Raw genomic sequence first — 72089 nt, 5'->3', positions numbered from 1 at the left:
TTGCAGTGGTTGCTCTCTTACATGGATCATCAGTTCCAGAAAATGGTAATTGTGGGATTCTACAGGCTTATACCTCAAACTATTTAACATGGGCATAATAAAACAGAATAGGGAGTGTGTTGTCATTAGTCAGATAACACAGCTCTATTTCTGGGTAAGAAAATAGCAGTGGTGGTGCTGGATCTTTGGCATTCCCTTTCAAAGACAGACTATAGGGAAACAGTGCTTTTATTTTAGGTTTTCCTGGGATGTACAAAGCTCTTTCCTTTCACCATTCTACTCAGAGAAGGGTATGGTTCCATAAGTTAATACTGCATCTTAACTCTAGCCTTTACATTCTTTTTGACATGTGCACATTGTCTTAGCCTCACCCACACCTAGTCCCCCCCTCCACACACACCACACAGGCACAATTTACCATAATTCCCTCATCACCCATCCAAACTTTAGGGTGAGCATAAACATTTGTATCTGCTGGAATTTTGTACATTTTTTTCATGTTGGTTTTTTAAAAAAATCTTTGTCCTTTCCTTTCTTTGTTACATGCCTCCAGGTTTAACACTTGACTTATCCACAGGCCATATCGAAATCCATGATTTTGACCGCAAAGCCTGCCCTCAGCTTATACATAAGTTCAATTTACGCATGAGTATAAACAGTAGTGTATGCATTTAAATTTGCAAAAGCATCCACATTAATACTTTGAAAGCATTACTCTGAATTTCTAGTCACAGTCTGGGTGTTCTCTAAGAATGCTCTAGAAATTTTCATCAGATCTTGTTTGTTATTGTCAAGAAAGGTGGCAGATATGCCACCATAATGTCAAGACAGGGGGAAGAATAAAAGTACTTGGTGCATTTGTCTGGTTTTCAGATCCTTGCAAATATGTCCATGAGCTCCTGATGAACATCTGTCTGTTTTGGTTTTCCATTAGGATTTGCTAGAGGGATGTTTTCAGTACAGACAACAGGTGTTTTCTGCAAGATAACAGTGGAAAATGCCAACTTAAACTGAATCTGTAAGAAGGTCATACCATTTTTTTTCACCCAGGAACATATTCATTTTTCATCAAATTACAGTTAATGCAATATTATTCAATCTCTGTCAGTTTTGCAATTTTGCATCACTAAATTTGACAAAACCCTCTTTCTGCAAGTAATAGAGCATGGCACCAGGAAACACAAGAGTTTATCTGAAATATGGGAAGGACTGTCATGTTGGTGATGGAGCAAGCTTTTTTTCTAGGGCCCCATGCAGACTGGCATCAAAGATCTGGAAGGAACTGGGCTGATTCGGATGCCCCTCCCCCGAATCTCTCCGTTAGCAAGTGCCCACTACAAAAGAGGGGGATTTTAAATCGAATGCATTCTGTGCCTGCTGCCAAAGGTGCCTGCTGTCAATCAAGCGATCATCATGGTGACGTTTTGCAGGGGCATCTGAGTGTCCTCTCCCCCTCCTTTTTTTAAAGAGCCATGCACAAAATGCCCCGTGTCAATGTTTAAAAAACCTCTTTTTTGTGTGTTGTGTGTATATGTGGGCATTTGGGTCAGATCTGCCCCGTCCCCATTTTCAATCCCATGCAAGCTAATGCATCCCCCACTCCTTGCCCCCCAGAATGCCTCTTACACATGTAATAATAATAATGATAATAATAATAATAATAAGTTCCTCACCTCGGAAATGCCAGAAAAGGATGCAATTGCCATGCATTTTTTTAATTTTTATTATTATTATTATTATTATTATTTTGCTTTTAAAAGCAATTCAGGGCTGCCTCTGAATTCAGTAGCAAAAGCATGTATCATTTTGTCTAATTGACAAGAGCAAAAAATGTAACATTGATTGTAAGTCTAGCCTTTTGCAACATTTGTAACATTCCCGTTTTCTGGAAGCGAGCAGATGAAAGGGAAAGTGCACAAGCTGCTAGCCCTTCTCTACCTGCCTCAAGAAAAAAACCATGTGCATATTTGGTCAAAAATAATTTTTTAAAAATATGAAAAGGGGGGGGGGGTGCCTGATGTGAGCTCCGTTCGTGCCCTGCCTTTGCCCTGACCTGACCTGACCCTTTTCCTCCTGCTAGAGGAGCTTTGTCATTGCCTTCGAGTGAGGCTGAGAGAGTGTGACCTGTCAGTTCCAACTAAAGTAGACCCATGGAATCAATTGGGAATAAAATGGAAATGCAGCGCAGACATTCCTGTAACATCCTCATATAACACAAATCATCATCATCATCATCATCATCATCATCATCATCATCATCATCCAGGAGCAACAGGAAAGTAGAAAAAGCAAGCACCCAAAAAATAATGCGCATAAATTGTCAAAAGAGGCTGATGTCCCTACATCCCCCAGCTTGGACCCACAACCCTACTTCCCTGGGCAATCCTCCTTCCTTCCGACTCTCACCTCCCTTTGAGCTTTCTCCACCCCCCCACCTCCCTCTGACAATAATCCAGGAGCAAGATGAAAGTAGGATAAGCAGACTGATTTCCCTACGTGCCCCAGCGTAGCCCCGCAAGTCAATTCCCCCTAGAAATCCTCCTCCTCCTCCTCCTCCTTCCTTCAGACCCTCTCCTTCCTCGGGGATACCCACTGACCCTTTCCCCCAGCTCCTTCATCCTCCTCCTCCTCCTCCTCCTCCATTTTAGGATCCCCTCCATGGCTCCCTTCCTCCCACAGCCCCTTTCTCCTCCTCCTCCTCCTCTTCCTCCTCCTCCTTCATCACTTTCTCCACCCCCCACCTCTCTCTGAGAGCCTTCTGCAGCCCAAAAGTTACCCCTGATTCCCCCTTTCTCCTGTCACCCTTTGCATCCAGCGATTCCCTTTTTTCGGCTCTTTCCTCCTCCTCCTCCTCCCCCTCCCTTCTGATGATGGGAGGGAATGCTCTGACCTCTGCCCTCCCCCTGACCCTAATCCCTCCCTAATTTGCCCCGATGATGATCAAGGGCAAGTTCAAATTTCGCGCAACCCGAGTCTTTTGGGAAAAGATGGATTTTAGCCCGAATTTGGATACCTCGGTGTATGGGGCATTTCCTTGTGCAAACCCCGACATGGATTGTGATGGATTCGGATCCAATATGAACTTCACATGCAAGAATCGGTTTCAAATCCAGTTCTTTTTGTAGTCTGAATGGCCCCTAGGACAGAGACCAATGAACAGTTGTAACCGATTTTGAGTCTTGAACTGGGAAAAAGGTAGAATAATATCATCATCATCATCATCATCATCATCATCATCATCATCATCAATCGTGGAACTGAAAGGGCCCACAAGAACCATATATTCCCTATACAGGAATCCACAATTACCAAAAGATGACCAGCGACCCTCTGTTTAAAGGCCTCCAAAGCTGGAGAGTCCACCACCCTCCAAAGCAATCTCCTCTGCTGTTGCTCCATTTTAAAAAAAGTTCTTCTTAATATTTCACTGGAATCTCTTTTCTTGTAATTTGAATCCATGGGTTTGTGCTGATTGATTTGCATCTATCGTCCCCGCCATACAGAGGTCTTCAGTTTTGGCCCTGAGATACTCTTGACCTGGCAACCATAATCTCCGCAAACTGGGTGCCATTTCCGGAGACGAGATGAGACAGGATACAACATGTTTTGGGAAATGAGGACCAGCTCCCCAAGATGATTTCCATTTGGCGAGGGCCCAGGTTCCTTCTTGGAGAAGGCATCTGAGCTCCATAAACCTCCACATGGCGTTCCTTAAAGGTCTACAAAGTTCCTGTAGAGGGGAAAGCAAGAGAAATAAAATAAAAAAAAATATTTTTTATTCTATCCATATATACATAGTGCCCCTCTTAAACAAGATTAACAGTATAAGATTAAAACATACACATTAAAATCCAAGTACAAATAATAATCATCATGGGCAGAGTTATGGGAAGTCTATTCTGGCCGAGTGTTTTTTTTTTCCGGGAAGGTCTGCCGGAAGAGATCTGACAATGGCTTTTTTAAGCTCTCTAGATTGGTTATTGACGGATCTCATCCCGCAAGAGAGCTGCATCTGATCCTCATTCAGCAAGGAAAGGAGGAATGTGCATCCATCAAACAACTGGGCTAATGCCTCCATCGTCCTCTGGGCGTGGGAGGTGTAACTTGCTCAAGTTACCCTCAGTTTCCAAGACTGAGCAGGGATTCAAAGCCGGATCTCCCATCCTTAAACCACTACACCACAGTGGCTCTTAGGCTTATGGTGACCTCCCTTAAGATTTTCTTGACAAGATTTCTTCAGAAGGGCTTTGCTTGGCTCTCCCTTGGGCTCAGAGATTGCGACTTGCTTAAGGTCAGTCCGCACACAGTTGTGCGTCACATACCATCACATGTTGTTGCATGCTTTCAAGTCATACCCACGTATGGCAATCCGAAGGTGAATGTATCACAGATTTCCTTGGCAGGACTTGTACCATCCAGTCCAACCCCCTCTGCTATGAAGGAATCCATGGATCCATCTGCACCTCTCCCATGGTGATGCAATCCAATATAATATAATATATATAAAAATAATAATTTGCAAGGAGCGTGCCAGCATATCATGAGTGAGAGAGTGTGCCCTTACCCAATGTCACCCTGTGGATTTACATGGCTGAGCTGGTATCAGGACTCTCGCCTCCCCAGTTCACCCTAGAAATTCACTGGCTGACCTTGGGACAAGTCCACTTGCTCTCAGCTTTCAACTCCAACTCTTACCTTCCCTGATGCATGCACAATAATAATAATAATAATAATAATAATAAGAATAATAATATATTGGAAATGGAGAGTCCAGGAATCAAAAGAATATCATGAGTGAGAGAGTGTGACTTACCCAAAGTCCACCTGTGGATTTACATGGCTGGGCTGGGCATCCCTGACTCCTAGCATCCCAGTTCACCGTAGCAATTCACTTGGACCAGAGAAGTTGTGAGCCCAAGGCCTCCCCGAGGTCTCCTATCGGCCATCCAAGCCCTGAGCTCCCTTTCCCCATGACCTCTTGGAAACATGGCTGTTGTATGTGTTGTGACTTTAGGACTCTCCTGGCATCAAGGCTTGTTGGGGGGCCAGTGCCTCCCTTTGAGCTGAGAGAGGTGTCTTGGCCAAGGTGGGCATCCAAACCCTGGGATATAAGAAAATAACAACAACAATATCTGGGTATTGTAGTTTTTGAGACATTTAGCCTTCTTTGTCAAGAGCCTCTGGGCACACATCTACAAATTCCAGATTTTCCATAGCATTAAGTATTGCCGAATTGGATTATTTCTGCAGTGTGCAGCCTTATTAGACTGCAGTTTCAAGCAGCCTGTGGTGCTATCAGAGTAGCTTCAAATTGTTAGACATTTCCCGCCCTCTCTCTCGCACCTTCCCATGGTGATGCTAAGAGGTCATGCACTAATCATAATAATAATAATAATATAATAATAATATAATAATACTAATTGACACATTCTCTCAGCCTCAGAGGCCGGGCATGATGACAACCTCTCTCTCCAGCTCTCTCAAGGTGGCTAAGGCAAACCTAAGTTTATTTTGCAGTGTGTGTGTGTGTGTGTGTGTGTGTGTGTGTGTGTACTTGGAATTTCTGGCCCCTTGGCGAACCCAAATGTCTCCACTGCCAAGTAGTCTCCACATCATAATGATGTAACTGTATTTCATGAACGTGATTAGTCATTTTTTGGATCATCAAAATACCTTTCTAATCCAAAAAACTGTGGCCAGACCTTTCCTGCTAAGTTTTGAGACTTGAATTTCTCTCTTCTGTGAGAATTGAATGTCAGACCATGGCCATAAAGGCAGAAGGCCTCACTTTTTCTCTTTGTTTTTCAAACCAAAGCTGTGAATGAGCAAGTTGGAGTGAGAATCCCCTACACAAAAGAAATCGCCTCCAGGATGCATGGTAGCTTTCTTACAACAAACATGCAATCCTGGCCATCCGAGGAGTCAGCTGAAAGTTTTGTCTCTCCCTTTCATTTGAAATGCTAACAATCAAAATTTTACTCATGATTGAGAACTGCCAGATTTCTTCTCTCTAAAATGTTGATTGTCGATTCAATAGGCATATTTCTCCTAATTTTCAAATTTTGGAGACATTCTTTAATCCCTACCACTATATCCTAAAATCCATCAATGCGACCTTTATGGCCAAGCGAAATGCAACAATACTTCGTTTCAAGCACTGTGACTCCTTGGCCCCATTCCCACTGGCTTATGAAGCAGCTCAAGACTGGGATTTGATGCATCGTTCCCATTTGGAGAGCATTTGATCCTCATTGCGCCAATATCGACACCAATTGGATTCAGATCTGATCCCCATATAATCGATTTTTCCAGGAAAAAGCCAATCAGTGGTGGATAACCGGATCTAATATGATTACTTTTTCAGAGGTTTCCTGCACCTCCCGAGTCTGATTCGGGGCAATGAATGGGAACGACAAGGGTGAGGAGAGCCATTGAACACGTTTCAACTATTCTATGTCTTTCATTTAATGCCTGCTCAATTGCCCCCCAGAAAGCGAGGGAGCAACAGGGGAGGGCAAAAGGCTGCGGGGATGGAGGCTTCCTCTCCTTTCCCCGAGGGCTTCTGGAAGACATACGACAGCCTGGGAGGCAAAGGGACTTGGGGGCATGGATGCTCCTTCTCTTTTCCCCCAGAGGGAGAGCACCTATTTTCATTGACTGCCCAACCCCCTCCTCAAAATAAATTAAAAAAGGACAAGGACACAAATGGGAATGGGGAGCCAAAATGAAAGTGTCAAAGTGCTTTGAATTAGGTGACAACACTGTGACGTCAGGAGCCTATGCGCTCATTGACAGCTTGTTTTAACAACAGGCTCTGGAGGGCAATGGGAAAATAAATATAAAATCCACACTTCTTTACTTCTGACTGGTTTATTCATGCTTTTCGTTACCCCTTTTCTGCTTGTTGTTCATTTTACAAACAGAGGGAAGAAAGTCACATGAATAGAACCCCCTCAGGTCTATATCTTGGTTAGTGTCTCCGTGTTCCTCAGTTCCCAGACTAAGATCCCAAGTACTCCACATTTCTCCTGCCCATGCTCTTCTTCCACACCTATTGAGCATATAAAGCATAATCAATATTTACATTACATTTTAGAATTAGGAGTGTTCATCTTTCCCTTCAGACCACCCACTGCATCATATAAAGAAGAATATGAGTGACATAAACAACATCAAATTCTTACTAATTGTTGCTCTGATCTCTTGGGAAGCAACTATCATTTTAAACTGTTGTTCTTATTAATGACTGATCGTGAAAACATGATAGATTTCCCACATTCTATAATTTAAACAGGTGTCCTAGATTCACAACATCCCCAAATCAGCCTTATTGACAGCTTCCAAAGGGAAGGAAGGAAGGAGGAAGGAAGGAAGGAAGAGGAAGGAAGGCAGTGGCAGCCCAAGTGTGCATGAGAGAACTCAGATTCCTAGAGAGAACACTTCTCTAGGATTTGTAGTCTCTACCGTATGATACTATGGTTAATCTCCAGCAGGTGTTGAACATAGAGTTGTGCTGGAGGACCTAGAAATTCCTAGACAGCTGTTATTTCAGATAAAATAAACCAGTGCTTTGATTTGCATTTTCCCATGATCTCAAAGGTGCTGTACCCTTAGCCAGGAATCTGGGTGTATGTGTGAATAGGAAAAGGCAGAAGAAAGAAGCAGAACAGAAGAGGAGACCTGCATTGGGAGGAAAGCGTGGCTCCGCTGGGACTTGAACCCCCTCCTGGAAACCAGGATGCCAACCACTTTGCTTTTTTCTGGCAATGCACACAAGGAGACACGCAAAACCTGAGAACACAGGAGTGTTCTCTCAAAAAACCTGACAGAATTAGAGGACTGCCTTAGATGCAGACTGAGATTGGATTTGTTAGGGATCTGTCTCTAACACACCTTGTATTTCAAGAGCAAGTCTCAACAAATGCCAACCACAGTGTCTCAACCAAATACCACTTCAGTGTCTCAACAAAACCAACAACAGTGTCGAAACCTAACCCAGATCTTCCAACTACAATGTGAACGGCGTGTGGAATGATTTCGGGCAAATGGCTGTGTGGCTCTTCATAGGAACTGCTAGACCCCTGAAAGGAGAGAAACCCCGCATACAAACACCCACAAGATGCATTCTCATCTATTCACGATGTGGAAAGAGAGAATAGACACCTTACCTGTTCTTGGTCCATTATGTGTGAACCTTTTGCCTCTGAGACACTGCCTCCTCCTCCTGATCGTGAAAAGCAAACTTAAGATCTCGGTGCTCCCCGTTTCTACAAGTAACCCCAACGGAAGTGCGTGGAAAGGGGTTCTCAATTGTCTTATGGGAATGACTTCCATCACTGATCTTGGAGAGATGGCTTTCTTTTGAGGTCTTTGTCCTGGTTGCAAATGTTGAAACCAAAAAGGAGAAAACCCGCCGCCCCCAAAAACTACATAGAAAAGCAATGCACTAAAGAAGTGAAAGAGTGATCGAAGCTGGTTATTTCCTTGAAAGTTTGCTTTGTTGTACATATGTGATCCCAAGAGGCATGTGGAACAAGTTCTAGGGTTGCCATAATTGTCCACTAAAACCTGGTAGAAATGTAGGACAAATTCTAGACCAAACTGTAGGACAAGCGCAGGACAAAACTCAGCCGAAAATGTAGACATTTCAGGTCCTCCTTTTCTTAAATGTCCTACAGTTTGGGCTGAGTTTTGTCCTGCAGTTGTCCTACAGTTTGGTCTAATTTTGTTCCCATTTTGTCCTGGTTTTAGTGGCACAATTATGGCAACCCTAGGAACAAGACAAAAGCTTTCAGGCCCCCCCCACACTATTGCCAAGAGCATTTTGCCAAAAAAAAAAAGCATTTCAAGTCACACATTTCCGCACAATTATGTATGAAATCTCTGGAAAGGAAGGCACTAGAACAAAGTCCCCAATGCATTTAAAAGCCCAATCCGGCAACGTCGGAGGTCACTCACTGTCCAGTTGTCTACGCCATGAAAATCCAGCGCTTGGCACAGGAATTGGCATCCCTCGCAAAGAGGCAGCAGTTGCTCCGCAGAAGAACCCTGCAAGGCCAAAAGGATACCCATAACTCTGGCGCTGCCAGAATCACCGGACTTTCACTCTTGGGGGTTGCAACACTGCAGGTTAATGTCACAAGAAAGCCTGGGTTGTGTAGTTTGCTGTGGCAGAGTCCTCTCAGCAGATGCCAGGGTGCATTGCACATCGTAAACCTATGTGCCATCTGAGCCCATTCATTCAGATGTCACACTCTGCCTGCACTCTCTCTGAGCCTGGACACCACACAAGGTCCATAGCGTGGATCAGGAGTGTAAACCTTTACAACGCTTCAAGTAAGGCGCCAGCTGCGCCCTATCAAGGTGGGGCAGTTGGGTTTTTAGTCGTTTTAAGTGCTGCATATTTATATGATTATTTATAGACTTTGTAATTGATTGAATTTTATAAACAATTTTAAAGTTTTAGCTGAGAACAGCCACTTTGTCCCTCCGGTGAGAATTGCGGCATAGAAATGAAATAAATAAAATAAATACATACAGGGGACTACGAGACAAAGAACGCAAGCGCAGTTCACACAAAGCTATTCCCATTAGCCTTAATATGACGGAACTAGGAGCAAGATTTGAGCCCAGATGTGAAAAGAAGAGAGGGGAACGCGGCCAGAGATGTACTTTTTTGTGACACACTTGACCAGGAAAACTATCATAATGCTCTTCTGCCAGAGGTTTAAGGTGATCTAAGCCCTCCACAAATACTATAACCTTCTCCATAACTTAAGGCAAGCCACCAAGCTCTACTAGATAAGGGGCCCTCCCTCTTTCCATAACAGCAGAAATGTAAATATCAAGCAAATTATTGTCTGTCATACATTACCTTCCTTCCTCCTTTATTCTTTTTCTTCCCTTCTGTAATTAATGTCTTAAGCCACTTGCTCATCCTAACTGTCAGATAATATTAACCACAGCAGAAGAAAACAGAACACTGGTAAAACAAACCCCCGTGAAATCAAAATTTCTTTTCAAAAACAAAAGTATCATTGTCGGCCATTTACCTCTTTTCCTTCCTTCCTTCATTCTTCTTCTTCCTCCTTCCTCCTGTAATTAAAGCCTTAAACCACTTGTTAATCCTAACTGTAGTAGATAATATAACTAGAGCAGAATCAAACGATGATTGCTTAACCAAACTGATACAGATCCATTGATTCATTCTGAGAGGACGAGCCATTGAATTAGCCCAAATTGGTGAATATACTGGCTTCACAGAAATCCACAAACAACACATTTACACAATGGGAAAAAATCTCGTGGTTTTTGTGCATTTTCTCTGGAAAACCTGACTGAACGAGAACATTTTCTCAGTAAAACCTCAATTGTTTCAGCATTATCATTTTTGCAACCGAAAACTGTTGTGAGACATTGCAGAGACCTAGCATCCTAAGTGCCTTTAAAATACATCATGGAGCTTTCTCTGGTGAGGGATCTCTCCCTAAAACACTGTTGTTGGTATTTATTGCTATTGAAAAACAGAAAAGAGGGCTTACCTGATTATGCAGCTGCAGTTTCTGAAAACGGTTGTGTGGATTCTTCATAGGAGCTGCTAGAATGCCAGAAAAGGAGAGACACTCCCCAATACACAAATACACACAACTGACAAAAGCATTCCCTTCCGATTCTATTCAAAATAAAGCTGCTTCGAGTCACTTTGGAGGTGTGCTGTTGAAATGATGCAAGCGTTCTAAGAGTCCAGAAGCTGCGCCAAAACCATGCTCCAGTACATAGGACCGTAACGTGGCTTTGGCTTGGCTTCCGGCCCCTTAGGACGCATGTGTCATTTAAACAGCATACCTGCAAAGTGACCAGAAGCAGCTTTATTTTGGCCTGACTGTATGGGGCCACTGTCTTCTTCCACAAATCTGGGAAAAACAGCCTCTAGACCCCAGTGCTCCCCAGTCCCTCCCACTAAATCCAAAAACCTTCTCTGACTGATCATGGAGAGAAGGCTTTGTTTTGAGAGTCAACTCTTCCTAAACCAGGAAAGCAGAGGACCCCCCCCCCCCCGACACACAAACACACAACAATACAAAAGCAATGTAGTAAAGAAGGCCACACAGGGATCAAATGCAAAGTAAAGAAGGGATCAAATGCATATCATTTCCCTTAAACTACCAAAATGAGCTTTTCCTCTATAGAATTGTAAATATCCATTGGCATGGTCATGATCCATTGCTCCCCTATGAGAATTTAAATATGAAACAAGTGGTTTTGTTTCTATAATTGCTGTGTTCAGTAGTTCAAACAAGAGAGGAAATAACTGACTACAAATCATCAGAAAGTATTTCACATCCCTGTCTGGAAATGCTATGTATTGGATCTTTGACATTCTGCCAGTAAAGGACATGCTCTTCTCTGAGCTTCAGTCCTTCTTATCTCCTCTTTAAATCCTCACTTGAAAAGATTTTCACAATTTCTTTGGAATTCTTCTTTCATTATCCATGAAGCAATATACAGCAACATATGTTATTCCATATGGTAGTCTCATATATTGGTAGCACCAACATATAAATGCCAGTATGGTGTACTGGTTTGAGTGTTGGATTATGACCCTAGAGATCAGGATTCAATTGCCCAGTCAATCATAAATACCCATTGGGGTGATCTTGGGCAAGTTACACTTTCTCAACCTCAGAAGATGGAAAAGGCAAACCCCTTCTGAGGAAATTTGCCCAAATAATCCCTATGATTAGATCACCTTAGGGTCTGCATAAGTCAGAATTGACTTGGAGGCACACAACAGCATGGCAGTCTAAGACACGCACACCCCATCACAGCTTGGAAAATTTAGGGACTTAACAGACCTTTCTTCGCCAGATCGGGGCCACAGCAACCATAGCCCTGATCTGGCCTTTCATGGCACAAAAAGGAGTTGCAAAAAGCAGCTCCTTTTTGTGTCATAGAAAGTGTGCAATAGCCACCGGCACCGTGACTTTTCAGTGCTTCTTTGGTGCTGCATCATCTGTACACAGTGCCAGAGGAGTGCCATGATGCTACCCATCGTGGTGGGGCGAGCAGCATCATGCCAGCAAGGGGATGGAGTCAGGGCATGCATCATGTGGACACCACAGCACATTCCACCCCAATGCTGTCCTTTGATGCTGGTCTGTACAGCCCCTTACTTTGGATGTTTTACAGGTCCCTAAATCTTCATGCTGGCAGTGCCCATGCTGCCTTGGGGGGGCATTTAGGGAGTTGTAAATCAAAACTGTAACTTTTCAAACACCTGCCTCTTCTTTTCTAGAGTGGCTAATTTGGGAAGCTAAAACAGGAGATGCAACCATTTCAAAATATTGGTTGTATACAGGAGCCCTGTGTAACAACCCACAGTCTAGAGTTGAAGCTACACTTTAGAAATAATGCAGTTTGATACAACTTTAAGTGCTATAGCACTTCCATAGATTCCATTCTATGGAATTTTAGGATTTGTAATTTTACAAGGTCTTTAGCCTTCTCAGCCAAAGAATGCTGGTGCCTCATAAACCTATATATCCCAGAATTCTGTAGAATGGAGCCATGGCTGTTAAAAAGGTATCAAGCTGCATTGATTCTACAGTGTTGATTCACCCTAGATATCTGGAGTAGACTAGCAGTAATGACATAATTAAATATTCCTTCACACTGTGTAATTAACCTAAGCAAAACACAGCCTCAACAAGAGGTGGTCAATAGTTTCTAAAATGGCTTTACAAATGACCTGTAAAAATCATTTGGACTATTGTCTATTGTCAACTATAAGCCAAGACCATTAAATGAGACCACAGTGTATAGGGGCAAGACACCTCTAACTACCAGCTTCTGTGGACATAAGATAAATAATATTCAGAAAAATCAGCACAATTAGTAGTGATCTTGATGATGTCAAGAGGTATAAGAGAGAACGTAAGATATCAAAAGTAGTATTACGGCAAATCTAAAGAGCGTGCAACGATTATGACGGTCCCCTTAGCCATCACTGCCCAAGAAGAGTCAAAACGTGAAGAAAGAGACTGTTCTCCCAGCTGTGTAATGGCAGCTAGACAGTATAGCAAAACATTTTTCACATTCACCAGTAGCAAATGAGCCATAACTAATTAAGGACCAACACACCTCCAAACATAATTCATAGTAGCAGGGCTAAATTCTCAACAATACATTGCTGATAGGAAAATTATTCTCTCCACCCTAGACTGTACTTTTAGGATTGCAGCTAACCTCAGAGAGAGGGCTGAGAGAGGTGGAGACATATGATATCATCCCCCTAACCAAACAATCCCAGGACTCTATTACTATTTACTAATGATGTAAGAATGCTTTTTACCAGTTTCCTCATCCCCACTTAGAAAGGGTGTCTACTGAAATCTGAGAAAAATTGTTGAATAATTTGCAAAAACATTAATCCTTTAACCAAAATTGTTTAAATTCTTCTTGCATGTAACAATGAAATACAGAAGGATTTGCATCCTTTCTATTTACTGCAAAATACTTTCCAAGGCCCAGAACAGATGAGACGAATGTGCTGTACTGGCACCGATTTTAGGGTTAGGGACCACGCATCAACCGCACAGTCCCTAACCCTAGCACAGCACGGCGGCGTAGTAATGGCGGTGTCCCATCCATACGGGTACCACCATTTTGACATAAGCACAGGATCTGCACATTGCTATGCGTTGCTTACATAATGAATGCGCCATTGGTGCACTCATTACGTCCACAAAAAGAACCCAGTTTTTCCAGGTTCTTTTTAATCCGGATGGATGTCGTGTGATCTGGTGGCTGTGGTGTCTCTCTGGAGGGAAAAAGGTCACTGACAGGCCACCCTTTTGGGGCAGTCTGTCTCACCCCTAAGATAGGTTTAGTGTCCTCTGCTTATTCTATCTATTAATAGATGAACTGGCTTAATCACTACTTACCTGCCCTCCATAAGAAATTCTGATACCTCAGAGGACTATGTAGCAGATAGCAAAAGAAACTTGCTCACCTATAATCTCTTCAAACATAAACTAGGTCAATGATTGTACTGGAGTTATATAGCAGATAGAAAAAAATCTCATATTGCATTCTGCATTCAAGATGCGTAAACTGAAGCAGTAAGAAAGTAATATGGTCCAAAACCACTCATGATGGCACATGATATTATCAGAAGTACTTCTGTTGTAAAATATGAGGTATATATATATGCCCATGATTAAATACAGCTAACTGCGGCCTTGAATGTTTCTGGTCACATATGATGCCACATAGGACCCGACCCAGGATATTATAGATTAAGGAAGAACAAGAAGAGCAACTGCTTCCTAGCCCTCTGCATTCCTGGAAAGTTTGAAACATATCACCATATAGCAAAGGACATTTGCACATCAGGAGCTTGTGTGTGTCTTGCACTGGGATATATGGAAGCAACAGGATTACTTCAGGCATGATGGTGATGATGATGATGATGATGATGATGATGATGATGCAGCTGAACAAGTAATACAAAGCACATCCAAAGCCAGTACATTAGCATAGTGTTCAAAACTGTTCTCAAGGACTTCATTGTTGAAAGGGGATGATCTGGACCCAGCCATTTTGCCAAATTTAGACTGGGCTGTTTTCGCAAACAATAAAATTACCAGCTTGTTAGATGAAGTGAATGCTGTGGATATAGTATACCTTGATTTCAGTAAGGCTTTTGACAAACTAGTGGAATGTGGGCTAGATAAAGTAACTGTTACATGGATTTGTAATTGGTTGACTAGCCAAACCTAAAGGGTGCTCAACAATGGCTTCTTTTCATCCTGGAGAGAAGTGACCAGTGGGGTCCCACAGGGCTCTGTTCTGGGGCCAGTGCTATTCAACATCTTTATCAAAGACTTGGATGACAGAATTGGGGGCATACCTATCAAATTTGCAGATGACACCAAATTAGGAGGAATAGCTAATACCTCCGAGGACAGGATCAAGATTGAAAATGACCTGAATAGACTAGAAAGTTGGGCCAAAGCTAAAAAAAATGAAATTTAACACGGAGAAATGTAAGGTACTGCACTTACAGCAGAAAAATGAAATGTACAGATATAGGATGGGTGACACCTGGCTGAATGAAACTATGTGTGAAAGGGATCTGGGGCCCGTTACACACGGGCATAAAGTATGCGCTCCACACGTACTAGGCTTAGAAAGGGGCGTCACTTCCTGACGCCCCTAACCCTAATATGCACAGAGCGCGCACAAAGTGGTGGCACCCATTTCAGACGTGGGGCGCCATCTTTACGTAGAGGACTGCAAAGAGAGGAAATGAGAAATGAGAAATGAGTGTATTGTATGCATTGGACTATGACTATAACATACATGTCAAAATACATGCCAGTGAAAAGACAAAATTGAAATTGTCACTGCAACAGAGGCATACAGCATGTGTTATCCAAAGATCCCATTTCATTAATTCCTGCAAACAGGGTTCGAATCCTGGATCGGCCATGGAAACGTAGTCAGAAATGATTTGAAGGCACACAACAACAACAATAATAATGTGTTTTCTAGGCTTAGGTATACAACCTCTTCTTTTCTCAGCAGCTCTAGAAGGAGCCCACTCTAACAATGCAACAAAGAGGAGCAAGAAACCCTCCTAAATAGGGTAAACTGTCATTTAGGCAGGCTGTATGGAGGAAGAATGAAATAACCCACTACTGGGTGAAGACACCTTCCATGAGCAGGAACTAATGAAATGGCACCTTTGGAAAACCCATGCTGTATGCCTGTGTTGCAATGGAAATGTCAACTTTGCATGTTCACTGGCATGCATTTTCTCCTGCCTGCCACACTACTCCAAGTGTCCATACCTCCAGGCTTCCCCAACTCTATCATGCACACATTAATGCATTTTTAAAATATTCAAACTGATGGAAAACTGGATAGACTGAAAAAGATCTGACTAGTGAGTACAGTAACTCTAATACCAGCAGGAACTGCAGTATGCTAATTACTCTGCAACATCATTTGAGAACAGCATCCTGGTGAGATACAACTGGAATGAAGATCTATCTCCATATTTAATTGTAACTCAATAATACACTGTCCTGGCATGTTATGCAAATATTTCTCTATGGATCTTTCTATCGAAGAAGAAATGTTGTTGCCATGTGATCAAGAAAAGCCTCACAATAATGACTACAATAGACAATCTAACAGATTTCTACTCCAGTTTTGATCTAATAATGATACTTTGCTGATGGCAATTATTTTCGTAAATCCTGGAATCCAATTTTTTTTGTCATAGCACAGAAATAGTGATATGTGGTACTGGCAGTGGTAGTTGCCATCAAATCTAATATGGATTTTAAATATGCTAAATGAGTAAATTTGAGGAGGGGAGAAAATATGAGGAGGCAAGAAGAGAAACATGCAACTCCTTTTTGGAAATGTGCTATGCAACAAACAAAATAGACAGATTTTTTTAGTGAAGCTCCAGTGTTTCTGTTAGAAATATGCTCTGGATGCCTGTGCAGTGGGCCCTTTGTATCCATTGGGGTTTGGTATCCTGGTGGATACCAAAATCTGTGAATGCTCGAGTCCCATTAAATACAGTGGTGTAGTGAAATGGTGTCCCTTATATAAAATGGCAAAATCAAGCTTTGCTTTTTGAAATTTATATGTTTAAAAATATTTTCAAGTTGTGGATGATTAAATTCTTGGATAAAGAATCTGTGGATACAGAAGGCTGACTGTATTTATTCTATGCCAGGCTAAAATATATTTTATTTTCTCAGATATTTTAATTTGGGATATATGTTAGTCTGCAGCATGTTTCCAATTGTCATCCCATTTCATCATTATCTTTTAAAAATCATTATCATGTTATATATTTCAGTGCATTATGATGTATTTCCTTATGTGTGTTTGTGTGTACCTTCAAGTCATACATTAAATTATGGCACTATATGAATTTCATTTTCTTAAGCAAGGAATAATCAGAGGTGGCTTTGCCATTGCCTACTTCTGAAATCTTGGCTACAGCACCTGGTATTTATTGGCAGTCTCCCATCCAAGTACTAACTAGAGCTGATCCTGCTTAGCTTCTAAGAGCAGATGGGACCAGGTTATTTAGGCCTAACATTGCCTGCTGACAGCCATGGATTTGCCTGTTGCTATCAACAGATCCACTGGATATTTTAAATATATAATTAAACAAACATATAAAATATTAATGAAGTTAATGGTTCATTTGTCCTTTATATTTGAGCATTAAACTAGTCATATATGGATGTTCAAAGTAATTACTAGGCTTAGATGTTTCAGACCATTCATTCTGGCATGCTGCTTTTGTTCTACATTGCCTAACCTATCATTGTTCCACTTGCTTATGGCAGGCTTGAGAGAAGAACATCCTAATTTAATCAATTTTTTATTAGAACACTTCAACTGAATTTTTTTTTTTTATAATGAAACAAAACAAAAACCTCCACCTTAAGGACAGCTTCAGTCAAAACTGTTTGAAAATTACATGGTTTAATTCTTGCATGAACTGGAACCAGCTCTCTTCTGTTCTTTAATTAAAGAGTGCAAAATGTTTTCATGAAAGTAATGAAGCCAGTGAATTTTATGACAGAAATTAATCATGCAGTAGATTACTTCTGGTAATCAGCTTACTAGACTGTGAACCATCCATTTACCTTTTGGATGTTAAAGGTGAAAGACAGACACATAAAAAAAATAGATACTTCTATTAATTTTATTGTATACTGAAGAGGACTGAATTGAAACTAAATACACTAAACTGAAGCTCTGGAATAATACATGGGCCAGAGACTGTAGACAAACTAAGGAAAAATTAGATATACTTCTAAATTCAATGGTCTATCTTCAGGGCTGGATATTTGTCCATGAAACAGTAGAATGGAGTCAGTCTTCTCTTCCTACTGCACTCTTATGATCACAAACATTGGGCTAGAAACCTTTCAGAGACAATTTTAGGCAGTTTCTAGTCAGGGATGTGGAGACAGAAAGGGATTCAAAACATGTGGTTGGATTTAGCTCAAAATTGTATTGTTTAGTGGGGCTGTAATTCTGTTTACCATTGTGGCTGCTTGAATTCCATTGAGGTAAATGAGACTAAAACATCTGTATTGTATACACAATACACAATCGCAGGCATCCTCACTCTAAATATGTAAAAATGGAGATGAAACAAGATTTTGCAGGAGGATTTGAGAATATGTATCTGTGATAGAACATATATTTTGTAGCCCCAGGTACAAAACACCTGCATTTCCACCCAAACGGATCAGGTAGAATGTGATGTGAAAACCTTTTTCCTGAATGCATGGATAGCAACTGCTAGCAAGTGGAGATAGTAATGGGATCTGTTATGTAGTAGCCTCCTACATTCCTACAATTCCAAGCTATGCATCTCTTGATAAGAAAGATCTCTGCTATCAGTTTTAGGACTATTGTCTGAGCCCTTGAAGGTTCCCTTCTAGGTGCTGACATCAGAGGGAATGGACTCCACAAAAACTTGTGTTAAAATAACTGTTAGTCTTATGTAGAAAAAGAATAACATGACTACATCTTTGAGAATTGTTAAGTAGGGATGTCAAAGAGCCTGACTCAGAATCAGTACATCTTTTCCCCATTCGTATACTGGGTTGCTGAATGGCTTAATGTCCCAACAGCAAATTGGGTAGAGCAGATCATCATATCTGTATAGCAGTTCAAGTTTCCTAAGGCTTCAGCCTTTGTTAAGGAAACAAAAATATTTAAATATCAAAAATATCAAAAATCAAGCCAGTTATGATCTAGTTTTAAATCAGAAGAGTAGCATATATATGTGTGTGTGTGTGTGTGTGTGTGTGTGTGTGTGTGTGTCCTTGTCTAGCTGTGCTTCTCTAAGAACTAAGACTGACTCAAACAACAAACACAAGTATCCTGCACTTTAAACAAAAGTTTTACTAATCAAACAACAAACACAAGTATCCTGCACTTTAAACAAAAGTTTTACTAATGGCTTTAATCTACATATACATAGAGGCTATATCCTAATCTAGCTAGTGAATAGTTTAGGTAAAGAAGAAATCTTTATCTCACCATCTTTCCAAAGAAAGTTGAGAAAGGAGGAAGATGGGGAAACCCAACAGTTCAGGAGAAAATTTTTTAGTCTGTGAAAGAGAGAGAAAAACTTCCCAAAAGGGAGAGTGACATGAATCACGTGGTTTGTTTACCAATTTGCAGAATTATTGCTGTAATTCAGTAGTAGCAAATGAGATGTTTGCAAAGAGGGGAGACCGCAGGTTTTGCATGCAGAAAAATGTAAGGAAGTGAAGAGAGAATGTAAAAAAAATCTCCCAACAATAATAACTCAGATGGCTGTACTGACTGAAATGTGTGTGTACATGTGCCTTCAAGTCACCTGTCAACTTGTGGTGACCTCATTAATTTTATAAGGTTTTCTTAAGGAAGGAGTATGCAGGGATGGTTCTGCTTTCCTTCCTCTGAAATATAGCCCCCTGCAGCTCGTATTTGTTGCGAATCTCTTATCCAAGTACTAACCAGGGCTGATCCTGCTTAGCTTCCAAGATCAGGCTGATCTAGTACCTTTAGAGTATTTAGGCCCTTACAGTCGTTGGAACTGTGAAGTTCAAAAGATAATCAGAGAAATAATTTCAGTTCAGCCTTGCATTTTTCTGTTCTCTAGCCCCTCACATGTCCTGGATACACATGTACACTTGAAAGTAGTAATAGTGACTAAAGGCAATGTACACAATTATTGGGGATATCAGAAAAAGGTTTTGGAAGGTAAGAGCTGTTTAACAGTAGAACAGTAGATCAGACTGCCTAGATGTTGATGGAACAACTAGCAGATTCTTGTTGGCCCATCTAGTTCAGTACCATCTAGTTCAGTACCATCAATGCTGGAAGCATTTCTCAAGGGTTCAGATGGAGTGGCATTCCCAGCTCTATTTGGAGTTGCTGGAGAATGAAACTGGAACCATTTTATGAGCTGTGTATGCAAGGGGGATTCGCTTTGTGAATAACCCTGAGCTAACACTTGAAACAGGAACTGAATGAGGTGTATCCACTTTGATTCTGTTTGAATGCTTGATTCTGCCCCTCATTTCGTCCCCTTCTCCAAAACTTTGGCGGCGTGACCTTAGAAACATCAGAATCCCTGAAACCCAAATAAATCTGTAACTTAACCTGAGAACATAAGGGGCTATTTCTTTCCAGAGTTTTATTTTTATTGTGGACATTAAAATGTTGTAAATCAATGCAGCTTTACTATAAGCTTTGGAATGATGCTAATACAAACCCATGTTCATTTTCTAAACCTACTGAACTGAGCAAACAGAACAATGTGTTCCAGTGTTTGTTACTGAGTCAGTAACACAGAGTCTGAATCAAAGGGATCATATTGTGTAGTAATAAGAGCATGCATGACCCCAAACATTAAATTGTGTAAGCCTGAATTGTTGAAAAATAGGTTATGGAAAAACAGTGTTGTATTACCTCTTAATTGAAAAAAGTCCGGAATTATAAACATGTTCCATTCTCTAAATCAGTCTCAAACATTGTCTTTATGAAAAGAACCAAAGAGAAAAAGAAAAACAAAACTCCCAATATCCATGGGTGAGGAAGATAAAGTATAACTTCACATTCCGGTGTCTGACATAGGCAGTCCAATAGGGGAGGGGGGAAGGGGGAGAAATAGAGCTGAATTTATTTATTTTATTTTGGTTATAATTCTGCAGACTGCATATGTCACAGATTTTAGTTGTGTGTACACTGGCCTGCTGTATTGTTTTGATTTATGAGGCCTGGATTTCTCTGAGAAGCCAAAGCAAGCAATGCATGAGCAAGTAAGGAGTTTTCTTACCAACCTCTAGCCAATTCATACTGAGACAGAGTTATGAAGAATATCTTCAGATTCCTTTTTACATGTTACTAAATTTAGTGTTCAGTCAAAAGTACGTCATGCGAAACTGAGTATGTGTTTTTCACCCTTTATTTAGAATCACTCAGATAATGGGAAAGCCAATAAGACAACACTAATGAGGATAAATCAAACATATGGACAATGTTATCCCTCTGAAAAGACTTGTTTCTTTTTGTTAAGGACCTAGAAACTGTTGTACATGCTTTGGTAACCTCTCGATTGGATTTCTGCAATGCGCTCTACATGGGGCAACCCTTGTACCAAACCCGGAAGCTGCAATTGGTGCAGAATTGGTGCAGAATATGGCAGCCAGATTGGTCGCTGGCAGTTCCAGGTCAGACCATGTAACACCCATTCTAAAAGATCTTCACTGGCTGCCTATTCGCTTCCGAGCTCAATACAAGGTGTTGGTTTTGACCTATAAAGCCCTAAATGGCCTGGGCCCAGGGTACTTGGAGGACCGCCTCTCCCCATATAATCCGCCTCGCACACTCAGAACTTCTGGGACCAATCTGTTGGAGGTCCCTAGGCCCAATCACGTTCGGACCTCACAGAGGGCTTTTACTACCGCTGCCCCTCCCCTCTGGAATAAGCTCCCTGTAGAGCTTCGCTCCGCCGCCTCATTAGCTGTTTTCAAAAAACAGTTAAAAACATACCTATTTCGTTTGGCCTTCCCACCTTAAGTTGTTCATTCATTTTCCTGCCCCCTTTCCTCTTTTTTCCTTCTCGACCCTGGATTGATGATGAATTTCTCCACTTTTTTTTGCCCCTGCCATGTGATTCTCTATTTTATTGTTCTCCTGTTCCGTTTTGTAGTAATGTTTTTAACTGATTATTGGATTTTAACGTTGTACTGTTATTGCTTTTATATTTTGTACGCCGCCCTGATCATATCCATGGAAGGGCGGGATATAAATAAAATTTATTATTATTATTATTATTATTAAGTTATGTATATAGTAAGTAAAATTGTCTCTTTGCTTTTGTTATTAAAGGCTTAAAGTGGTAAGAGACATAGTGTGTATCTACATTACAAAGTTATAGCAGTTTGATATTGCTTGAACTATTGTAACACAGTCCTTTGGAATCCTGGGATCTGCAGTTTGATGGGGTCCCTAGAATTCTCAACTAGAAAACATTAGTGCTCATATCTGAACTGCAGCACTAGTGCTTTCTAGCTAGCAATTCTAAGCATCTCACCAAAATACAAATCTCAGAATTCCAAAGATAGTGCTATTGCAGTTAAAGTGGCGTCAAACTACTATAACTGTGTTGTGCAGATACGTCTATACCCTTTCAAGCTACAGAATTATAATGCTATGATTACACTTTAACTGCCATGGCAATATCTTCTGGAACCCTGGGGTTTATTGTTTCGTGAGGTGTACCCTCCAAAACCACCAATCCCAGGATATTGTTATGGTGATTAAAATGGAAGCATAGAGTTATAATTGTATCATGTGAAAAGGTCCCTTAAACAGAGGCAGACCTGTGTGTAGGAGACAGAGAGTAACCATTTAACATACTGCTAAAAAGAGAACAAAAATAGCACATAGATTTCCACATGCTATTTTACCATGGGTAGAAACTGGGAGAAAGTGTCCTAGGTGCTTGCTTGGTCTGCTGCTCAAGGATTCATGGGCAACTTCAAGGCCCAGACTTATTCTCTTTTCGTACCAGTCTTTATAATTTAAACCAGATCCAGACTGGACAACCCTTTAAATAACAAAGAATTTCTAAGGAGAGGACTCTTCTTTGTAGTGGTTGGTGCTTCCCACATCAGTGAGACAGTAGATCTTCCATTAGTTTTAATTCAGATATTTAAAGAGTTATCCAAGGTGCTGAAAATTTTCCCAGAAAAGGTGGAACAGCATGGACAGCTCCTTTAAAGTCTGAATTAAACCTGGAGTGGATTTATTGACCCACTAACATGGGAACCACCAGCTGCCCCTGATGGCTACACTAAAGAAATACACTTTGGAGTGACTTTTCATCTTGCATGACTCCCCACTTTCACAATCAGTTTCAATCAGTGAGGCAATAACAGAAGGAGGAGACTTTCTTTATCAAACAGAGCTTGTGCAAATGAATTATCCTATTGCTTAGAGTTAGAATAAATCATAGTCCTCTTAGCCAGAATTCAGAGTAAAAGATAGCTATCTAAGCATGTGTGCGTTGTGCTTGGGAATCTAAAGGCTGACCTTCACAGCACTTGAAGAAATGGTATCAGAACTGAAATAATAGCTGTCCACTAACATCTATTTGAGGGTCAAGAGTAGAAGGTTTCTCTCATTACTTTGTGACACAGTTCCACTTCTGTGCATTGGGTTGCTTGCTTTCGCATAACCCAATGCAGCCGCCTAGCAACCTTATTTCTGCCATCTGACCCATCTCAGAATGGGTTCAGTGTTGTTGCATTGTCCAGCCACACTGCACTGCATACTGAACAAGTGGAAGAGAGACTTGATTCTGTAACTTTGAATGGAGGGATATCAACATGTATTTGAAGATGAACGTCCTCAACACAGCAATGACAAAACTGATGTATATTCAATACTAGTTTTAGCCTAAGAAACACAGAAGGAGGACAGTTCTACTGTTGTTTTTTGTTTGTTTAATGAAAGGTTCTTCCATACTATTCCAGCTCAGAAGGAACATTTCTGTGTAACCCTCTAATGTCCCACCTTTTCAGCTACTTTGTCCTAGTTCCTTTCTCCTCTCTCTCTTTTTGTCTTTGTCCTTGGCTTACTTCAGTTTATGGAAATTAAGTTTAAAGTGCAAAAGTAGTTTACATTCAATGAACTAATTAGTGGGCAGCTATTATTTCTGTTCTGATGCCATTTCCTGAAGTGGTATGGAGACTCCTTCTTTTGAGGTTTTTAAACAGAGGCTGGATGGCCATCTGTTGGAAGTACTGTGATTATGTATTCCTGCATGTCAAGATGTTGGACTTAGTGACCTTGGAGGTCCCTTCCAACTCCATGAACTCAGCAAGGGGAGAGAAGAGAGGTAAACCAGTAGGCTCAGGCAAAAGCAAACTGCTGCAACCTCTCCTAGACTGTCTGTTCTGGCTCATTAACATTTGTCATCTTGACCACACTCTGATGTTGCTTGGCCATACATGTCTCATTTTGTATCTGTGAAATGTTGGAGGAAAAGCGCATAGAGATGAAACTGCCTCAGGAAGCAAATGTTGGCTGTTACAGGAGGAAACCAAATTGTTCTTTTAAACATTCAAATGGGATTCTGAGTGTAGCAGTAAAAAAAAAAAACAACAACCACAAATCTAATTCTAATGTGGGTTTTTGTTTTGTCCTTAAATACAAAAATATTTTTCTTTGCCTTGGGTTACTATGCATCTTTACTTAGGGGAGGGTGTATCATTTTCTGGTGCAACTGAGGCAACAAACTATCTAGGATTAGCCCTAAAAAGAGCTTGGAAATGTGAGCTTTTTGGACTACATCTCTCCAAGAACTGACATTTCCAAGCTCTGCCATGATTAGGAAGGGCAGAGTTGCCTTGTAACAAATCTCAACACTGATCTATTAACCTCACTACTGCAGTATCTAAACTGAAAGATGGCACCTCTCTAGGCCTTCAGATAGGAGGCAGGTTATTTAGAGATGTCACAGTTGAATATGAGACCTTTTGTACCCAAAGTTTGCATTTTATCACGGACCTATGCTACTTGTGCTTGTTTATGATCAGTCGCAAATCTTATTATCAAGATGCTTGTAGGTCTATTTTTGGCAACTTATTTTATTCCGGTTTGTATTTTCAGCATCAGAATCAGAGAATTTGCATCCAGTCTATGGTTTGTTTGTGCCTTAGCTAAATAAAAATAAAAAGTGGCTGTGGATCTGCTTTCTCTGATATAGGAATAAGCCAGATCTATTGGCTTATTCCCCACTGAGGTAAATACATTTAAGAAACCAGAGGCAAGCACTCAGTATTTCTATTTTTTACTGAAACTATCAAGTATCACTTTGCTTTGTAGTTGTGTGGTTTCAAGTTGCTTCAGACTTATGGTGACCCTAAGGTGAACCTATCACAGGGTTTTCTTGGCAAGATTTTTTCAGAGGAGGTTTGCCATTGCCCTCTTCTGAGGTTGAGAGAGTTGTATTTTTTAAATTCAATTAGCCAGGAAAGTGTCTCATGTATCAAACTGCTAGTAACATTAACCAGATCATGTGTGCAAATTAGAACCCAAAACAAATATTATGCTTTCAGCAAAGAAGATGGGGCAAGCAAGCGAATCTTTTACAAAATGTAAACATTGGAAATGATCAATTTGCCATCCTAGTTAAATATAATTAGATAAATAGCACTGCAAAATATATTTGTCATTGAGCTGCCATAACAACACAGATAGAGGCTGACAGGTTTGCGCAGCCATGTTCTATATAAATTTAGACCCAAAGATTTCTGGCCACTTTCACACCAATGGGACAGCAAATCTGCTTTAGGTTTAGTCTAAACTTTAAAGAAACTATCAAAGGTGATGAATATTTTGGAGATAGTAATCAGCATCTTTAGTAGTTTATTTAAAGTTTAGATGTAAACATGGGAGCTACAATTTACCACTGTTCATATCATGGTCCACTGCATAAATCCTATTAGCATCTTATGTGTCTCCTTTTCAGGAGTCATATCTGCAGCATGTCTTGAACAGAAGTTGTAAGAAAAAGCAAGGGTTGGAGGTAAAAATTCTGTATGTGTCCCTCCCAGCACCAAAGGAGGAAACTGGAGGAACAGCTGCCACACCAAAGACAGACCTATATCAGCTTCTCAAAAGTCTTGTTTGAAAGATTGACCTACAAGGAAGCTTATCATTTCTGGGTTATCTTTGCCTGTATTACTTCAGAGGTCTTTATGCAGGAAAACTGTTGGAGTGTGTCCTTAGGGATAAAACAGGAATTATCAGATAGTATTGCCCATGGATTTGAGATTATTAATGTCTATGGATAAAGATAGGTAACTGTAGTATGATATGCAACACTGGTTGTTGTTGTTAACTGCTATCAAGTCTATTTCAACTTATGGTGACCCTATGAATGAGAGGTCTCCAAGTCACCCTATCACTGAGTCTTGCAGACTCAGGGCTATGACTTCTTTGATTGAGTTTATTCTTCTCTAATATGATCTTCTTCTTTTCCTACTGCCTTCTACCCTTACCAAGTGTTATTTCTAGGGAGACCTTTCTAGGGAGTCATGCCTTCTCATGATATGGCCAAGATACGACAGTCTCTATTTAGGCTGCAGCCATACAGCAGGCATATTCTGGTTTGAATATTGATTCCTGACTTGAACTGCTTTGGTACCACAACAAACTACCATTCCCAGAATTCCATAGTATTGAGCTTTGGAAATTCAAGTGATGTCAAACTGGATTATTTCTGCTCTGTGCAAGCAGCCTTGGTCATTTTGGCTTTTATGGAGAGTTCAGGCTTGATTTGCTCTAGGGCCAATTTATTTGTCTTTTTAGCAGTCCACACTATCCATAGAAATCTTCTCCTTTTGTGTCATATTTGAAAGGTTCCCAGAGAACATTTGGGAACTTTTTTTTCACGGTACAGAATAGTGGGTCCTGACTGTACTACAAATAGCACAACTAGTCGTTCTAAAAATTCAATTTTCCTCTGTAGAGAAGTATAGAAATGACAATTTGAACACTGTCACTTTATACTGGCTCTGTCAGTAGGTAGAATTAGGCAGATGTTTCACCTGGCAGGTGCTGGGGCACAAGGAGCAGTAGTGAGTTGTTGAAAAATATTGACAATGTTATTCTTTGTTAATTTCACTCTCAAAGGAAGCAAGGAATAATTTCAGTAATTTTCTTCCCACTGCCCCAAAAATGTTCAAATTTTGTGCAGTTTTCAAAGACTGTTTATTGACAGCATTTGACCTATTCTGTGAAAATTTTGCATGAGGGATTTTTATGCAGAAAACCATCTTTTCTTTGTAGGGACAGCATTTTACAGTAGAAAATACCTGTAATATGCACATACGTAAATTTGTTGTTGTTGTTGTTGTTGCATGCCTTCAAGTTGTTTTCGACATATGGCAACCCTAAGGTGAACCTATCATGGGATTTTATTCACAAATTTCATCAGAGGGCATTTCCCATTGCCATACTCTGAGGATGAGAGAGTGTGACTTGCCCAGGATCACCCAATGGGTTTACATGGTTGAGGCGGGATTTGAACCCTAGTCTCCAGAGTCATAGTCCAATGCTGAAATTACAACTTGCTGGTTTTCTAAACAACAATAAATATTATTTACTTTGAAATCAATACATCCAATATACATTTCACTCAGAATAAGTCCCAAACTGTGGGAAGAGGAGAAGGCTGCCAGCTCTGCATGTTATTTTTACCATATGCTTACCTTCCCTAGGTTTGAAAGAAGCAAGGCACTATGGATGTAGGTGTCTTGGACAATCACTTCTTTCATGTCATCCATCTGCCTTGGGTGTGTACAACTCCCACCGAAGCTAAGCTAGTAGTAAACATGTGTCAAACAGCTGGCAGTCTTCTCCTTTTAAGACCATTACTTTACCCCTTTCCTTTTTTTCAAAGCTGCTGTCTTCCTTGCCATTGGACTTGTTCAGTAGAGGTCCCTTGCTTAGATTCCTAATTTTTTTCCCATCAATGGAGGGATCTAAGCAATAAAATGTATATGTCTGTCTAAAAATGGAAAAATGCAGGGCAAATATTGACAATTTTGGGTAGCCAATATGAAATATTATTTAAAAAAAAGCACTCTGAGTAGAATTACACAAATAGAATATAGTGCAAGCCACAACATCACTTATAACAGTTGATTGGGTTTCTATTGACTTAGCAACTAAACATCTTCATTCATAATGCAGAACTCAAGAGGTCTGCAACAGATGGCAAATGATGTTTTACTTGTAGAGCAGCCAAGAGCCTATAGCCTTTAAATTTCCATAATAAGAAAAACTGAATTGTTTTGTTTACCAATGCTAGGAGAGAACCTAAATCGCAAGGAAGGCATTTTGCCCGGGGTGACTGTGTACAAGGGCTATGCAGCCATGTCCTAGGGCTGTAAATCTGCTTTTTTTTTCATTCACACACACACAACAATGAAAAAATTCCAAAGTTCTCCCGACCCCCTGCTGAGATTATATATTTTGATTATTCCCTATCCCCCCTTTTGGGATTATTTTTGCAAAAAATTCACACAACATTTTGTTACACCAAAGTCTATCTCTCTACAACCTACATGTGCCAATATCAAATTGATATAAAAAAAGGATGCTAGAGCACATAGCTACAGTAAATTGCCTTGCCATATAAGAAGATCCAGTAGGCTCAAGAGGATGTAGCCAGGATAAATTGATCAAAACTGGAATCTGCATAATCCCTGCTCTGACAGGAGTGATGGTGGGAGACAGACCTTGGAGATTATCAGATGGGGGACAGAATATACTTGTCCTGTCCTTTTCCTGTTCTCATAGTGTGATCTCGAGAAGATTTTTATATGACGTCACTCTTATCCAGACATTATCCTGTCTGGAAAGTGCAATTGACCGCAATCATGTGAAAGACATTCAAACGATGTCTTGCAGATCTTGCCATTGTCCTGTCATTGAAGCAGCATTGCATGACATTTTGCATTAATGGGAATTCAATGATGGGACAACAGTGCTTGATCTGAAAGCCTTTCGTGGGATTGCAGTCAAAGATGGGATAAGGACAGGGGAGTGATGCCATCCTTATCCCATCCAGTGTGATAATCTTCTTGATGTTTTCATATAAACAGAAATCCAAGTACATTCCCCTCTGGGGGTGATACCCCTTTTGTTCAATGACATTTGCATTGATTGTCCAGCCATTTTCAGTGTTATTGCCCATTCTTCCCTTCCATTCATGTATCAAAGCCTGTCCTAGGATTTATTTTGCCCCATAAATATCCCTGTTCAGGTACTCTCAATTTAGTCTCTCTTGAGGTCAGATAGGCACTCTGCCAGGACATCATCTGACTCCTCAGTATAAGTGGCCACACCATGATCCTAAGGCAGCTGGTGAGCCATTTTCTACCTCACAGTGTCTCCCCCAATCAGACTTACAGATCTGGAATAAGTACAGTATTGCCCTCTGCAAACCCCTTTAAGTTGCTATCCTCTTCCACCTTTTATATCATTAGTTCTTGAATGTGTCCATGACTGAGTGTCTTACATGAATGGAGATTTTCTTTGATTGCAAATAAAATTGCATTTGAACCTGTACTCTGGTTTTCTTTTTCTCAGAACTGATATACACAGGCTTGATTCCAGCTTTAGTTGCCCAAGGCCTCTCAGCTGCTGTCATTTGAGTTAACAAAATTCCCCTATTTATATATTAACTGTGGGTACCCTATTTGAATCCTTGCATTTTGGGTTACAATTTTGTGAAAAACACTCTCATTTCACACAAAATGCAATACTTCTGTGCCAAAATCTGTTTTTTGTTTTGTTTTTTGCTTTTTTGTTTGATCCTGATGATGGGAGAGGGAATGTTTTAGTCTTTTAAGTTAAAGGTGCACTGACAAATCATGTGGGAGTTGACTTTTTTCAATGGAGTGTTGGAACCCTTCCTAGTGTAAGTTAAGAAAATCTGTGAATATTATTACATTGAATATTGTGAATATTATTACAAGATTAAACTGCAAGATTTTTCAGCTTTTGTAATTGAAAGTATGGTTGTGGGTCTGTGAGCACACACATTCACACAAACACACACACACACAATTCTGTCTACTCACTCAGTCAGCAAAATATCTTTAGGTGGCTCTAGAAAGGAATAATTATTGCCTTCTTGCAAGAATATAATAGTGGCAGTAGACAGTGCAGTAGTTAGCATAACACAAGCACATGATTATCGGATGTCTAGTCACTTTCACTGGAGGCGATAGCCTGTACCTTTGCAGAGGCAAGTATACAATCAGGAGCCATGACATCCCTCTTCCACCACATCCTGATACTTAAATGTGAGGACTGGAATTCCACCACACCCTGCTACCACTCAGTAGCTGTCCAATTATGTCCAGCATCTACTCCAGCACAAACCCAAACAAAAACAACAGGAGCAGTATATGCAAATACAAAATTACATTAAAACCTATATGATAAACTATTTCTTCCTATTGAAGTAATACTATGTGTGATACAGTATCTTAGAAATGAGATAGCCCAATTCTATTGCCATATGAGACCTCACTATTATTACAATAATATTACACAAACGGTTAAAAGAATATATACATTGATAACAATGTATATTAAAGTAAAGGTAAAGGTAGTCCCTTGACATGAAAGTCTAGTTGTAACCTGTAGGGGGCAGTGCTCATCTCCGTTTCTCACCCAGCTTTGTCCAAAGACTGCTCTGGTGGTCATGTGGCCAGCATGACTGCACCAAATGCTGTTACTTTCCCACCAAGTTAGTACCTATTTATCTAATTGCATTTGCATGCTTTCAAACTGCTAGGTTGGCAGAAGCTGGGACTAGTGACGGGAGCTCACCGCATCATGCAGTACTCGGGTCTCGAACTGCCAACCTTCTGATCTTCCGACCATCAGAATTGGCATTTTATCAATGTATATATCCCTTTAAATGAGAGAAAGGCATACATTTGCCATTTGCCATTATTGTAATGGTATTTATTTATTTTAGAGTACCACACAGGCAAAGAGCATCTTACAGATTTTTAATTTGACAGTTCCTTGCCCTCAGGTTTGCAATCTAAAAAGACATGGCACAAAAGGATAAGAGAATGGCAGTGGGGAAGGGGACAAAGTCCAGCAGATACTGCTGGTACTTCTCTCCCTCCAAGGCCAAGGTGATAGCAGTTTGAATGGAGAGAGGGTCTTCCCTCTACTTCTGGGGCTATAGTAATAGTATTGAGATATCATATTGAAAAAATATTGAGCTATCACTTTTCTAGAGTATAGTGTCCCTTCCATATGATGAAATTGTGATAAGTTTTAATATAATTTTGTATTCATATATACCACTAAGTAGCTGGCAGTGGTTCAAAGTGAATTACTGGACATTGCTGATCAACAGAGACCATTAAGAAGAGAAGAGAAGTAAATAAAAGTTTGAAAATGTCATGTATATATATTTTTTTTTTGGTGGGAAGGGTCAGAATTTTCAGCATTAATATCTGGCTATTTAACAAAATGAACAAAAAAAAAAAAGATTAAAAGATTACCTTTCCTGCTACCTCTTTTTTGTTTGTGTAATAATACAATTCAAAAGCAATGCTAGATCAAGATATCTTTCACACTACACAGTTGTGGCTCTTTGATATTACGTTAACTGCCATGGCTTCATCCTAAGGAATCCTAGGATATATATTGTTTCTGAGGCATTCTCTGCCAGAGAGCTCTAGTGTCTTAGCTAACAAAAAATATCCAGGGCTATTTGGGATGTAACCATGGCAATTAGAGTGCTATATCTGTGTAGTGTGGAATCTCTGCAAACCAGTAGAGTCATTGGAATTGGGGTTTATATATGATTATATTCTTATCAGCTACTGCACAGCTATCCTAACATAGCTCTGATTTACCCTTATCAGAATTTGTTTGCTCTCTGGCAAAGGAATCTGTTGCAATGGTGGTTAAAATGCTAGTTTAAGATCCTTATTGCACCATGGAACTCATTCAGTGATCCTGGTCTAGTCACTATCTTTACCATCTTTTGGTCTAAACTATCTCACAGAGTTGTGGTGAGGATAATATGATGGCATGTACAGAAGCTGAACTCTTTGGAAAGAAGGGAACAATGGAAAAATAATGTTTAAAATAAATTATCTGGCAATTCAAAGTCAAGTTTGTACCTTTTCCCAAGATTCCCCCCCCTCCCTGGTTCAGTCTTAAGACCATTAATTAAGAATGGAACAATTCACATATTTTCTGTTCACATGCCTGAATTTTTCTTTTTATTATGTGATTCATTACTTTCTAAAAATGGGATCTAATTGCCAACTAGATCTAGTCATTTTTCTTACTGTGTGAATATTTATTTCCCCATACTAATCTGTAAACAACTACTTTTTGACAAGCCCCATCAGGAACATTTCTATTTTTCATTTTCTTTGTCAAACCTCCAACTGTTATCAGAAATATTGAGACACATTCTGATATATGACTGAGAGGGACTATAATTTAATAGCATTTTTAAAAGAACAAAAATGCTTGTAGTTGGTGTGACAAACAACAGGGAGTCAGTACAAAAGAAATCAAGGGAAAAGAGGGTACATGACACTTGGAAAAATGGGTAAATTAGGAGAAGCAGTTTGAATTGATTTGAAAGGTGAGAGATAAAAGAAAGGAAAATGTGGGATTATTCTCTTTGATTTCAGCACTGTTTCAAGGCTGGGTTGGGTTGGATGCCTGCAGGGAAGGCATGTTGCAAAGCAAAGTTTAAATATCTATGTTTCATTATATAGGCCTGGTACAGATGGGTCCTGAATGATGCCCTCGTCACATGCTAGGGTTGCCTTGGGGAGGAGTGCCCACACGCCCCGCCACCCTAGCACATGACTAGGGCCTCATTGCTGTGCAGCACTGTATAGATGGCGTGCGCAGCGATAATATCGCTGCTGCACTGTGTCCAAATGGAGCAGTGCAGCAGCAACATGTTCGCGGTGCTGGAGGCTGCTTGTGACGGCACAGAAAGGAGATGCTTTTTAGTGCTCCTTTTTTGCTGCTCAGCAGTGCTGCACAATTTGGTTGCTGCGGTGCTGCTGTGCAGCAACGAAAGGCGGTCCCAGCCTGCCCTTTTGGGCCCGCCTGTACTGGGCCATAGATACTCCTGACAAACAGCCAGACTTTGCAACAGTTACTTTTTTGGATTACAGCTCCATGAATGCTGGCTTGAGACTCTGGGAGTTTCATATATCCCAAATCAAATGGAAAGGGATCTTGTAGCACCTTTGAGAATAACTGAGAGACAGAAGCTGTAACATAAGTTTTTGTATCCTTAGTCTACTTTCTTAGATATGAGGTTAACTATTACCTAGGAACAGACCTTTATAAGGAGGCTGTGTGTGTGAACAGAAAAGGCAAAAACTATGCATATGGTGATGAGATGACAAGTTCAGTTTCAACAATGGTCCTTTAGGTACAAAAGCAGGAAGAAAGAGCCTTCTTAAGACCAGGGTGTGTGAATGACCATATGATTGGTGGAGGTAGTTTGGGAATGTAGTGTTTTGCTGGCTGGGAACCAGAAAGTAAATGTGATAAACTGGCCAAGAGCACACCTATGAGGTTGGGGTATTTAGTGTTATGTGTGTAGCATGCTAGAAAACCACTGTCTCTGTTCAATCCACTGTTGATGGACTGGAATCTGTGGATATATTCCAATTCAGCTGTTTCTCTTTCAAATATTTCTTTGTAGTTTCCAGCTGTCCTGTGGTCCAGCTGGAATTCCAGGAAGACTGAAGTGTTCTGTAACTCGGTTTTGGGTACTCCCATTCCTAATATCTGATTTATACCCACTTATCCTCTAGCAAACAGGCTGCCCTCTTTGCCCAAGACAGAGTGATGAAAGGTATTGTTGACAGATCATCATATATGACATTAGAGGATGAACAAGTGAAAGCACTTCTAATATTGCAGGTGATGTGATTAAGTCCTGTGATGACATTTCCCAAATAGATGTGTGGGCAGAGTTGGCATCTGAGTTTGTGCAAGGTCTTGAACTTGGGTAGGACGTAGACTAAGGGTGAAACAGATGGGCAAATAAAGCAGCTTCTAGCTGCTTTAGAGGTGGGGTGTTTAGTCAATGCATGCCTCAAAAGTGGCTGGAAAACAAATCCAACCCACACTCCAGGGATAAAAACCAGAACAAAAAGAAGCCAAGGTAGTCCAACTCAAGGTGGAAAATGTATATCTTCATGCATTCATATAAATATCCTGACGCAAGTGTGGTCTGTGGCAAAGAAATGAAAGTGCAACAACTCCAATGGATGCAATTAAAATATACACAAACCAGACAGCCCAACAGGGGGGCATGGGATGAAAAGGGCATATATGGAGGGGGGGGGAATTCATGATTGTGCTTAGCCAATGTATCACTGGCACACTGATGAACCAATGCCCTGGACAGCTGGTGTATCATACATTTAAGTGTGTGGCCGGACAAAGGGGTGGTCCTTTCTTAGGATGATAACTTTTTGAGTTTATTCTTTCAAGAGTACATTGTTCTGAAAACACTATTTACATCATGCCATGGAATTTAATTTTCTAGTTCCTGGATGTTGATACTATTGTCTCACATGATATTACATCTTTGTGTACAGTATCCTTGTACTGTACCAGTAGATCATGAGAAAAACTCCTACTAGTACAAAAATAAGTGGGGTGTGTGTGTGTGTGTCATATTTTACTTCTGATCATGCCTACTGTAATTTCAGGTGGAAAAATAAGGAATTCTGCCAGGCTAAGGCTCTGGGAATGGGATTCCCCTCACCCCACCCCATTCATGTGGAGATTCTGCAGAGCTTGATACTAATTTTCATAATTGTTTGAAATGATGGGCCAATAGACCAATCATTGCATGGAGAGCATGGAACACACAGTAGAAGTGCCAAAATACCAGCAAAGATCCTGCTATTTCCTCCTGTAACTCCAATAACAGTTTGATTTCATGATCACAGCAGAACATCCCTCCAGCATCACAGTCATGTTCATGATTATCTCCTCTCATTGCATCATTTGGTTCACAATAGTCTTGCTCCATGTGGATGTGCTAAGACAGAATGCAGATGTTTTAAAAGGGGACATCAACAGACCAGAAGTCACTTCCTGTTGCTAAACATGGCAAAAATGTCTCAAATGCCTCCCTTGAAGGTGTTTGGGGATATTTGGAAATACTTTTTTTCTAGCAGGGATGCAGTGAAGGAGCTGCAGCTCTCCAAACTCACTGGGGAGTTAATGCACCCTCCTATCCTATCACAGAGAGATATCATTGAGTGCCAGTGTAGTATAGTAGTTTCAGTGTGCGGCTATGACTATGGAGACCAGGGTTCAAATCCCACATTAGCCATGGAAACACAGTGGGTGATCCTGGGCAAGTCACACTCTTTCAGCCTCTGGGGATGGCAATGGCAAACCCCCTCTGAAGAAGCTTGCTAAGAAAACCTGGTGATAGGTTGAACTTAGGGTCACCATAAGTCAGAAACAACTTGAAGGAACACTACTGCAGCAGCAGCAAATATCACAGTTATCCAGCCCTGATATACATGATTATGTCAAGTGGTTTAGCTATGAGCAATGGCCCTTACAGTTCCAAATCATACAATCCATTACTAATGCTTCTGCCCTGAATTCTTCAGTCTAGCTATGTGCTTTCCTCTGTCTAATGCTTTTAAAAGTGGAAGGAATATATATGTGAAATCCATTAAAGCTAAATTAACCATAAGACACAGATATAATGTTCCTTTCCAAAGCTTCATAATCTGCGTAAAAGTATAACTGTACCAGGAAGAAGCACATTTAATGTGGATGGTAATTTCTTGCATGAACCTTTGGAAGTAATACGCTTGTTCTTTAAAAAAACCCAACAACATCAGATCTTAGCCAAAACATAATTCTTCTAATCTTTCTATTAGAAGATAGACAGACGTGCCAACCCCTTCCCCCAATTCCTTTCCAATTTAATCCTAATTGCTGCATTGGAGCAATGAGATTTGGGATAGGTTGAACATCTAGGCTGTATCCAGAAAGGAGATGCCCCACTAAACAGAGAAGACCAATTATTAATTTCAAAAATCTGCTTCTTGTTACAAATCATCAGCTTGCATGGGTGGTGTTTAAAATTACCAGGCCTAAATAAATTTACCTGTAATGGTATAAAGTGCTCTTACCAGTAGAGGTGAAGCTTTAAAATGGGACTATATACCAGAAGTAAAATAAAATACTTCACAACAATGATGTCCAGAAAGACCTGATTCATTGTTATATATAAACCAACATTGGGGTCTAACGATGGGTTCAAATGCTAACTGTGGCGGGTTACAAACCGCCACTTGGGACGTCCTCAGGACGTCCCAGTTTAAAAAAGGGGCATCTCTTCCAGACGCCCCTATTCCTGTTATGGACTCTGTCCGTAACAAATGGCGGCGGCCATTCCACACGGCCGCCGCCATCTTGACGTAATGGATGCTGTGCATCCGCACGTCGCACAGCGCTAATGACATTGCAAGTGCGCCATTGGCGCCTCGTGGCAACATGAGCACGCCGCCAGAAGAAGCTCCATTTTGGAGCTTCTTTTTTGCTCCGTAAGGGAGCCGCGCGGTTTGGCTGCGGCAGCTCCCTCACGGAGCAAACAGCAGCGCCAGGAGACTGCCTCAAAGTGGCGGTTTGTAACGCCTCGTAGATTCTCTGACCAAAAACCTTTTAGGACTACTCTGCATGATTAAAATACTCCACATTCAAGTCGAATAGAATGTGATCTGGCCACATGTAATTTGCAAGAATTTGGGCTTTTTTGCAGGGAATGGGGGCAGGACTCCATAAACTCAGCAGAAAAAAGCTTTGCAGTTTTTACTGGATTATCTGTGGAAATGCACAAAATATACATTATCTGTCTGCTTCACATGGATTTGCATTTTTGGCAGAAGGAGAATGAACAGATGCAACTTTGTTCAGGGAATGAAGACAATTAACTGTTGGTGCAAATGGAAGAATTAACATAATATACTTAAGTATAAACTAGCCGCTAGTTTAGGACCAGAATTACAATAGGTATGTTGGTCTAACCACTGACTCCATCCTGACTATACCCATGGTGCCTGCAGTTTACACTTTCACTTACCTTTCAGCAGGAATGTGAACAGCAAGATCATAGTCATTGAGGGTGTCTGCTGGTTGCTTGGTAGTAAAGGGAATTTATACAACTGTCCAATTTGTTTGAGTATAAGTGTTGGCCCCGATTGTATTCATTATTGTGATGCCTTAGTTCCTCTTTGAGTACACCAGTACTGTTATCTATGTATACCTTTGTTACCAATATAATCATTTTATTTGCCTGACTTGTCAAGATTAATTAAGGCACTAAATATTGAGTCAGTCAGTCATACATGCATGAATGAATATATGTATTCCATCTGAGAGTAAACCAATTATTTTTGTGTACTATGAAATACAATATAAAGGGCAGACAATTTTAAATTGGCATGAATAGCTTAATACCAGGATTAATTTGACCTTTTGCTCACCCAGCTTATTTTCAATATGAGCTTCAGGCAATAAGACCAATGATATAATAATAAATGAATTAGTGACATATCCATAGAGAGGATATGTGCATGTGCCATGTTTGCATTTATATCACATTTGTATATGAAATACAAAACATAAGTCTTATGCTTATGTCTCATTGTGGAACCAGTGTTGGACAGGCAGGGGCCTTCCAGGGCTGTTTTCCACCAGCAAGAAGACTGGAAATAAGTGCAGAACAACCAAAGACCTACTTCAAAATTATAAGTGTGTAATTCAAAACCATCACTGGAACATTTAGAAGCACAACCCCAACTTGTTAGAATTTACTTTGGGAACAGCAGAATTAGCATCTAACAAGGACAAGGCTGCCCCAAGACATTTTGAGACTTTGGGAAATAAAGCTCCCTCCAATTCAATGTGCAGTATCCATCTTCAATGACACTTGAATATTACTGTGTTGAGGCTTTTTCTTCCCCTGTATCTAAGGGAAACAGCCCATCTTAGGGGAGAGAAGAAAGTTCAAGTGGAACATATAGTTCTGTCTTCTACCAATTCACTGCTGGTCCCAATGGCTTGGAATACCTGTGCAAAACCTGGAAAAATGTTAAATTAATTTGTTCAATGTTAGTACACTAGATTCCCCATGTGACAGAGCTCTAGGGACAGCATGATAAATGAGTCAGTCATTCCTGTACTTTAAAAGCAACAGGAATTTCAAGTTATTGTAATTAATTAAGGGGTGTCCTTTGCCAGATACAATAAAACAGGAGGGCCTCAGAAGAAGAGGGATCAGGTTTGCAGGAAATTCATCACAGGCTTCTGTGCTGGTTGGTTTGTTCTAATCTGGCTGTTGCCCTTTGGATTAAAGGAATAGAATGGAGAAGAAACAAAATGGTGAACTTCTGTCTGGGGTGAACAAATGAAATATGTGAGCAATTTGCTTGGTCAGCAAGAAGCCTTTAGGCAGTCATGACTTTTTCAGATTTTCAGGCACTTGAAAATGGGCTGCCTCCAATTGCACTCTATGGCAGTTAATTTACCTTTTTCTAGTGGCAGGTGGAGATGGCTATTGTTAGCATCTTCAGATCTCTTCCTTTCATTTGTATTTTATTTTCTGGTTTTGTATGTAATGATTTGATGTGAGTTATGATGAACCCCTTTGTACTCCTTTAGTGTGTTTACTGCTCACGCAGTGATAGACATTTCGATAATTTTAGTGATTCTTCCTCAAAACATCCATGACATTCATAATTCTGTCTATCTTTGTGTACTCACCAAACTCTACTTTTCATTTACCTCCTTGCTTCAGTTGGTCTCACTTACTTTGGTTGAAGTGAGCAATTTTGGAGCAAAGGATGCAGCTAGCTAAACTCACGGATCCATCTTGCCCATGTCATTCATTTTAAAAAGTCTATTCAGTAATACGTCCTATTGACGTCACTGAAGCTAAGTACATACAGAGTTGCTTTCTAATTAACCAATTTTTCTTAGGAAGCTAAGAGAGAGAAACAAAGAAGTTTTAGGGACTGTGCACAGAAGACCAGCCACAGATTCGAGGTTACTTTGACAACCATTTATTCACTGGTACTGGGGCTACTCACTTCCTTCCAGATCTTTTGTAGCAAGCATTTCAGGTATGTCCTGTGAACAGAGACAGACAACAACATGAAAGAGTACAAACATTGTTTTATTTCATTAGTTTTACTGTGCAAGTTTAATAAATTTAAATAAGCAAGTATTATGGCAGATTGGGGTAGAAAAGTATGTACTTGTTAGATACCCCAGAGCATTTAAAAAGGAGATGCCAAAGACTGAATTTGGGATTCCTAGTTACTTTATGCAAAATACATACCTTGTAACCTGATCTGTGTGGCCTATGCTTCTTGGATGAGAGTTGGAGGGAAAGAAGGTCCATGATTCTATTGTGTGGCAAAAGGCTCTCCATTTGCTCAGGGACACTCAAAATGTTTTTCATCAAGATCTTTCCATTTTTTGATTCATTGTCATAGATTATTGTTGTGCTTGCAGTGCATTAGTGCCTCCCACTGAGATCAATATACTGTCTTATTCACTTTACAAATCACTCATTAAAGAAGGTGTTTCAAAACTGATGTGGTTGAGGGTGTAAAGAAAAGCTCAGATCCATGACAAATATGAATAGGTTGCAAGATGAGATCCTATGTTCAAGTACAGCCTTACCTGACCTGGAAGTTTCTAGATACATTGGATTTCCATGACCCTCAACCAATAAAAGTATTATGGGATTTCTAGCCAATTCAGAAAATGTTTAGCTTCAGTGAAGATAAGTTTAACAAAAATGGCACGTTTGACCGAACCAACAAATTAGTTTTAAAACCTAATGTTCCAAACTCCATTACCACTTGAGGCGGCTACTATTAATAATGGGTTGTTTGTTGTTCTTGTTCTTGTGTGCCTTAAAGTAATTCCCAACTTACGGCAAGGCTAAGATGAACCTATCTGGCTCTGCCTAATCATGGAAGATTGGGTTAATTACTAGGGGAACTTTCTGGATGTTAAAATCTTTGCATTGTCAGTTCAGTGCCACTTACCTGTATTAAGAAACTAGTCTCATTGAGTTCAATGATAGTTACTGAAATGAGTGTCTCTTTATGAGGGATTTGCAGGTCTGTTGAGTTTTGTAAGTTAGTCTATAACTAGTTAGAGCTCACTTAACCCCAGTGTCATAGTCATTTAAGCTCATAAAACAACAACATTGTCAAAATAGGCATCAGTGGTTCCTTTGAGAAATGTTAAGTTCGTTATGTAAGAGTGTATGGGACTGTGGTATGAAAAGAAGAATGAAGCATCATGATATGTTCAACATTGCCACATAGACAGCAAGGATATGGGTAGGTTGGGAAGACTAGGTTTACAGAAAATTGTATGAAAGGGGCAGATAGTTTCTCTGTGAGGTGAGGTACAAAAGAAAAAGTTGATCATTTGTACCTGCCACTGCAAAATGGTTTATCAGAGTTATTGTCTGTTATTAGTACAGATGCTAAGTTTAGTATAAAATAATGGCTTGGAATGCCTAATACAGTGCTTTAAATATTATGCTAGTGTTTCTTATTACAAAATGGAAGAAAGATCTATAATAGAAAATTGCTTTTCTATTGAACATCTAGTAAGAAGCAATCATATCAAAGTTAAAAAGTAAAAGTACTGACCTTATTTTCTTTTTAAAAGTTTCTCTATTATATATTTGTTGAAAATTCATTCATACCATCCAAATTAATCTGTCAATATCTACAAGTTCCTTTGAGAACCGAGTTCTTGTTATAGTAAGCAGAACAATTTTTAACCAGCAGAATATTGTTTTAAAGTCGATTGTTTGAAAAACAACTTCAATGCATTTTGTGAACGCTATGTGAAGGAGAAGAAAAATCTATATGGGCCTGTTGATTTAAAGGAACAGTCTTAAAGTACAGTGAGTCCTTGGTATCTGCTGGGGTTGGTTCCAGGAACCCCCCACCCCAACCCCCATGGATACAAAAATCAATGGATGTTCAAGTCTCATTAAATACAAGGCACAGTGAAATGGTGTCTCTTATATAAAATGACAAAATCAAGGTGTGCCATTTGGAATTTATATGTTTTTAAAATATATTTCAAGCTGTGGATGCTTGAATCCGTGGATCAAAAATCCATGGATAAGGAGGGCCAACTGTATTCTATAAATATAATGGAGACTGGATAGTAAATTTTATCAGGACTACTAGAATATTACAAAAGTGTCACAACAGTCATGCAAGCTTTTCTCCATGACAATACAAAAGTTTGAGAATATGAGAATGGAACCATGACAGTTAAGGTAAAATCAAAGCACCAGTGGTACCTCGGGATACGAATTACCCAGCTTACGAATTTTTCGGGATACGAATAAATCCCAGAGGGATTTATTGTTTCGGGTTACGAAAGTTTTTTCGGGTTACGAAAAAACTCCGGCGCTGTTTTAAATGGAGCCGCGGCAGAGCCGCGGCTTTTTTCCCCATTAGCGCCTATGGCAATTCGGGTTACGAAGGTTTTTCGGGTTACGAAATTAGCCGCGGAACGAATTAATTTCGTAACCCGAGGGAGCACTGTATTTGATTAGCATGAAAGAGCCTAAGATGTTTATTAAAAATCAGATCTAGGAAATTTCCCATTGTGCAGGGCCGGTCCTACCATATAGATGACATAGACGGTGGTGTGGGGCACAAAAAGACCAGGGGGACAATTTTCACCCCTCTGCGTGTGCACGCAAATGCACACACAGCCCCATCACAGCCCAGGGCGTCTTCTCTTCTCCTGCTGCCCTGGGCCTGACTCAGGGGAAGCAGGGGCCGGTGCTTGGATGGAGCGCATCTCTAGCCCCGACCCCAGCAGAGCAGGAGGAGGTGTGACGTTGGCGCTCTGAGGGCCGAATCTACGCTCATGCACGCTCCGAAGCGCCCTCTCCAGCCACCTGCGAGGAGGAAGGGACGGGGGCCACCTCCTCCTCTCCCTTCCTTCCTGCTGGTGCAGCCACCCACGAGGAGGAAGGGATGGGGGGTGCCTCCTCCTTCTCCCTTCCTTCCTGTGGGTGCAGCCACCTGTGAGGAGGAAGGGACGGGGGTGCCTCTTCTTCTCCCTTCCTTCCCGCAGGTGCAGCCACCCACGGGGAGGAAGGGATGGGGGGCGCCTCCTCCTCTTCTCCCCAGGGCTGCCAGGCAACCACGGGGAGAAGGGGATGGGACTACAAGCCCCAGCAGGCTTTGCGGCTAGAAGTCCCACCCCTTTTCCCTTGGCGGCCTCCCTAATTGGTTGGGAGGCTGGGAAGGGGCGGGACTTCCGGCCACAAAGCCCACTGGGGATTATAGGCGGTCGAAAGTCCCACCCCTTCCTGGCCTCCCAACCCATCAGGGAAGCCACGGGCGGGACGTTCGTCCCAAATGGGGGTCACGGCCCAACAAAGGTTTGGAACTGCTGTTTTAATTAGTTGTATTCTCCATTTTTTGAATGTCCTACAATTTGTCCTACAATTTGTCATACATCATGTCCTACATTTTTAGGGGGTACCGGGGGGGCGCCAAAATATTTCTTGCCTAGGGTGGCCAAGTATCTACAGCCGCCCCTGCCACTGTGTATATTTCTCTGAAGTTTCAAGAAGGTTACACCATGTCCCATAAACAGGAAATGTGTTGAAATAACAGTTTTCTGGAGAAGCAACATGATATAGTGGTCTCAATGTTGCACTAGAGACCAGGGTTTGAATCCCCGCTCAGCCATGGAAACCCATTGGATGACCTTGGGCAAGTTTCACTCTCTATGCCTCAAAGGAAGGCAAGAGAAATCTCCCCACCCCAACAAATTCAGTCAAGGAAGCCCATAAGTCAGAAATGATTTGAAGGTGCATGACAATAACAGCTTACTGGGTTGGCTACTATCCATGCTGCAATGAGCCATAACTGGCCTTGTCTTAGATGACTGAGTAGGTACTACCATTGTGTTATAGTAGATAGTGTGCTGGAGTAGGAATAGGAAATCCAGGTTGGACCTGTGAAATTCACCTTAGACCTATCCCTCTTTCTCAGGCTGACCTGCCTCATCATAGAATTATTGTAAAGATAAAACAAGCAGGATATGTCGTTCCTGTGATATCATTGCAGAAAACATGACATATAAACATAACTAATAAATAAATTACTTAACAGTTATGGACTTTTCCACACTAAAACAAATTGCAAGTCCCACCAACAATTCTAGTGCCTAACAATATCAGCAACAATATTAGTGGGACTTTTTCACTTACACAAAAACTGGCTGCGGAACACTTCAGTCTTCCTGGGCATTCCATCTCAGACCTCAGACATTGGTTTTTGAACATAAAAGCTAAAAAGGAAGATTGGAAAGAGAAACAGCTAAGCTGGTTGGAATGTATCCACACATTCTAGTCCATCAGCAGTGAGTTCAACAGAAACAACTGTTTCCTGGCACAGTACATACATTACAACACTACTAAATGCCCCAGGCTCACAGGGCTTTCTTGGGCAGTTAATCACATCTTCTTTCTGGTTCCCAGCCAGCATCACACTACATTCCAGTCACAAGTTTTGTATTTCTATTGCTAATGCCACACAACCTGCTTACATAAGTCTGTTCCTACACTCCATGCATCTGAGGAAGAAGACTCAAGTTTACAAAAACTTGGCACTTATGTTACCATTTTCTTTCTTTCATTTACTCTCAAAGGTGCTACAAGAGCTCTTTGCATACTTATATTCCAAACTGGCATGGCCATGTCTTGAACTGTGTGAGCTTATTAATAATTCTATTGTGTGAGCTTATTAATAAATATCAGGGCTGGAGAACAAACATGCTCACTGTGCTTGTGGTTAAAGAATAATGTGGGTCTCTGAGCCCACATTCTGTAAATAAAACTTTTGCTACAGTAGTACTGCAGTTAAAAAAATATCGCTGATGGTAGTGCATCCCCAATTATTAATTCCTGAGAGTTATCTTCTGTGTTTATTTTTCTTGTCTGCTGACACCAAAACCTGTTCTCTAGCAAAGTAGTTAATGGTTCCAAAATGTGTTTGCTCAGACCCTTTAAGCCAGGGTCTTAGTCTATTTGTTATTAGACTTTATTCATACAAAATGCCAAGTATAATGTGACTGATGCATTGTCTGGTTACTCTGTGAACTGTGTGATCCTCAGCTTCCCAACCAATATATCCCAAAATCTTGTCCCAGGATTTTCCACTTCATCTTTATCTTACACAGTATGGTCCAGATTTACATTATTATAGAGCACACATTTGCTAACAGCAACAATCCAACCCTTGCAGGGGCCAAAGAGGTCTCTCTTTTTGCATCTTCATGCTTTGGAACTCCCTGCCAAAGGAGATTAGTGTAGTTTCTTCTCTAGTGTCCTTCTGCTGACAAACAAATATATTTTTTATTCAGGAAGGCCTGTGGCTGATATGTTGGGTTGCTGTTGTTTGTTTTTTCTTAACCAGTTGGTGCTGATATTTATTCCTATTACTGCACATTTTCTAATCCATTCTTCATGCTTTAATAGTGTTTGTGATTTTACTTCTTCCAGTATTATTAACTGCCTCAAGGCAGAGAGATGACATATAAACTCAATACATACATAAGTCTTCCCCTATTTTAACAGGAAGCCTTTAAAGACTCCTTTAATGAAAGGATGTTGTAAAGCAATGCTGTGGGCTGTTCGAAGAGTGCCAATGAATGAGAGCTACCCATTGGTCAAGCTTGAAGTATCTCTTTAGATCATGTGTTTAAGTGATTCTATGATACTTACTGGAAGAAGGTACGCACAAATCCCACTGCCAACCCACTTGCCCTCCCACACACTTATGCAGATCCTATGGAAGTGCGTTACAATCATGCTTCATAGATATTTGCAATTAAAGGGGAAATGGTTACATACTCTCCCTGACAGCTTGACAGCCCTCCAGAGAGAATTTATTTGATCCTTCATGAAAGATTTTTTAAAGAGGAAGCATTCTCACCCCGGTGCCTCTGTTGAAAAATTGCTCTCATCTTTCCAGTAACTAATCTGCAAGTTCATTCTTTCTGGTAAATGTTGCTAACAGTCTTAATAGCTAAGTGTATGACAAAGAGCCCCTGGTTGCTGTGGGAACTGACGTTTACCACTTTTACAGGTGAGTTTAACATTTGTGCCATTATCTCATTTAATGAAGAAGCCATGAATGACAGAGCAGCATTGGTAACATTATTAAGTTTCATGTCTACTGTACTTGCTAACTTTATTAAGTTTCAAGTTCTTCATACTCAGGGGTGAAATCCAGAAGATATACACTAATATAATTAAGCATCCATTTTTTGCAATTAACTCTCAGCAATTGCCTGCCCTTTAAATTATATCAGTACAATTGTGATGTTGGCTTTTATAACTAATAATGATATTAATAAGTACCCAATAGAATTTTTATAAGAACCCTGGCTTCCTGCTGAAAACTAAAACAATCAACACATTTGCTTCTCTTTAACATCAACATGGAGCTAGTGGGTAATCTAACGAAGCCTGAAAACCATCACAGTTGGCTTCTTCAAAGAGAGATTGGAATAAAAAGTAAGAAAGAAATGGAAATATGCCATGTTAAATTTTATTTTTAGCACAACCTATTACCAACGGATCTGTTCAGAAATGGATAATATAAAGTATAAGCATCTCAGAACTCATGCAAAGATGCTCTGGGTTTAGGAACTAATGAGACCAGCTGCCAATGGCCAATATGCTATTGTAAAATGGTTAAGAAAGGACATGATCTAAATCCCTTTCTCACCTGCTGCTGTTTTTCTTTCTTCACTAGTACCAGTTTTTGTTTGTCCCTACACAGCAGAGGAGATAACAATTCAGTAATAGACATATGAGGCCTATCATTACTACAGAATTATAGTCCTATGATTCCATTTTAACTATCAAAACTCCATCCTATGGAATCTTGAGATATTTACTGTAAGGCAGGACATTTAAATTTCTCAGCCAGACTGTTACTACGAACTCCAGGGTTCCATAAGATGGAACTATGGCAAAATAAGGTTTTTCATATAGAAAGTATCTGAGCCTTTTCACATTCCACAATTATAGAACAATGGTTCCATGACAATATCCTATGGGAATTGCAGTATAGGGAGGGGCCTTTAGAATTAGAATTATCCTTTAGAAAGGTCTGCTATTTGATCAAGTACCAAACCCCAGAGTTGCAAGGATGTTATTGTGGCACATGATTCCCACCCTGATTCAAGGCAATAAATAAATAAATAAATAAAACTACCCCTTTGTACAGTGGTGCCTCGGGTTACGAAATTAATTCGTAACGCGGCCGCTTTCGTAACCCGAAAAGCCTTCGTAAGCCAAATTGCCATAGGCGCTAATGGGAAAAAGCCGCGATTCCGTGCGAAAAAGCCGAAAAAAGCACCAAAAGTTTTTTCGTAACCCGAAAAAACATTCGTAACCCGAAACAATAATTCCCTATGGGATTTTTTCGTATCCCGAAAATTTCGTAACCTGGGTATTTCGTATCCCGAGGTACCACTGTATTAAGTTTAGGGACTCTTCAGACCGGCCATTAAGGCCAGTCTTGGGTGGACTCGGGACATTGTGTCCACATGATGCACACTCTGACTTTGCCCCCCCCCCGGGCACCGTGATACTATGTGCTACACCACACAGCACACGGCATCATGGCACTCTTCCAGCACTGCATCAGCATAACACAGCACTGAAGGAGCCCTGTATAGCTGTGGTGCCACATAAATCACACCCTTTCCAGGCCAGATTGAGGCCATGATTACCACTGCAGCTAGCACAACATATGTGTTACATGAGTAAATTTCCCAGCTTCTACCAGTATCTGGCAGACATATTTTATAACAGCTGAAATGTCTGAACAGTCTTCAATAGTAGTTTTATACAAAGCACTCTTCAGTAGTCCAGCCTAGATACCCTACACAATAACTAGCTATAGAGTACCCTCTCCAGATAGGATCAAAGCAGATATAACATCTTAAACTAGTAAAAAACTGCTTCAGTCACTAACACCACCTGAGCTAATGCTGGGTCCAAGGCTACTCCCAAACTGAATAGTTGGTTCTTCTGGAGAAGCATACACCCCCCACCCCCTCCGGAGGCCAGATTGGACAATCCCTCTTCCTCTTTATAGTCTGGATTAAGTCTCAATTTCTTTGCCCATGCCCCTTCTCAAACCATTTCTAGACACAAAAACAACCTCTGGACCTCTCTAGAATTATTAGGTAAAATGAGATGTACTGAAAAAGTCATCTGCATATGGATGGCACTTCAGCCCAAGTCTCTGAATGGTCTCTGATTAACATGCAAGGATCATGGAAATATGGTGAATCAGAAGTCTCCTAGCACCATCTTCAAATGCTGTTGTTATAAAAACAACCTGAACCACAGTATCATAATATCCTTTATGCCCAATCCAGATAAATGATCCAAAATGATACTACAAAAAGTTGTTAAGAGATCCAAAAGAACAGAGAGTGTATGGCTTCCCCCAAAGGGAAGACCCATCCATTCTTCATCATAAATCAACTAATAGTTGACAAAGGGCCAGAACAGATGGCCCTTAAAAGCCACTGTCCAGGTGGTCTGGGAGCATAGCATTTGTGTATCACACACTCTCACGCCACCCTGAAGCCACCTGGAAGTTGGGGGTACCCAGATGTGGGCAGCTTCAAGTCACTCTGGCAGCACAACATTTATACATCACCTGCTGCTAGAGTCACTTGAAGCCACCATGTGACTGCAGGGGGGGGCTGCCTTTTCCCCAACCCAAAAAGGTGCAGATCTTTGCAGTTCCTTTTTGGGCCAGCTTCAAGGCAGATTGGGGCTGCTGCGTGTGTTCACTGAGGCTCCAATCTGTCTTTGAAAGGGGCGGCTTCAACACTCCGCTTCCGCCCATCTTTTTCACCCCAAGGCTGTTTCTGTTACAATATCAGATTGTAATATGGATGCATTAATTGGAATAAATTGAAATAATCAACACAATCCAGTACTACTTGGAGCTGAGAAGCTGTCACATACTCCAGTACCTCACAAAAGAACAGAGAACATAGCTTGGGTAGGAATTACAGGGATCATTGGAGGAGCAGTTGGTTTTACTTGGTTTCTCCAAGACAACCTCTTTTCTCAAAGCAGGAAAGATCACTTCCCAGGCCCAAAACTCCAGCTCAGGCTTGGATGATGGTCAAGGATCAAGAAAACAAATGACCAACCTGGGTCCTCTAAGCAAATTGTCCACATCCTCAGGCCTGAAAATTAGATATTAAAAATGTATCCTACCTGCAGTTAGATTCTTCTGATTATAAATATGCAACAGCATAGAAGAAGCACCTACCCACATCCACTAAGAATCATAACTGAGGACCCAGGATAAGAGTAAGGTGGTTTAAAAATCAGAATGGCCTAGTTATTGTGGCAGCTGTCAAAATGCATACATAGACAAAAGCAAAATCAAGAAACAGTCAGAAGGAATTTAAATGATCTGAAGGTTCAGAAGCTTTGGCTACAGAGTGAAGATCATAGGATCATAGAGTTGGAAGAGACTGCAAAGGCCATCCAGTCCAACCCCCTGCCATGCAGGAAATCTCAATCAAAGCATCCCCGACAGATGGCCATCTAGCCTCTGATTAAAGATCTCCAGGGATGGAGATTCCACTACACTCCGAGGGAGTATGTTCCACTGTCGAACAGCCCTTACTATCAGGAAGTTCCTCCTAATGTTGAGGTGGAATCTCTTTTCCTGTAGCTTGCATCCATTGCTCTGGGTCCTAATCTCTGAAGCAGCAGAAAACAAGCTTGCTCCCTCCTCAATATGACATCCCTTCAAACATTTAAACAGGGCTATCATATCATCTCTTAACCTTCTCTTCTCCAGGCTAAACATCCCCAGCTCCCTAAGTCATTCTTCATAGGGCTTGGTTTCCAGACCCTTCACCATTTTGGTCACCCTCCTTTGGACACGGTCATTTTTCCACATCCTTTTTGAATTGTGATGTCCAGAACTGGACACAGTATTCCAGGTGGTGTTTGACCAAACAGAATACAGTGGCACTATTACTTCCCTTGATCTAGACACTATACTTATTTATTTTTATTTATTTATTAGAGTACTTATACCCCATCCTTCAGCCCTAAAGGCTATCAGAGCGGCTTACAATTATTTTTAATTAGACAGTTCACTTACAATCTAAAAAGACACGACACAAAAGGAGAAGGGAATGGTGGTGGGGAAGGGGATTAGGTCCAGCAATTCTTCTCTCTCTCTGAGGCCTGGACCAAGGCAGATGGACTGGAGGGAGGGCTCTTCTTCTTAGTTCAGGCCAGGTCCGATGGAGCTGGCAAGCCTCACTCTCCCTCTGAGGTCTCATGATGTAGATGGCAAAGGGAGGACTCATCTATTTACTTTAGGCCAGGCCTGATGGAGCTGACAGGCCTCATTCTTCCTCTGATGCTGCAGATGGCAAAGGGAGGGCTCATCCACTTACTTTAGGCCAGGCCCGATGGAACTTCTATTGATGCAGCCTAATATCGCATTGGCCTTTTTAGCTGCCGAATTGCACTGTTGACTCATGTTCAACTTGTGGTCTACTTGGATTCTTAGATTCCTTTCACAAGTAGTCTCATTCAGCCAGGTGTCCCCCATCCTATATCTGTGCATTTCATTTTTCTGACCAGGAACCAGACTCAAAAGCCAGGAGACGGCAAGAGAAAGAACGTCAAAGAAGCCACAGTCAGAAAGATATATAGATAGCTGTCAGAATGCAGATACAAAATTAATGTGCAGTTCTATGAAGTAACATATTGCTTTGGAAACACACAATGTTTGTCCCAAAAATGTATTTATGACTGCCACTTGCCTTTCTCAATAGATTAATCTCTTGTATTATGTGCTTTAACACTTTCAGGATTTGGGCCAAAAGGTCAGTGTAAGTACAGAGTTTTAAAATGGCAGCACTGTCTTGCCTGGAAAATTATAAAATACTTTTTCCTTAGGATAGAAATTTCAGAGAGCGAAACTAGATCTTTTATTGTAGTAGTTGGCTAAATCTGTATTGTTATTTTATTGTTTATGAACATGGATTAAAATCTCCAATTTTGGGAACCACTGTGAAGAACTGTGTGGATTTAAGATAGGTTTTCTTATGCAGAAGATTGCCTCTTGGCATGGTCAACACAGATTAATTTTCTATTGCCAGCAATTTTGTGAGACAGTTGCTGAGACTGACATTTTCTTCTCAAGGGCATGCAAATGTTTAATCATGATTAGATTTAGACATTGATTTTGGAGATTTCTTTTTGAAAAAGTATTGGGAATTGTATTAGCTGAAATTTAATTTCAAGTTTAAATATTTCAGATCAATAAAATGCTGGAAGTACAATAATGCTTAGCACTAAGAGTTAATAGCTCAGTAGCAGTAGGTTATATAGTTTAAGTGGCCTTCAATGAAACTGGTCTCTTTCTGCCTATCCTGACCCCTCTGTGATGAAAATTAATACGCTTAAAGATGTTTCCATCTTTTCTTAAAGATGTTTCCACCCAGAACTCTGTCGGCTCTTCCCTAGAACGTAGCTAGATTAGAGTACCTCCCTGAGTAACTTCCCTATCTGAGTCCTTATAATAAAGACTTTAGTTTGTTCTCTAAGCCATTGGTGTCTTTCCTCCTTATGTCAGGATCTTTACCCACTGCATGCACAAAGCTAATAGGTTATGGTGCTACACACTGAATTCCAGCTCCTGATGGTCTGCTCCCCTGTCACTTGGGACACAACTAGCTGATGTTTTCACACAGCTTCTGCTTCATAGTCAGTGCAGATCTGGGGACTTCCATGGTTCCTACATAGCCCCTAAACTAGGGGCTTAGAGATTATGAATATGAAACAGTAACAGGTGAATAACTTTGGGTTACATATTTGTTACTGCCATACAGGACTGTGTCCTGTACCTCTAGTATTAAAATATAGCAGCTGGTTAGGTTGTTCCTTCAGACAGCTAGACAAAACATTGTTCTCTTGTATTCAGTTATGCACTTTCTATAAAAGCACTCTTGTATTAAATTATAAACTTTCTATAAAACACTTCTAAAGAACTGATCAGATGTTGTATGTACAGTGTGCCCGTGTCATACGCGGGTGCGCTATACACGGGTTTGAGCATACGCTCAAACCTGTGGAGAGCCAAGGGCGGCGCGTCCCATTCAAATGAATGGGACACGTTTTTGTGGCATGTGAACGGGGCTCGAGCATTTATTGGCTTCCCCTGCGTAGGCCAAGGGCACACTGTATATACACCCACACCAACACACACAGAGAGTCTAGAAGGGGTAGCCATGTTCACTGATGTCCCTCACTATGCACTCACTGTTGTTTTGTACCTGTTTGCTGCTTCTTGGGAAATAATCTTTTTAGATCTATAAATATATGGTCCTAACCTATCAGAGACTATGTAGCCAAACTCATGGTATCATAGACAGTATAGCCAATTAGAATGACAATTTTTTCTGAAAGTGAAAACAATTGGGCCAGTGCTGCCTGTTCTGCAACACTACACTATGTGAAGGATTGCCTGCCATTACAGCAGAACATAGCCCAAAAGAGAGAAGAACATTAGTCTGAAATCTTTGGCAATGTAAAGGCACATTCCTTGCATTGCCAAGGGCAATGTATTGAGATGGGAAGCACTGACCTACAATTAATTACACTAATGTTTATAAGCAATGAAAACATTTGTGTGAAAACTGGAACAGCACATTTTATATCATTATTATTCTAGTCATGTACATTAGTATTTCCATGATCCTGCTTACAATCGATTAACACTCTACATGCTATCTGAAAATATTTCTCCTTTTATAATCTGCTATAACACCGAATATATTGTTCAAATAATTGAACCTCCTGAGTGAAGTGGCTTTAACCATTTTTGCTACATAAACTAGCAGACAATGCTCTAGACAAACTGGAAAGATTAACCTCCTTTTGTAAGGAGCCTCTTAAACTCCAAACAGCTTATAAAAGTAGGTTATAAAGGCTCATCTTTCAATACTACTGCCATCATAGGCCCAGTTAGTGACACATGATAGGGTTCTCTCACTATCTACTCCTAAGATCTGGAACTTCCTCCAAAGGACACTAGAATGGTATCCTTGCTTCATGTAGCTTGTTGGAAGCCAAATATTTTTTTTATTCTGACAGACTTTTCAGGAGTGAAGGTTTTTAAAGGAAGGGTTTTTAAAATTATGCATATTGTTTTAAATGCAGTCTTCTTCTTCTTTGCTAACTGTATATTTTAAGTTGGACACTGAAGAAACTAGATAGGAAGACAATAAACTTATTTGAGATGTGGTGCTGGAGAAGAGTTCTGCAGATGCTGTGGACGACTAAAAAGACAAATAAATGAGGCCTACAGCAAATCAAGCCTGAATTTTCCCTAGAAACCAGGAGGACTAAATTGAGGCTGTTGTACCTTGGCTACATCGTGTGAAGACATGACTCTCTAAAAAAGACAATAATGCTTGGGAAATTAGGAGGAAGCAGGAAAGGAGGAAGATCACTTCCAGAGGGATAGACTCCATCAAGGAAGTAACAGCCCTGAATCTGCAAGACCTGAGCAGCACTGTTGATGATAGGGTGACCTGGAGGTCTCTCATTCATGGGGTCACCATAAATTGAAATCAACTTGATGGCAGTTAATACCACAACTAACAGCAATATTTGAAATGTTTTTAAAACTATAATGTATGTGATTTAATTTTTAAATGTCAGTCTTGATTTTGGGGAAAGTCGGGGTATAAAAAAACTCACTACCACCACCACCACTTATTGATGCCTCATTATACATTATAAAAGTGGACACAGTGACTATATTTTCAGAATAGGAACAATTGGAATACAGGAAATCTGGGTAGTGCAAACAGCAGAAAATAAAGCATTCCTCAAATCCAATCACATGAAATAAATACATCAGTATAGGATCCCCCCCCCCAGCTTTTGTTTTTCTTTAACATTTCCCTAAGCATCATGCTTTAGAGTTGACCATGTTATTTATCTTATATCTCTCTTTCTCCTGCCATGGGCTCCAAAGAGATATGTGACTCTTTGAGTGAATAAATGCACATGAGTGTGTTTGTGTGTGTGCACGCACATATCTGTATATGCACTTGGCACAGATGTCCAGATAAACAAACAAACAAACAAAACCCACAAATAAAAGATACAGAATATCTTGTTCATGTATAAGGACACCTGTATAAATACCTGGGAGGGAGATGATAGGGCAGGGTACAAGGTGGAAAGGAAATTTACCATCTGTATATTTGGTTGTAGTCATTAGTCACAGCCTAAATACGCAAAAGGCACCAGATCCCATATGGTCTTGGAAGCTAAGCAGGGTCATCTCTGGTTAGTATTCAGATGAACGACTGCCAAGGAATGCCAGATGCTGTTGGCTATATTTCAGAGGAAGAAACTGGCAAAACCTCCTCTGAGTGTTCCTTGCCTAAGAAAACCCTATGAATTTCATGGGGTCACCATAAGTTGCCAGGCAACTTGAAAGCGCATATATACACACAGTCATGTGATTATTCTTCTGTGTTTTGTATACTGAAGAATTAATAAATGTTTTATATTTTGGAGACACGATTCTTGATCAAATTCAGATCAGCTTCAATGTTCTTTTCCTGCTGCCTGCAATATTTTGTCACTGAAATGTGTAATAGGACATTGTCACACCATGTATTTTCTTGCTTCCAAATACTGCCAATAATGTGGATCAAGACTGGAAAATGACAAAGCATAACGGTATCACATTACATTTTCCATTAATTACAGGCAAGAGACAGTACTGGGAAAACTTGATATGAGGCTGTGATTTTTATTGAAAGACCATGTCCATTTATATATCCAATTCAGCCTATGCAAACTAAGCATGATATTTCATGGTGAGATACATTATGTTGCTCACAATGTGAGGTAACAAGCAAGAAAAATATATATTGTATAGGCATAAATTTACTATTCATGTAGTCTTCCTGAAAAAGCAATAAATCATCAGCAAATGCTAACCTGGTCTATGTAAAACAGTTCATTGTTTGGAAAGAAAGCAATTTCTTATGTTATCCTTGTTTCAAGAAGCTCTGTGCTTTAAATAAATTCTCCTCTCCACTCCACACAAGAGTTCTGCTAGGATGAACACAGCTTGGAACAAGAGCTCTTAACTATACAGCAAATTCCATAATTGCATTTATTAAAGTTCTATAATTATAGGCTTCTGGAAAGGTGGTTATAAAAAAAATCAGTTATATTTCTCGGAAAACCATTCTCCCATACAGACAATCATGAGTTCCAGCATTTTAAACATTTAATGTTCATAGTCATTACAATTCATTATCTGAAAGGCTTCATGAATTATAATTGGGATTTTATCTTTTGCTGGAGGAATGTTAGTACTCCCTCTCTACCAATAGTGATTAACTCTAAAAGAATGAAAACCTGAATCATGTCTTTTTTTCCTGAGGGACCTTCACCAGTGAATGCCTCATCAATGTCTTCTCAGGTTTTTTGTAAACTTTCAAAGCTAAAAAACAAACCACTTTGAATCATTTTGTACTTCTAAAACTGGGAAAAGTGAAGCTCAGATGTTGTTCCACTTTTTCCTTTGTCCTCAGCTTACATCATTTGTACAAAGTGAATTCATAGCGCAAAAATTGTTTGCACTCAATTAACTTTGCATAGGGGAGAAGGAGGTGGAATGTTGCCCTTCCCAGAAGGCTCTGGCAACACCAAACTGCTATAGTCTTTCCTAGCTCATGTGGTTTTCTTGGATCACATGTGTCCTGGTTTTATCTCTGAAATATTAGCTAGTATGAGGTGGGTTTGTGTTGCTGTAAAGAGGAACCATACAGAAGTGATTACAGGTCTTCATTCCCTGAATGTTGCTGGACTTCAACTGCCAGAAGCTCCATCCAGAATGACCAGTATTGAGGATTTCAGGAGTTGTAGTTCAACATCATGTGGGAATTCACAGATGCTGCCTTATAGGAAGGTGGTGGTGACAGGCCAGAGCAGGTCACCATGTAGGGCCTGCAGACTGGCCTTAAATGCTAATTATCCTTATCTGTATTGCAAACATTTCCTGTTGTTATCTGAAAGAGCTATATTGTGTTTTGCATTATTAAGGAAAGAAGGGAACCAAATTATGAAGAAATGAGATTATGCCATCAGCCCATTTCTTATTGATTCTGTCCAGATAACGTAACCAAAAGCTGCTACAGGGAAATGGAAGGCTTTTGTAAGTGGTGATGACTGACTTAAGTGCAGTTTCCCACTCAAATGTCTTAGAATAATGAAAGCAGCAGGAATAGTGTTAAGAAAGTGGTACTGTGTGAAGTAAATTCATATTGCTGTGACTAACAGTTTGTTAAATTGTATATTTGCATATAATATAATCCATTAAGCAACTAGTTTCTCATGAAAATTAGTTAATGTAACTTCCATGAATTAATGTTCTCTAGTTTTCCAGCAGAAGTTTTTTCCATCTTGAGACCTTCTATGTGCAAAGTTTATGTCCTACTACTGAGCTGAATTATGATTCTGCAATATTTGCCCTATTTTCCTACATGAAGACACATACTCTTTCATGCAACCAGGTCTTCACATTTTTCCTTTCTTTGCCCCAGCAAAACTATGCCATGTTTTGCCTCTCCCCTCCTGAGGGACTCACTTTAATCCTGTGGGGTCTCTTTCCATGGCCATTAAATGTCTGGTAGAGAGTGGGGAGGGGCATCAGAGAAGTATCTGGCTATGTCTCTATAGCCAGACATGGAATGATGATACTATTTCACAGACCTTCTGTGTACCCCTCTGAGTTTGTGGAAGCTACCTTTGCCATTCTGTATCCCTCTATAGTGCATAGCCTGGCAGAGTCCTCAGGAATACCTCACACACCAACATTTTTAGAAAAATGCACTATGGCTAACACTTGTTTCAGAGAGAAAGTGAACTCTTCTTTCTGCAGCGAGGAACAAAGAAAAAGAGAGACACATATAGGCCATATATACCCATTATGAACCTAATGGTAAGAGTTCAGAAAAATAAATATGGGTGCTCCCAGAAAGACTGTTCTTAATATTATAAGCCAGACAAAAATCACTCTGCCTTTTCATCTTTGATTTCTTTATACTAGGAAGAAAGATGGAAGAAGCAATGAAAAAACATGGGAGAGTTTACAGATGAAAGTTTTTTGTCTGTGGCTGGGTGACTCCACAATAAGAAGTTCCACTGGAAGCATTTCATGTCTACTTTTCTGGAGAATTTCTAAAGGAGCAATTGATCTGTTCATAATACCTTTGAGTATTGTGAGCTGGATAAATTCATTCATACCCCGAACATGATAATGAAAAAAGCTAGCAGCCTCATGCAAAAGAAGATGAGCACGACAAGAAATGAAATCCACCCAGCACCTACTGAAACCCAAAAGGGATGTTTGTATTGAATTGTGACAATTGACAACCAGATGTACCAGCACAAACCCCATGCCTATTTGGAAATGTTCAGTCTTGCTCCAAAGTGTGGAATGAATAAATCTTCTTTACTCAAGCTGGCAGTGTGGAAGGAAAGAAAATGTCAAAGTAATTGTCTTGAAGGAAGAGTTCACATTATGCTACAGTTTCTTTAAGGATTTATATCAGAAAAAAAAAGATTATAAAATCACCCGCTGTTACATTTGGTATGATATCCAATTAGACATTCATGCATGCTACTTTGATTATCTTTGCAAGGGTAAAGAAGTCTGGATTTTTTAGAGAAACTTGTCTCCTGAATGGAGCAATGGAATATTTGGATTCATTCTCTTTGTTTTATTCTCTGGGCTACCAATGAGTTCAGGTACACCCAGGCCAGAATATGCTGCACTTTGTTTCATTTTGCTAAAGTTTTGGCATAAAGATTTATCTGCTCATTTCCCATAGAAATATGTTTCTCCTACATTAGACTACAGGCATCTTTAACTTTTAATTGGTGCAGAGCTACACTAAACTGGAACCTGTGTACCCAACAAATTGATTATTTAAAAAGAGTGCGAAATTCTCTGGATCAAATAACCTGAATTCATTATTTCATGATAACTGGCAGTTTTCTCAATATTTATGCACATAAGCAGAAGGTGTCTAGTGTATGTGTGTGCAACTGGACAGAAGAAATCCAGTGGACCAAAAGTAAACAGGTTCTTATGCTAACAGAAATTGAAGATAACTGGGAAAAGGGATACTGTCCAGACTAATTTAGGAAGATTTTTCTTTCTTTGATTAACGTCTAGGTCCTGTGTGTGTGTGTGTCAAAGAGAGAGAGAGAGAGAGAGAGAGCGCTACAAAGTGGAATACTACACAAGAACAGCTCGTAAAAGATAATGGTTGGTATCAACCTCTACTAAGTGTTCAGAGCATAACTGCAGAGCATAAGCAAAACTTTTTGTGTAGACACATACCTCACCTTTTTGCCCAAACCAGGACTGAAGCTATCTTCTTTCCTTCTTGATTCTATGCACTCTGTTCAAACTTGTCCTGGGTCATATCCTAGGATGTATTCAATAAATGGGTGCCAAATCTTATGAAAAGTCAATCCAGAATGTAAGCCTCTCCTCTGTTGTTATTATCTGCCATTTTCTCCATCAACCACAAGTCCCAGAGTCTAGTCCAATATCCTGCAATATTCAACTTTCTAGTTTTCCAATTCTTGGCTATCTCAAGCCTGGCAACAGCCAAAAGCAAACTAATAAGTCCTTTATGCTGCAGGGCTTTATTTTCATTCATAAAAATGGAGAACAGGAGCAGGAGTGGGGATAACTGTACACTTTATTTAGTGATCTTGGAGATCAGTTGTAAAATTTCTGTCCAGTACCAGGGACGTAGCTAGGATTTTAGGAAGGCGGGGGTCCAGACTAAGTGCCACCATTATAATGGGGCTTGGGTGTGGCGGCGCAGCAGCACACACCATTCATTTTTCTCATGGAAGAGGGGGGGGTCCGGACCCCAAGAACCTCCCCCGCCCCCTTGGCTACGTCCCTGCCATTACTCATGCACTAAGGGACAATCCAGCCACATATATACAAAGGTTCCCCTACCTTCACAACCCCTCCAGCATTTTGGATTAGCATTGGTAGACATACAAGCCAATTTGACTGGGGTGAGGTACCATTTATGAACCAGCTTGATAGTATTCTCTTTAATGGCAATGGACCTAGTTTTAAATGGCAAATGAGTCCATATATTTTCCCAGGTTTTACTGTCAATTGAAAGAGAAAGTTCTGCTTCCCATCCTGCCTTATGAAGCGTTGAGTTCCCAAATGTTTCTTCTAGCAGACAATTATATATGCATGCTATAAGGTCAAATGCTGAGCTTTTAATACAAAAACCAACTAGTGCAGCTTAGCTCAAGTGCAGCTTAGCTTATTTCTTGATGTAGCTGTTAAATGCCCAAAATATCTAGTCATTTACAGGGGGGGGGGGGGGGAAAGAAAAAGAAAAAAAGATACAACCCTGGGAGGTAAGAGAGAATGTGCTGCCTATTTTCATCCTCATGCACAGAGTAGTGAAAGTTCTACAGGGGCTGTGCGCACCAACCATAAAGGCCAGCCTGGGGACAGAGTCAGGGCATGGTGTCCACATGATGCACACCCGACTCTGCCCCAAGGATGTTGTGATGCCGCGCACTGCTCCACGTGGTATGCGGCATCACAGAGCTCCTCTGGCGCTGTGTCCACACAATGCAGTACCAAAGGAGTGCCTTAAAACCATGGAGCTGAGGCTAATACACCCTTTCCAGAGCCCTGGAAAGGCCAGATTGGGGCCGCGGTGTGCAGCTGAAGGTGGCTGCAGACCATCCCTTAAGGGCAGTTTGCACTGCACCATAGTTAGCAATGCCTGTCATGCATATGTCACTTTGTTATCAGCAACTGCTTCTCTATATATTGTTGTAACTACTTATGAATGTTCGTAAGGTAACATTTGAGGTACTGTGGACATGTTAATCACTTCATCCATTCTGTGCTACTTATGGAATATTAAGAGAGAACTCTGGATAAATGGGGATGGGAGGCATAAAACCACAAGAGAACACAAAAAATCCACAAGATTGGGTAGGATCAACCACAATTTCATGACAGTGAGTAAGTTTTCAGCTTTTCTGGAACTCCTTATCAGGCTAGATGGTAACAGCAACCACAACTAAAATGGAGTGGGGACAGGAAGAAGCATGGAAGCTACTGCTACCAGAGTACTTTATCTAAAGCTTATACTCTTCATCTGAGGTTCTCCTCTGAAGCCTTCCATCTTCTAAACTTAGGAAGTGGATGACTAAGTAGTTTGAATGAGTAAGAACTGGGAGGCATGAAAACTGGTAAATTTCTCCATGAGTTTGGTGGCAGGAACTTGAGGGAAAAATGAGAGGTCCTTAACTGATTCTGAAAAGCCAAGGTGTTCACCAGTGTTTCTAGTGCTATATTAGGAATGCTGCATCTTCTTTTTGATGTGTTTATCACCCTTTATCAGCAATAGGGCAGGCCCAACATGTTCCTCCTCATTTCTGTCCATATGAATTTGTTCAGTGCATATGGATGGGTTTTGTCCAATTCCTTTTTAAGATAATTTGACTAAAATTCAGAAAGTAATTCATAAATCTGGCAGAAATTAACTGAGATTTTAAAACAGTCTCAAGTGAGAGAAAGCAAACTAGGCTAATCAGTTCCTACTGGGTGCTAAGATTTTCTCCCTTGCAGAGTCCTTTATGTATATGGGGTGCTTTTCCTTATGTGAATCCACTCTGATGTGGCACTAGGTAATGAGTTTGTTGTTTGTGATGACTTTTCAGCACATCTGGTTTGAACATTTTCATTATTATCCTGTTAAATTTTTATTGCTTTCACATGGCCTGCAGTCTTCTGTGATTTTTAATACTGAGTTATATTGTCATTATTTTTATACAGAATGTTCTGAAATGAAGGGCATATTCTAAATTCTATAAATAAAACAAATCCAACAATAAACAGATAATATTACTAACTTGTACTGCCTTGGCTCTGGTATGTCTGTGGTTAGATGTCACATTTTGTTATGTCACTGCTATAACATCTGATTGGCGCAGCACATCCATGGGATGAAGTTTTAAAAAAAGGAAGGAGGGGAGGGGAAAAAAAGAATGTGCCAGCAACTTAAGACTAACTGGTTATATTTTGACATGGGTTTTATGGAAGTTCACTTCTTCAGAGCAATTACCAAGGTTAGGTATAAAGAATATTTATCAGTTGGGCACGGGGATACACCATAATAGATCCAAAGATGCAAATCATGTCCTTGTCTTACATTTCAAAGGGTTGGCAAAGTGATGCAGGTCTCAGATTTTACATGGTCAGTTAATGTTGTGGTGAAAGGATAAATCGCTTACCAAAACCCTGTTTCATTGCATTCTGAACCCTCCGAGAGATCCTGTTGTGTCTATATGCAATAAGATAGTATTCTTCATTACTATGCATAAATGTGAGAGCTGGAGAGTGAAGAAAGCATAGAAAAAAACAACATCATTTGGATGTAGTGCTGGAAAGGTATATTGTGTAACTGCCAAAAAGGCAAAGAAATGGGTCCTAGACCTGAACTCTCCCTGGAAAGCCAAGTGATGCAGCTAGCTTCATACTTGGCCACATTGTGAGAAGTCTTACTCATCAGAAAAGTAATAATGTAGGAAAAGTAGAAGGGTGGGAAAGATGACTGACCAGTCAGGGAGGTTCACAGGCCTGAATTTCAGACCAGAGCAGTGTAGGAAAGGGGGCTTGCAAATCCACAGGTTTGTGATGAGCAGGGCGCAACTCGAGGTCAATTAACAACAATATAAATAAATAAATAAAATTTTATTTTATATGCCGCCCTTCTTCGATCAGGGCGGCTCACAACATATTAAAATAAAACACTATTACAAAAAAACACATTAAAAACAACCAACAGAAAGCCCCAAAGCCCAACCTCTTGGCACGAAAAGAGGGAGGCCCACAGAATACTCGGGGAATGCTGTTGGAATAGGAAGGTTTAAGGTCCTTCCTAATTGGCCAGGGTAGTGGACGAGCGGAGCTCTGTGGGCAGCGCATTCCAAAGAGCTGGGGCAAGCTATGGAGAACGTCTCCGAGTGGTGGAGACTAATGCCCCAGGCACCTTAGTAATAGTGCTACCCAGACGTTCTGAGGGTGCGAGCGGAATGTACGGGGAGAGGCGGTCCTGTAGGTATCCTGGGCCCAAGCATTATGGCTTTATAGTAATTAAACACACCCTTATATTGGCTCGGAACGAATGGGCAGCCAATGAGATCTTTAATACAGGTGTTATATGGCTGGTCCTGGATTCCAGTGACCAGCCGGCTGCCATGTTTTGCACCATGCAGCTCCGAGTTGGTATAAGGGTTGCCCCCCCATGTAGAATACATTGCAGAAATCCCATCTTGAAGTTACCAGAGCATGGTCAACAGTTTCTAGGTCCCTCTGGGCCAGGTATGGGCGCCGCTGGCAAATCAGCCGAAGCTGATAACAAGTGCTCTTGACCGTCGCATCACCTGAGCAGTCAGGTGAAGCGACGAGTCAAGAAGCACGCCAAGATGCGCAGGAGTCCTTCACATGGAGCGGCGTGACCCCGTTTCAGGAAGGTGAACCACCGCCCATCCATGGACAGGGGAACCTATCACTAGTACCTCCGTTTTCCTCTGGATTCAATTTGATCGGTTTTTCCCCATCCACCCATACTGACTCCAGCAGGCCACGAGAGGAGAGACACCATCCCCAGTTCACTGCATCAGTCGGAGACATAGAGAAAAATGATTTGGGTGTCATCAGCGACTGATAACCCCGCGCCCCATGTCTCCGGATGATCCTCCCAGGTTTCATGTAAATGTTAAATAGCATGGAGACAGAATGGCCCTTGAGGGACCCCAGTTTTAAGGGGCCTCTCATCGGAGCACACGTCTCCCAGCTCACCATCTGGGACATCCGGAGAGGTAGGAACGGAACCACTGGAGCCAGTGCCCCCGATCCCCACCTCTGCCAGGCGCCCCAGAAGGATACATGGTCATGGTATCGAAAGCCGCTAGAGTCCAAGAGTACCAACAGGACACGCTCTCCTCGATGCCCAGATGGAGATCATCAACCAAGGCGACCATGGCCGTCTCAACCCCGTAAACCCACCCGGAAGCCAGTTGAAATGGTCCAGATAATCCTTCCACCAAGACCGCCTAAGCTGGATCGCAACCGCGCTCTCTCGATCACCTTCCCAAAAATGTAGCAGCGAAACTGGCCGATAATTATTATGTACCAGGGGGTCAAGGGAGGGCTTTTTTAGGATCGGTCTTACTATGGCAATTTAAGATCCGATGGATAGCCCATCCCTTAAAGATGTATTAATACCGGCGTACAAAGATGTTACCGCCGGCCCCCCCTGGCCGCTAACCACGAGGAACAGGGATCAAGAGAGCAGGTCGTTTTCCGAACACTTCCGAGGATCTTGTCCACATCCTCGGACTCACCAACTCAAACTGATCCGTTTAACATAGTCCACGGAGCTCTGGACACTTTCTACCCAGGTTCTGCTGAAATGTCGGCGTTCAGACCTGCGTTATACGAGAGGTTTTATCCACGAAAAAGTTGTTTACAAGTCGCAGCAGGCCTTAGAAGGTTCAAGGATCGGGTTCAGGGCGGGAGGGAGCTGAGTTAGCTCCCTGACCACCCTGAACAACTCTGCCGGACGCGACCATCGGAACGCAATACGAGCACCATAGAACGAGTTCTTTGTTGCTCGTATTGCCTCTCCATAGTCCCTAACAGTTGGTCTAGGAGAGCCTTGTCGTCAGCAAAGGTGTTTCCGCCAACGGTACTCTAGGCGTCGCAGAACCCGCTCCTCCTCGCCCGGAGATCTTCCGTATACCAGGGCTTGCGTTTGAAGCAGGCCTAGAGAGGCGCTTGGGAGCGATACTGTGTATAGCCCTAGAAAGACCGGTATTCCAGATACAGTGAGGGCATCAACAGAGTTGCCGTCATTTCCAACCATGACCCCTCTAGGCTTCTTGGAACCTCTCGGGTTCCATCAGCCTCGAGGGTGAGACATCCTAACAGGTCCACCCACCCCCGGGGGGAATCTGGGTAGAGGCCTTGATTTTCACCTCTACCAGGAAATGATCCGTCCATGACAGGGGGAAACGATTGACATTTTCCGCCCACGGATTCCCGCATCCGAACAGAAGACAAATCGAGATTATTATACCCGCACAATGTGTAGGACCCTGTATCAGCTGGGACAGGCCCATGGCCGCCATGGTATCCATGAATTCCCGCCGCACCGGATGGAACCTGGCTGCCTGTGAGGAGAGTTGAAGTCACCCAGACAAGAACCTGGGCGTCTCCATCAGCTCAGCTGACCACTGTGTCAGCTCGTTTAAGGGAGTCCGCTAGTGCACGGGGTGGCCGATACACTAACAGAATCCCTAGACTGTCCCTAGCCTTTAGGGTCATGTAAATACACTCGATATAGGAGGTCGTCGGATTGGGTTCCTGGAGAGGACACGGTGTTCCTATGTACCAAGGCCACACCCCCCCGCCCACCTAACCTGCGCTGGTCCTCACCGAGAACCCAGCAGGCAGGGCCTGAGCCCACACAGCATCCCCTTCAGGCCCCAGCCAGTCCTCGGTAATGCAAGCCAGGTCACACTTAGAGTCTCAGTAGGTCCTGGAGGATGTGGGTCTTGTTGTTGACCGACCTGGCATTGCACAGAGCAGCGACAGGGTTTGTGGCGCGGTGGGAGTGACCCTCATCCAGGTTGGGAGGGGGACAGGAAGGCGAGATATAATGATGCATCGACACGCCTTCCCCTGGAACGGAAGTCCCTTCCCACCACCATACCCTCCCCCTGCCCCACCTACCTCAATCGGAGCTCCACCCGCCGAGGTGTTACCCCGCCCAGGCATCCCCCGCATCCCTAACCTCCCCCCCCCCTCTATGGCTACTAAAGGAGCAGAGGTTAGCCACTACAGGCATCCTCTGCTCCAGGGCCAACCCAAGCCTCCCACACCTATAAGCGCTGCGCAACTGCGCAGTACGCAGCAGCGGGTGCTCCTTATCCTGGGTGGCACTCCCGGGCGGTGCGCAAAGCGCACCTCCGACACCCCGGGAGGAGGCCGCCCGCAAAGGAGCAGTCCCTGGAGCGGTGGCGAGGCGGTGTCCAGCGTGGAGGCGAAGGGGGCGTGTCAGGAGGTCCGTTCCCCGGCTTTTATCCCCGCCGCTCTCACCTGGCGGGGCTCCTCCTAAACTTCCCCCCCAATGGTCTAAAGGGCCCCCCACGCCCAAAACTGGCCGCCAAACGCCAAAGCCAGTGGGCCGCAAGGTCCCAAAGGAGTCCCGCTGGGGTGCTCCTTAGTCAGTGGCGGCACTCCCGGGGCGGTGCGCAGAACGCACCTCCGACACCCCGGGAGGAGGCTGCCTGGCAAAGGCACAGTCCCTGGCAGCGGCGGCGATGGCGGTGGTCCAATAGTGAGGATTACTACAATATGCGTGCAGTAGTGAAAACTGCTACAATGATTTTGGATGATACAGCTCCTGAAGATGCCAGTTTTAGAAAAAAGAGCAAAGTTTTATATAGCACATGGACTGAAGCAGGTAATGCCTCCTGTGTTTTTTGGAATGCTAAACAGCCCATAATATTGATTGCAGTCTGCTGTGACTTATGCAAGTTGGTTGGATCAGCTTCAAGATTCTGCATATCATTCTCCCCAGGCATATTTACAGTATGCATAATTTGCATTATGAATGATTAATAACTCTTCATCCTGTCAAACATTTTGATAGAGTGGCCCCCAGGATCTGGCCTGAATTGCCAGATATCTAGGAGTGAGATGTACTAGGGACATATGTAATTACTACTTGCTAGAAAACATCTCTCTGATCATTGTAAATAGAGCTTCAGCAATTATTTTATAAAGTAACATTACAACCCATTAAAAGTTCCGGACTGGAACCGATGCTGTTTTTTTTCTTCTTCTTCCTATCAGATCTTGGAGAAGATACAGGTTTAAATCAGTGGTATGAATTATAGAGCTCTCCATATCCTCCATCAGTTCTACTGGCTAGGACTCCGGTGAGTTAAAATCCAATGGCATCTGGAGGTCTCCTTGATTTTCACCATGGCCTAAACCAAGTTGTTAGTCCCAACTGGAGTATGTCTAGCAGATCAATGGAACATATGTAAGTTTTGACTTACCACAGTCTGTCAGAGAGAGCTCTGGTGCCTCACCAAATATAAATCCAAGGATAAAGCCATGGCAGTTAAAGTAGTGTCAAACTGCATTAGTTCTACAGTATGGATGTACACTAGAGCATACACCGAAGTAGCTGGAGGTGAAGAGCTCAGCCATTCTGAATCTGGTCACATGAAGATATAAGTCATAATAACCAAAAGCCAAAATGAAAAGACAGTGTAAAACCTAAGCCAGTCCAGGGGTTAGGAATCCAAAATAAAACCACAAGCATGAAGAGTACTGAAAGTGATAGAACAAACAGCTGCAATTAACAAGGATTCCCAACAGCTGCTGTGAGCTGTATAGTTCCCTAACTGTGAGATTTCAGGTGGTTAATTGGTTAGCATTTCTGACTTAAGGTTCTCAAAGGGATGTTGACTATTCTGATGCTACTCCCATTCTCATCAACAGGTTGCAAATTATTGTCTCTTTAGTGTGTACCAATATTGTTTGAGGTGAGGGACCATCTTCTGAAGTTCCTTATTAGCTACATCTGGCACTGGGTGTTCAAATTTGTGGAGGGGTGTGAACCCATCTGTGGAAACCAGAGACCTTTTTAAGGGTGCATCTTCACTGTAGAGACAATGCCATTTGACACCACTTTAGCTGCCATGTTCTGCCCTCCCAAATCCTGTGATTTGTAGATTTGTGAGGCAGAAGTACTCTTTTGCAGAGAAAGCTAAAGACCGTGTAAAACAACAGATCCCAAGATTCCATAGGATGGTGCTACAACACTTAAAGTGATGTCAAACTACATTATTTTACAATGTAGATGTGCTCTGGATCTCTTTACTCAGATTTCTTGGGTTCCATAGGGCTAATTATGGCACTTTCTCATTCTTGGCTTAAATGAAATAATGATCACATTGCTCAGTAGCTGTATCTTGCATCTTCTGCACATGAGAACAATGAACTCTGCCTACAATTGATTAGCAGGTGCTTTTCACATTTTTCTAATTATTGTTATTTCTGATTATTTTTTGTTTTCCCTTTGATGAGTTATTGTCTATTTCAGATAAATCATTCTGTTACTGTAATGTTTTCACACACGCACACACATGTCTCATGTGGTTATTTCTCTGAGTTGATGATATTTGGGGAGTAGGCAATTTGCTCTAATTAAATGGACACTCATTGCAGCTATAATTAAAATTATTCCTATAATCATGCACACTAAAAATAAAAATGCACCTGAATACATATTGTGGATGGCTTGTCTTATTTTTCTAATTCATTTGCATTTCCAGAAAGCCTCCAGAAAATTGAAATGAATTATATTTAATTGGAATCAGATTATAATCACTTCTCATCATGGAACATGTTTAGAATACCTTTCCAAACACCTTTGCAATAAAATAAAATAATGAGTGTATTGTTATTTTAATTGGGAAGTGTGGAAAACAGTTAATACTGTAAATTATGGTAGGAGCCTTGATTTTAATGTGCAGAAACATTTGACACCTCATGCTACTGTAAATTTCATTAACGTATTTACAAGAGAAGTATGGAAGACACAGAAACATTGTTTGTGACAGATTCTGAAAGTGCCTATTAATTGAGCAATTTGAAAAAGGCATTTCTGTGTAAACACAATATTCAATTAGGGACTGCCTTGTATGGCACAGCCATAGTAATATGTGTTCAGTTTAATTTTGTTAGTCTTCCATTTGTCTAAAGGCAGGAAGAGTTAGTGTAAGATTTACAGTCAGTTAAAACAAGAGACATATATTCATTATCCAGTAATTTTGTCACTTCATTAGCTTCACGGTTAATTACAGTGGAGCGATATAATACCTGCAGTATAATTAAAATGTCCTCTTTAAAGGGTGATTCAAGGAGAAAGGGTAGGGACATCAGGAATTATACTTATTTTCTCCCATGACTTCTATTATCCCCTAATTCAGGCTAGGCAAAGTGCAGTGAGGAACTCCTAACATTCATCACCGCTAGCAATTTTGACCAGAGTTGACAGGGCATTGCAATCCAACAACATGATTAAATGAGCTGTTTCATAGTTTCTTTGCTTCAGTTTTCTCCCACAAGGAAAACAATGGTATAACTGGTAAAAAAATAGAATAAATCATGCAGCAAGAGGACTACACTACAAAATAGCTTTAAAAAATATCAAAAGAATACCTGTTTACTCTATGGAGGCTACAGATACTGTGGACTGCTAAAAAGGCAAATACATGTGTACTAGAGTAAACCAAGCCTGAACTCTCCCTAAAAACCAAGAGGACTATGCTGAGGCTATTGTACTTTGGACACAAAATGAGGAAGCATGACTCTTTATTAAAGACAATAATACAAGAGAGGCAGTAGGGGTTAAAATTAGAAGAAACCTTACTTAAACATTAGGAAGGCCTTCTTTAAGAGCTATTTGACAGTGGAATAGACTCTCTCAAAGAGTGTGGACTCTCCATTTTTGGAGATGTTTATATAGAAGATAAATGGGCATCTTTCAGGAGTGTATGTTCCTGTGTGGTCAGAGGTTGGACTAGATACTCTGTGATTCTGATTCCTTCAAAGCATCTGTCACATACTGGCATAGTTGAGGAGCAGGCTGTAGAAGTAGCCACACTTTCCTTGCCTCTGCTCCAAGTAAACAGTGTTGAAAGGGTCAGGGTTTTTTTTTAATGTACTAATTCCTTCACACACACACACACACACACACACACACACACACACACACACACACACAGCAAGCACTTCCAAACTGATAATGTTCAAGGAGAGATCTTTAAAAAAATATATTGATGCATTGTTATAGGATGGAACTAAATTGCTATCCATCTTGCCTCTGATTCACTGGAGATCTTGTTGATCTGTACAATACTGCCACTCTATCCAAAACCAATATCAGAAGTATCCAATAATCCATATAGATGGGTGGTTAGGAATTTCACCAAGGGCCACCAGTCCCCTAAACATAATGAACTTTCAGGTGAGGATTTTATTATGCATTGTCCTGCCTCATTCATGGAGCTTTACATGGCAGAAAAGGCCCTTCTGCTATGATTGCTATTTAACTGTCATGGCAACATTCTGTGGACTCCTGGGATTTGCAGTTCAGGGATGGTTATTTAGAATTCTCTGCCAGAGAATTCTAGTGCCTCATCAAACTAGAAACCCCAGGACTGCATAGGATGTTACCATGACAGTGCAAAATGGAATCACAGTGCTATAATTTTATAGTTGGAAAGCGTTCATCTCCACCTTCCTTCTTCTGTTGTGCATCATCACTTCCTATTCCCCCCCTGCATTGTCCATTAAGAAAAGAAATGTGGAATATCTTCATAACATCTTTTGACAAAATGCTAAGTGGTCTCCAGCTGGAAACTGGAGACTTATACTCTATCATATAAGCATGAAAGATAAATAAAGTATCTGTGACATTAGCTTGCATTCAAAATGGCAGATATACAATAGGCTTTTATTTTACACAAACATAATTGAAGCTTTTGTCAATTTCACAGGAGACACAGTACACTTATTCCTTGCTCATTACACTTTATGCTATCTGACAATGTCAAAAGTGTTATCACTCTGACAGCTCTTGGATATTTGTACAAGTAACTGATTAGGATTGATTGGTTTATATCCTGCATATTAGTTTAGAAAATGAATTAGAAGAAATATGAGTTCTATATTGCTCTTAAAGAATCTGGAAATAAAATCTGTAAATAAGTTTTCCCCATCTGATTTATATTCCCTTGGCTAGATCTCAATATTGTTCATACTACTGGATCATTTGTTTTTAAAAAAGCCTGAATGGAATATACTGTACATATGCCACTCCTAAAAACTGTGTCATTAAAGCTAATTGAATTTATTGCAGTAATAAAACCAGACCTTATGGCCATCTAGCCTTAGGACAGGAATGAGAACATGACCAGAATCTGAAAGAAGAGAGATAATTCTCAACTGAACTGAAATTCATTGGAATCCCGGGGTTTGTAGTTTAATGAGGCCCAAGAGCTTTCTAATTGACAATTCTAATATGATTCCATAGGATGGTGCCATGACAGTTTAAGTGGGTTATGGTCCTATAACAGTGCAGTGTGATAACGATCAAAGTATATTATGCACATTCCTGGAAAGGGAAGACATATCCAGGCTCACACAGGTCCCAGTTATATCATGCTTAAACTATTATATCAGGTTCTTTAAGTGTTAACCTTTGAAAAGTACTCAGGAACACCAGGTAGACCAGTTCCATTTGAGCTGTTGCCACACTGCAGAAATAAAGAAGTTTGACATAACTTTCACTTCAATCACACAATGCTGTGGAATTCTGGGATTTATAGTTTGGTGTGACACCATAGCTCACTGACAGGGAAGGCTAAATAATTCAGAAAACTACAAACCTCCATAGCACAGTGACAAGGGTGAAGATGATGCTAAAGTGCTGTCAAACTGCTTTATTTCTACAGTTTGGATACACCACAAGTTTCATTATTATAGCAACTTCATTTCCAATCTCCTCATTCTAACCCAGTTAAAAATATAGGTTTTTAAAATATAAAAGACCAGAAAAGTTGCAGATGGGTATGTGAGACTAGTGTCTTCTCTGTAGATGTTCCCAGAAATGGCAAATCCTTACTATGGGAATTCTGCCTGACCTGCTTCCTGATGGTACTTTGATGTCATGGGACAATCTTTTTATTTCAATGAGCTTATAGAATTTGCATTTCAATCTCCAAGCAAGGAACTTATTATTGAAGTCAGAGCACTCTGAGATTGCAGCATCCAGCATCTGCAATTGCCTACTGAGTGAGTTCTGTGTCATTTTTGGTTTTGCTTTGTAAACATTTTTTCAATATTTATCATTAGATGTAGCCACACTGGAGAAACAAAGTAGTTTGTCACCACTTTAACTATCATGGCTCTGTTCTGTGGAATTCCGGGATTTATAGTTTGATCAGGAATTCAGCCTGTTCTGTCAGAAAGCTCTTGTGTCTCACCAAACTACAAACCCAAGATTTCACAGGATATAATCATGGTAGTTAAAGTAGTATGAAAATGTTTTAATTTTGCAACGTAGCTATATTATTATTATTATTAACCTTTATTTATAAAGCGCTGTAAGTTTACACAGCGCTGTACATAATTTTTTTTTTTAGTCAGACGGTTCCCTGCCCTCAGGCTTACAATCTAAAAGACACGACACAAAAGGAGAAGGGAGTGGTGGTGGGGAATAGGATCAGGTCCAGCAGATCTTTTCCACCTCCGAGGCCTGGACCAAGGCAGATGGACTGGAGGAAGGGCTTGGCTTCTTGATGGATGGTTAGAAGGAGGCTTCTTGGGTCAGAGAGGGGCTCACCTCTGGGAATGCTTCTCTAAACAATATAGTCTTTAATTCAGTTTTGAAACTGGGCAGAGAAGTGATGAGGTGTGCATGTGGGGGAAGAAGGTTCCAGGAGTAAGGGGCAGCAAGCGAGAAGGGACGAATTCGGGAGGGGGCAGTGGTAGTCCTACATTGTGACAGGAGACCCTGACTACCAGAGCGGAGGGTGCGAGTAGGAATGTAAGGAGAAAGAAGGTCAGATAAGTAAGGAGGGGCCAACCCATGGAGGGCTTTGAAAGTCAGTAACAAAAGCTTGTAATGGATGCGAAAGGGGAAGGGGAGCCAATGAAGGGAGGATAAAAGAGGAGAAACATGGTCAAAGCGGCGAGCGGATGTGACAATACGGGCAGCTGAATACTGGACAGATATTAAAGGATGGAGGTGTGAAAGAGGAAACCCTGTTAGAAGGAGGTTACAATAATCTAGTCGCGAAACCACTAGGGCATGGACTAGAGTCTTGGCAGTAGAGATTGAGAGGAATGGACGGATCTTGGCAATGTTGTGGAGAAAGAATCTACAGGCCTTGGTGGTGGCCTGGATCTGGGGAATAAATGACAAAGAGTAAAAAATGAAGCCAAGACTGCGGGCTTGATGAACCGGTTGAATAGAAGTGTCGTCGACAGAAACAGAAAAGGAATAATGAAGGGTGGGTTTAGGTGGAAAGACGAGAAGCTCAGTCTTAGACATGTTGAGCTTCAAGCTCCGAAGCCGCATCCACTGAGAGATGGCAGTCAGACAAGAAGAAACTTGCTGTTCAAGCCCCATCAAAAGGTCAGGGGTGGAGAGATACAGCTGAGTGTCGTCGGCATACAAATGATAGGAGAAACCAAAAGAACTGATGAGTTTACCTAGAGACAGTGTGTATAGAGAGAACAGAAGGGGACCCAAGACAGAGCCCTGGGGAACTCCAACAGATAGCGGAACAGAGGATGAAGTCTGACCACCCGTGACCACTGCAAAAGATCTATCTGACAAGTAAGATTTAAACCAGTCGAGAGCAGAGTCAGCGAACCCAAGGTCAGAAAGTAAATCAACCAGGAGACAGTGATCAACAGTGTCAAAGGCTGCAGACAAATCGAGAAGAATGAGAATAGAGTAGAGGCCGTTTGCCTTGGCCCGCAAGAGATCATTTGAGATCTTGGTGAGGGCTGTCTCTGTAGAGTGCCGTGGGCGGAAGCCAGATTGGAAGGGGTCTAGGATGGAGTTGGCTTCAAGAAACTTAATACAGCGAGAATAAACGACCCGTTCTAGGATCTTAGAAAGAAAAGAAAGAAGAGAAATTGGACGATAGCTAGACAAAGAAGAGGGGTCGAGAGAGGGTTTCTTCAGAATTGGGGAAACGAGAGCATGTTTGAAGTCAGAAGGGAAGGAACCCAAAGAGAGAGAGAGATTAAAGATATAGAGGAGCGAGGGCAGAAGAGAAGGGGCAATAGAGATTAGGAGACGGGAGGGAATAGGATCAAGAGAACAGGTAGTAGGTTTGGAAGAATTTAGCAGCTTAGAGAGTTCATCCAGAGAAACAGGGGGAAACACAGAGAGTTTATTAGTAGAAGGTACCAGGAGGTTAGTGGTAGGGGGCAAGTCGGGAGGAACTATTTCAGATCGAATAGTAGTGACTTTTGTGATGAAGTAGTTGGCGAAGTCAGTGGGGGAAAAAGATGAGAAGACAGGGGGAGAGGAAGGTTTGAGTAGTGTATTGA

This window comes from Sceloporus undulatus, chromosome 4, assembly GCF_019175285.1.
Source record: "Sceloporus undulatus isolate JIND9_A2432 ecotype Alabama chromosome 4, SceUnd_v1.1, whole genome shotgun sequence".
Classification (NCBI taxonomy): Eukaryota; Metazoa; Chordata; class Lepidosauria; order Squamata; family Phrynosomatidae; genus Sceloporus; species Sceloporus undulatus.
Note: the sequence above shows the minus strand (reverse complement) of the source record.